A 72,089-nucleotide genomic window follows, 5' to 3' on the forward strand; every position below is an offset into this window, starting at 1 on the left:
TTCCATTCCATGAGCTTGTAGCCTTTCTGTTGTTTCTGTTGTTGTTGAAGTCCAGCTTTAATCCATGGTGGTCTGATAAGATACAAGGGATTATTTCAATCTTCTTGTATCTGTTGAGGTTTGCTTTGTTGCTGACTATATGGTAAATTTTGGAGAAGATTCTGTGAGGTGCTGAGAAATTATATTCTTTTGTATTTGGGTGAAACGTTCTATAGATATCTGTTAGATTCATTTGATTCATGATGTTTCTTAGTTTCATTATTTCTCTGTTTAGTTTCTGTCTGGATGACCTGTCCTTTGGTTAGAGCAGGGTGTTGAAGTCTCCCACTATTAATGTGTAGGGATCAATGTGTGGTTTAAACCTCAGTGATGTTTCTTTTACAAATGTGGGTGCCCTCACATCTGGAACATAGATATTGAGAATTGACAGGTTATCTTGGTGGCATTTTCCTTTGATGAATATGAAATGCCTTCCCCCATCTCTTTGGATTAATTTATGTTGAAAGACTATTTTGTTAGATATTAGAATGGCTATGTCAGCTTGTTCTTGGGTCCGTTTGCTTGGAAATTTTTTCCAGACCTTTACACTGAAGTAATGTCTATCTTTGTTGCTGAGGTGTGCTTCTTGTATGCATCAGAATGATGAGTCCTGATTTTGCATTCACTCTGTTAGCCTGTGTCTTTTTATTGAAGAATTGAGTCCATTGATGTTGAGAGATATTAATGATTAATGATTGTTCATTCCTGTTATTTTGATGTTGGTGGCAGTAGTGTGTGTGTGTAGTTTGTATACACATGCTTCCCTCCTTTTTTTCTGGGATGAAATTATTTATTTTCTCTGTTTTCTTTGATGTAGTTAACCCCTGTGGGTTGAAATTTTCCTTCTAGTATCCTCTGTAGGGCTGTATTTGTGGAAAGATATTGCTTAAAATTGCTTTTGTCATGGAACATCTTGTTTTCTCTGTCTATGTTGATTGAAAGTTCTGCTGGGTATGGTAGTCTGGGCTTGTATCTGTGATCTCTTTGAGAATTCAGGACATCTGCCAAGGACCTTTTGGTTTTGGAGTTTCTGTTGAGAAATTGGGTGTGATTCTGATAGATTTGCCTTTATATGTTACTTGGTCTTTTTCCCTTGTGACTTTTAATACTCTTTTTTTGTTGTTCTTCTGTACATTTAGTGTTTTGATTATTATGTGGTGGAAGGATTTTCTTTTTTGGTCTAATTTATTTGGTGTTCTGTAAGATTTTTATATGTTTATAGGCATTTTTTTTTTTTTTAGGTTGGGGGAGTTTTCCTTTATGATTTTGTTGAAATAATTTTCTGGGTCTTTGTGCTGGGAATCTTCTCTTTCTTCTATTTTTATTATTATTAGGTTTGATCTTTTCATAGTGCCCCAAATTTCCTGAATATTTTGTGTCAGAAAATTTTTATATTTGACAGTATCTTTGACCAATACATCAATTAACCCTGACTCCAGCCAGGACACTAAAACTATATGTAAGCTCAGTATTAAAACTGTAATTCTTGGGGCTGGAGAGATTGCTCAGAAGTTAAGAGCACTGTCGGTTCTTCCAAAGGTCCTGAGTTCAATTCCCAGCAACCATATGGTGGCTCACAGCCATCTATAATGAGATCTGGTGCCCTCTTCTGGACTGCAGGCACACATGGGGGCAGAGTGTTGTATAAATAATAAATAAAATAAAAAATCTTAAAAAAAAAACTGTAATTCTCACACTAACATTGTACTGAGTTCTAACCTAAGCTTGTCTATAGCCCTAACCAAAGCTCTACAAACAATCCTAACTATAAACCTAACTCAAGCTCTACCCTAAACCCAAGAACAACCCTAATTCTAATCCTATAACAAACCTAGGCCTAACCCTACCCCTAATCCTATCACCATCTCTTGCATTCATCTTAGAAATAAACCTGAAATTGTCTCTAGCCCCAACACTAACACTAGCCACAACTCTAGCCATAACCCTTCCCTATCCTAAGCCTGAAATAACCTTAAGAAGACCCTCCCTACCCAACATCTCCCTGGAACACTGAAATTTTATCTAAAATGAACCACAAACCAATTTCTAACACTGTTTCCCCTACGATAATGCTAAATAAGCCTCTATCCCTACCCAGAGTCCTAGCAATAGCTCTGACCCTAGTCACACTCTCAGTTCTGAGCTTAACTCTCACATATCTGTATTTAGAACCTAAGCTCGAACCCTAATCCTAACTATGGTGCTAACCTTATCCTAAGCCTACAACTAGCTGTAAGTATAATCATAAGCTGTGACACTAACCCTACCCTCAGCAATAATCTTAACCCGAAACCTCCCAAAGTCCTTACCCGTAATCTCAACCATCTAGCCCTGATTCCGTCCATAACCATAACACTAAGGCTAAGTAGAGAGCTCTTTACCTAATACAAACACAGGCTATAACCTTAGACTTGATTAAGCCTAACACTTATGACCCTGATTCTAAACCTAGTCCTGAACCTACATCTAACCTGATTCCTAACCTTAATTCTAAAACTAGCCCTAAACTGACCTTTGACCCTAGCACTAACCTTTACCTCAACCTGGAACTGAACACTAGCTCTAACCCTTCACCTAACCTGAATACTAACCCAAACCTTTGCTCTCACCCTTAACACTAGCTCAAGCATTAGCCCTAACATATCTCCAGCCTTAAACAAAACTGAAACCCTACCTATAGTCCGATCCCCAGAAGTAAGCCTGAACTTAACCTAATACTAGTTCTAAAACCAACTGTAGTTGTTGCTCTACAGGCTCTAACCAACTGATATCTTTAGTGCCAGCCCTGGAACTGCCACAAATCCTACCCTCAACCTTCTTAACCCAGCTCTATATCTAGCCCGAGACTTAGCAGCAGCAAACCTAAGCCTAAATGAACCCTACACCTGCATGAAACTCTAACACCAACCTTGCAAAAAACACCAATGGTGCCCCTAAACCTAATCTTAGCCTTACTCTAACATTCATTCTAGAAATATACTTAAAACTGTCCCTAGCCCTAACCATCACCCAAGTACAACACTAGCCCTAACCTTACCTCTGATTCTAACATTAAATTAATATATAAATATAATAGCATTTCTATCTCTAACCTTAATCCTAGAAGAACCCCTAGCCATAACCATAGCCGTGCCCCAACATAACCCTAACACTAGCATTAACACCAAAACTAACCTGGTATAGCACCAACCCAAACCCAAGCCAAACACCTAACCCTAATTCTAACCATAAATATCAATGCTACTGACAAACCAAGTCAGAACCGTCAAGCAAAGGCTGGGTCTAGCTCTAACCCTAACAACAGTAGATTCAATGACAGAGTTCTTCCTCCTGAAGCTCACACCGAACTTGAGCAATAGTCTTAGAGCTCACCCTACAACTGTCTCTAACCCTAACCCTAGCCCCAGGCTTACATTAACCCTGATCCTAATCAAAGATCATCACTCCAACACTAACTCGAATGATAATTTTAAGCCCACATTAACCCCAGGCAGACCCTACCCAAAGCCCTAACTCCATCTAGCCACAACACTAAAACTAGGCCCCTCCCAAATATAAAACCATTTTCTTGTTTTAATTTTTTTTCAGATAAAAATACACTTTATTAATTAGGAAATGTGCATTATTTCAAACGCAACATAATCAAAAGAATTTTCTAACTTCACCATGCCATAAAAATATTGTCAGATCTCAGTATTTTAAAGTTCTTGGGTAATTTTTTCTTTCTTTACATATACATTTATATTACTACACACATATATATAATAAACTACCTATAGTATATAAACCATTTTCTAATGCTAACTTTATCCCTTACCTTAGTGCTCCCCAAATTCCTTCCCTAGCCTGAGTCCTAAGCCCGATCCCAGCCATTACTCCAAACCTAAGCATAACTCTCACAGAGCTCTGTTTGTAAGTTTGGATTTAATACTAATCCTAATCCCAGATCCAACTTTACCCTAAGCCAATGCTCAAAAGAATTACAAATGGTGACACAACACAACCCCTAACACTAGTACAAATCAAAACCCTAACGGTCAGCATAGCCATAGCCTAATGCTGACCTCAATTGTGTCCATAACCTTAGCCATGATACTGATCAAGCTATCCATCAACCTAGCCCATGCATTGGCTCTGACCCTAGACTTAACCCTAAACCTCACCCTAACCATAGCCCTAATTATTTTTTAAAATATATTTTATTAATTTATTCATATTACATCTAAATTGTTATCCCATCCCTTGCATCCTCCTATTCCTCCCTCCCTCCCTCCTGCTTTCCCCTTACTCCCCTCCCCTATGACTGTGACTGAGGGGGACCTCCTCCCCCTGTATATGCTCACAGGGTATCAAGTCTCTTCTTGGTACCCTGCTATCCTTCCTCGGAGTGCTGCCAGGCCTCCCCATAGCCCTAATTCTTAACTCAGCCCTAACTTACTTCTAACCGTAGCCCAATCCTAGCCCGAACCATAAACTCTAACCTCTGACCATAGAGCTAGTTTCACTATTAATCTAAGCCTTAGTTCTCATACTAAAATCAACCCCAGCTTACTAGTACCTCTAATTATATCCCTAGAACTAAGCCACACCTCCAGGCAGAACCCTAAAACTAGATTTAAACATAAAGCTAAGCCTAACTTTTACACTAACTTTGTACCAATCTCTAACCTAACCCTCTCCACAACCCTTACCATGGTAATACCATCAATGAAGACCCTAATACTAAACCTAGCTCTAACCATAATTTCAGGACTAAAACCAACTCTACATCTAGCCTGTGCACTGAAACTTGTTCTAAAACACAGCCATAAACGGATCTCTAACCCTAAACGTACTTCCTACACTAATGCTACACCAAGCTAATTCCCTGATAGACATCAGTCCACGAGTTTCAGAAAGCCGTGAACCTCACCTATTGGAATGTCTCACCACAACAAGCTTTTGGTTTGATTCAGGAAAATTCAATAAGGAGCAACGGTGGGCACTTGTTCTTATAAACCAAGACATTAAGTGTCCTTCGCAAGCCCAACTGACTCTTTCAAAACAACACATCTGTAATCAGCTAGAAGCTCACATCCCTACAAGAGTCATTTTCAACATGTAATTACAAGTTTGCTGTCTGAAATCTGTGCCCCAGCATGAGAATTACTTTTGACAGCCTGTTGTGACACACTGTTTAGTATACATGCCTTTCTTAAGTGCTTTTTTCGGGGAACCAATTTACCCTGATTTGCGTCCAGGTGCAGTTATCACATTAGGCCAGCACAGTAATTAAATGGCCGGAGTTGTTCTGTGTACAAATGCAGCGATCTCATTGTTGCCATGCTACTCAAGTCAACATCATCCGTAAACCTGTAAGCGCTGTTTCCTCGTCACCTCAACAACATTCTTACAATAAGAATGTCTTTCCTTATCAGCTGGAATTTATCAGCTGTAGCTCACAATATATAGATTTGTGTGGTAATGAAACGGAACGGATGAGAACAACGGATGAGAACAACGGATGAGACGGTTTATAAGCATTGCTGCTTACCTTCAGAAGGAATCTCACAAACGAGGATTGGGCTATTTTTATTTTTACATACTGAGATGACTATAAAAAGTACTTTCCCCTTCCAGCTCTCCTGCTGCAGGGGGTGCAATCAACAACTCTAACTGATGTCTCTCTGGATCTAGCACGTTATTCTAAGGTCCTTTTTGCACCTGCTCAAGAATGCCAGTGTTGTAAGCCTTTTTTTTTTTTTTTTTTTGGTTGGGCACAAGCATTTTTAAACACAGAAGAGGAGTAAGAAGTGGCCCTGTCTGTCTTGGTGTGGTGGATGGCCCAGAACAGGACACAGAGCAAGGTAATGAACAACACATTTTACAGCCTTCCCCACGGAGGCAGAGGCATAAAGGAAATGAGGGTAAGTATCAATAGAGATGTGCCCCAACTGCTCTTCCCCCAAAACGTGAGGAGCCTCTGTCTGCCAAAGGCCATTGGGAAGTAACCCTCTGGGACTGGTGCCGTCGTCGTGCGTGGCAGGCTGAGAAGGAACACTGTGGGTGCGTTGCTTAACTATCTGCCTGGCTTGTTCTTGGGAAATAGCAAATAGCTTTCATAGAGAGGAGGGGCTTTGATGGTACAGGTTGTGGCTTTCATAGGCTTTTGTCAGGACAGACTGCAGCGCAGCACAGAAGCAGTGTGTTGTGCACTGGTTTTGCATTACCTTCAGCCAGTGGCCTGGGGACACTTGAGTGGGATTGGATATGGACAACACAGTGAGGACTATGGTGGCAACACAGCAGTTCCTGGGTCCTATGGGAAAGATGGTATTACATCCCATTTTGCTTTCTTTCTTTCTTTTTCTCTTCCTTTCTTTGTTTCTTCCTTCTTTCCGTTCTTTCTTTTTTGTGGGTGGGGTTGTTTTGTTTTGTTTTTGGCAGGGCTTCTCTATGTAGCCTTGGCTGTTCTGGAACTTGCTCTGTAGACCAGGCTGACCTCAAACTCACAGAGATCTGCCTGCCTCTGCTCCCCAAGTGCTGGTATTAAAGGCTTGCACTCCCACTGCCTGGTGATGGTATAACTCTTGATCTGGGGTTCAAGCAATATTGGCTATCTCCAAGGCTTGCATTACTCCTATGACATGGGAGCTGTCAGCATAAATATTGATGGAGAAAAGCAAATATCTCTAACTAAAATCAGGCAGACTGCGAAGAGTTCCGCTTGTTGAGCTGAAGTGCAGAATGCATTGTGCTTCAGAACCTGGGGGAAATGCTAGGCAGCCACGTCATTGCTAGAGAAGCCCGTAAGGACAGTTTAGCTAAAACAAGGGGTTGAGCCTGTGTCCATGAGTGGACATCAAACTGTAACATCCTGAATGATGAGAAATGAGAATCAAGCTGGGCAAAGTAGCTAGCCAAAGAGCATGGCCAGGCAGTGGACTGTTGGCAGAGCTGATGTTGCTGGTCTCCTGAATATGGGATGATAAATTCTTTGTCTGTTTACCTAGCATTTCTGTAGCACATTTGCACACCCCGCCCCCTTCGAGATTAATTATGCCCCCAAATCGAAGTGAGGGTTTAGAAGCCTGGAGGTGGAATGTTCCAAAATGTCCCGCAGTTGTCAGAGTAGCCCAGTAGGGGTCACTGCTGCTTCCACTTCAACTAAAGCCATCCTAGCCTCAGACCCGAGAAGGCATGGAGAAGAGCTGGTGGCACTCCTTTCTAAAATTTGGGAAAGTACACTAAGTTCCTGGGTAGTAGGCTTAAGTGAGAGTCTGAGCCAATTATTATCTCCCAGAAGTGTTTAGAATCACTAAGAGTTTTGAGACAAGCCTTGCAGATTTCTACATTTTGAGGGCATAGAGTTTACTCCTCCATAATTATGCTTAGATATTGGACTAGAGATGTTTTTTTGAACCTTTTTTTTTTTTTCTGGAAAAATTTGAAGCTAAAAGCTGTTTTTGAGGTGGACCAAGAGAGATGCCAAGGGGGTTTGTCATACATGGGCTTGAGAGTTTCGACAGATTCCTGACACATAGTAGGCCTGTTTTTTCATACCCCAGAGAAGAACTTTCCATTGGGAGCAATATACAAGTAGATTAGATGGAAAAGGCTAATGGGGCTGAGCCACAAGCACATTCCCTTGTTTAACATTGTAGAACATCAAACCAAGTTTGGGGTAACTGAGTCAGAACTTTAATTTTCCCTGTATAACCCTCATCTATTACCCGTAGGTAAATCTGTAGTCCTCATAGGGTCTGGTTGTTTTTTCCTAAAATAAGTCCCACTGTGCCGATAGGGATGGCTTGGGACGCCATGTTAGAGGTTAGTTTAAGACACGTGGTAGAAATGAGGTCCAGTCTTCCACTGGCTGAGGTTGCCTGATAAAGCTGACTGATGCTGTACTTGGTGGCCGAGCGTCATTGGACTGCCCGGTTGGTTCATAGAGCCCCTCAAGGTGACAGCCCTTGTAGTTTGATAGGGTAGTGCAGGCTCCATTTTCTGCTCCCCAGCCCTCCCAGAGCTTGCCCTGGTTGTCTGTCTGCAAATGGAATTCGTCTCTGACATCGTGGATATAAACGCAGGGGCCACACCGATCATCCAAGTGGTACTGGGGCTTGCTTTTGTTTGTTTGTTTGTTTTGGTTTTGGTTTTAAATCCTTGTGGTGGTAATCACAAGCAAAATGTGCAGTTTCTTTTCCTACAAGTATAACAGGTGCCCCTCCCCCCACGGGGCATGCAACTTCCTTAAGGGCTGCCGTGGGAGCAGTACCTTGATGGTGGGTAGGACCGATACATAATCTAACCATCTCTTGAAATTTTAAGTGCTCATGTACTCCCCCCAAGCTCCTCTTTACATGTCTTGTTAGCATTTTCAAAACCCAGCTGTCTTATGAGCACCTTCCTTGCCTCAGGACCACCCCGTAAGGTGCCTTGCAAGAGCTGGGCCACAAAGTCTGCATGCAATTCTTCAGGACCCTGGTGAATCTCAGTTACTGGCAAATATTTTTTTGCCCTTTGGTGGGCAGCTCTCTCCATGGTCTCAGGCTTGCAAAGGTTAGTGTAATTGGTCGCTGGACCCTTTGTAAGTCTTGTACCTAGAAGCATGTCTTTGGTTATAGTAACTCCGGACTAGCTTACATTGTTCCTGGGACTGACATAATTCTGTGACGCAGATCTAAATGAAAGGTAATGCCTTGGGTTGAGACAAGAGTTTGCGATACTTGGGCTGGTGAGATGGCTCAGAGGTTAAGAGCACTGGCTGCTCTTCCAGAGGTCCTGAGTTCAATTCCCGGCAACCACATGGTGGCTCACAACCATCTATAATGAGATCTGGTGTCCTCTTCTGGTGTAAATGAAGAGTTTCCGATACTTAGCCAACTAGAGGAAGCTAGGAATTGTCCCCAAGGACACTAAATAGGTCCTTAGGCATATAGAGCCTTAGGCCCATAGGCCATACAGGCTTGTTGGGTCTCATTTGAGGACCGAAAGGCACGGTCTCATGATAGTATACCATCTAGTTTGGATCCTGTGGATCAGGTTGCTCAAACACAGAAAAGCAATGAAAACCATTAGCACCTTCCTCTAAGTCTCTCGCCTTAAACAGGGTTTGCTGTAGAGCAGGTTACTTCTCTTTCAGTTTCTCAGTGACACAGCCCTAAGGTACAATTTTGGTCAGGGGATTCTGGAGGGGAAATCCTCTCAGTGTACACACACAGGAGGAGGGATACATGGTTGATGTTTTCCTCACACAATATCAAAATCCACACAGGGGCCCGGAAAAAGTTTTGCCGTTCACATGGGTCTGAGGCATAGGAGTCCTGGACACTGCTGTCCCCATGTCACCAGCACGGACTCACTCAGGTCTGATCACCACACTGTGGTCTTGGATCTTTCCAGTCTTTTCTCAGCCTCTCCTAAACCTGTGCTGTAGTTAGGGAGAGTACGGTTACTCTCCTTCCTTCCCTGTCCTTCCACAGGGGCCATAGCTACACCCCAGGCTGAAGGCCCTCCCCTCCTTCCCTGATATCGTCCAATGCGCTTCCGTCATTTCTTTTGTTTTGATGCTCCCATCTCGAAGGATGCAAACTACTGGAACTTACCGTTAGAAAGTAAACCCTTAACATCAGTTAAAGACCCTCATACTAGTGATCCTGGTTATAGTGGCTCACATCTGCAAGTCAGGAGCCCCAGGAAGAAGGGTCACTGCAAACCCCAGGCCATAATGGGCTATGCATGACTTCCAAGACCGTCTGGGTTGCACACTGAGGCCCTGTTTCACAGACGTATATGCATACTAGTATACACATGAATTTCCAATTTATTGTCTTGTGAAAATGAAGGGAAAAAAACCATAAGAATATTTTTTAAAATCCCTGTATCTGAAGAGTTGGACTTTGGAATCTCAAAGTAGTATTTTCCTCCTTAGTGTAAAACACTTGTAATTAAGTGTTGTCCTAGCCCACACACCACACTTGTGGTCTTATTTCATATTACACATCATAGACTCTTAAGTCTTTTTTTTTTTTTAACATTTCTGAAGTAATGCATTTTATAAGCATGAATAAGTAATAACATTAGTTTGTTTTGTTTTATTTTGTTTTACTTCTTGACAGCCTTTTTATTTCTTAATTGTCAATGCACTGATTAAATTACAACAAAGGGCATCTAAATTTAGATACAAATCTTTATCTTCTCTCTATAAAGCTTTTGTTTGTTCATGTGTGGGCATGCCTCTGTGTGCATGTGTGTGTTTGTGTGTCTCTATGTGCATATTTGTGTTTGTGTATTTGTGTATCTGTGTGTGTGTCATGTGTCTGTGTGTGTACATGTTTGCATATGCATGTGTGTGTTAGTGGATATCTGTGCTGTTATGTGTGTGTATAATGTGTGTGCTAGAGGATGTCTGTGTTATGTATGAGTTTGTGTGTGTGTGTGTGTGTGTGTGTGTGTGTGTGTGTGGTGTCATTGGATGTCTGTGGTAGTGAACTAAATGCTTCATTTATCTTCCTTTTCCATTAGATCAGTGATATGTGTGATGGGAAATGCATCTGGATGCCTCCATTTTTTCAGTTCTGTTTTTCTATCTTCCTGTAATACTTCTTTCCTGGATACTTTACAGGAAAAAGATTAGATTATGATAATAAACTTGAGAAATTTGAATCCTGTAGGTTTTTTTTTCTACCAAGTCTTGAGGCAGTTTTGTGACTATATTGGAAACTTGCAATATGACAGCTCTTTCTTTCAAGATCCATAATCTATCTACTTTCATTCCATCAAACTCTTATTTGCTTTTATTTTTTATTCATTTGCTTCTAAGAAGCAAAAATTATGTTGGAAATTTTTATAAAAGTAGCACTATCGTAGACAAAAATGTGTAACCTAATCTATGGATATGTAAGTTAAAGACCACGATCAAAAGGAGGGAATTTCTTGATACTATGTAGTTATTGATAGCACACAGAGTAACTCAGAACGCAACACAGGGAGCTCAACTTTTAAGTTTATTTACGTCAGTTCATTGTCCATCGTCATCTTCCACGTAGTAATTACTTTAAGTGGTTTTATATACCTAGGTATCTATGCCACTCAATCCCAGTATTTGTCCTGTGATGCTTGGGCTAGAAATCCAGAGCCATGAATCTGCATTGTCAGGTTTTCTGTTGTCTCCACAGTTAGAGAGTGGGGGAGGAGATACTCTGCTTGTGTTGTTTGCTCCAGAGTCACTATAGAAACATAGCTGCCGCCGCAGCAGCTGAATCTGGTTTGTACTTGATCTAATATTTATGGACCAGCTTTATCATAGCCTTTAAGTGTCTCCAGTACCAGGCAGTTGCCATCCATGCCTCTGTTCACAGGTTTACTCATAGTCCCCCACAGTCTCTCCTGGGAAACCAAAGACTTCAGCACTAGATAAAAATTCCACCCTAAGCGGTCAGCACTTCATGTCCTTGGGACTCTCTTCTAATGAAGCCTTTCTGAAACGATTCTAACCTTGGATCTCTGTTTTGCTACCCGGTGATCCCTGAAAATCTGTGGCTTATTTAAACTAACTTGCAGTAGGTGAACTTGCTGTCCTTAACTTTCTATACAAGTTCCAGGTACGCTGAAAAACAAATTAAGTCAAAGTTAACTGGCTCCACTTGATTTTGTTTACTCTTAGTGTTCCTGAAGAATTACAAAGGAAGGAGGGAGGAGAGGGTCGAGGAGAAACTCAAAGCATTTCCTTTAAAATTAGGAACAAATCAAGTATGGATGGCCACTTTCTCCCCGCCTAGTCAACATAGTGCTGGAAGTCTCTCCTAGCTCAATCAGACAAGTGAAGGCAATAAAAAAGATACAAAGAAAGAGTCAAAGTATCCTTATTTGCAGATAATATGGTTCTGTACATAAAAGACCCTAAACAGTGCACAAGAAATATCCCACACCTGATAAACACACTCAGAAAAGCAGGAGGATTCAAATCTAACACAAAACACACACACACACACACACACACACACACACACACACACACGACAAGCATACTAACAAAGAAACAAGGGAAACAATTAAGTTTACAATAGCCTTAAAAAAAAAAAAAACCATGATATAAACCTAAGGAAGTAAAAGACTTGTACAAGGAAATTCTTAAGATACTGACAAAAGGACACTGAAGATTCTACCAGGAGATGGGAAATGTCCCATGCTCATGGATCAACAGGGTTAATACCGTAAAACAGCCATCCTACAAAAAGCACTGTACAGATTTAATGTAACCCCTATTAAAATTCAAGTACAATTCTTTACAGGAAAAAAAAACCTTAAATGCAAAATGAAAATACAAAAGACTCAAGACAGCCAAATCCTAAACTGTGAAAGGATGGATTTCAAGGTATACTCAGGATATGCTCACAGGACTTTATATCCGACCTCTTGATTTGCTTTCTACTGGTGTGATAAAACATCTTGACCAAAAGCAACTTGGGAAGAAAAGGGCTTATTTCTCCCAACAGAATAAAGTCCTTTATGTAGGGAATTAAGTGCGCCAACTCAGAGTAGAAGGCCTGGAGGCTGGAACTAAAGCTGGGGCCATGGATGGATGCCACTTATTGGCTTGGTCTCCACGGCTTGCTCAGCCTGCTTCCTTATACAACCTTGGACCGCTCACGCGTGGGTGGCATCATCTGCAGTGAGCTGGACCCTTTCACATCAGTCATCGATGAAGAAAATGCTCTACAGATTTGCCTACAGTCTGATGAGTGTATTTGCTTGATATATATCTTCCTAAACAACTCTGGCTCCTGTGAAGTTGACAAATCTGCAACCGAGACAGCAGACCCCTTGTCCTACTGAACATTCACACGCTAAGACATCATCATTAATCCAGAAGCTTTCCTCTTTTTTTGATTCTCTCAGGATCTCAGATTAATATCAGGGTCACACTTTAAGACATGGTATAACTTGTGAAGTCCCACAGTGTTTCAAAGTTTAGTCTCTTTAAAGTACCTAAAGTCTCTCTGGGATCCCAAAGTTTGGGCCCCTTTAAAATCACAAACACTTTACAAATTTCTTAGTCCAGGGGTGAAGAATCAGACACAGGCACAATAAAAATCAAAGCAAACCCAATTTTAACAGTGGAAATTAAATCCTGTAGCTCAATGTCCCACATCTGGAATTACCTCAGATCTTGGCCTGGGCAGCTCTACTTCTCTGGCTCTGCCACCCACAGCTCACACAGCTCTATTCATTCACTCCAATAATATATTACTATTAACATAATCAAAGAGTACAAAAGCAACCCAAGTTTTAAAGGGAACTGACAAGAAGAAAATTTTCTCAAAAAGAGGCATACTGATAGCCAAAATATTCATAAAAACTATTAAAACCATTAATTATTAGGAAAATAGACATCAAAAATCACAGTGAGCTTTTCCTTCTCTGAGGAAACAATGATAACATCAAAAGGACAAAGGATGACACATATTGATAAGAATGGGGAGGAAATGGGGAATTTTATATACTGTTGCTGCAGATACAAAGCAGGACAGCCATTGAAGAAAACAGAATGGGTGCTCCTTGTGAAGCAAAGGATGCAACTGCCACCCAACACAGGAACTACATTATTGGCTATATATGAAAGTAAATGAAATAATGGTGTTGAAAACAGGTACAGGAACTCCCATGTTATTACAGTAATATTTGCAATAGCTAAGACACAGACTCAGAGTATCCATGAACAGATGAGCAACAGAAGAAAAAGTAACATTTGAACAGAATGCAATGTTTTTTATTGTAAAAAAAAAATTCTGACATTTGCAGCAATATGGATGAAATTACAAAACTTTATGTTAAGTGAAGTAAGACAGACATTGAACAAACACTGTAATTCACAAACACAAAATATTTCAAAAGTTGCTATCTAAAAAAATAAAAGGTAGCGCATCAGTTATTACAGAGTGAGAAGTGGCGAAGAAAAGAGAAGGGGCTGATAGTTGCAGTTACATAGGAAAATTACACTGTTCTGTTTCATAATAGTGTAGTTATAGTTAATAATAATGTGCTACATATTACTAAATAGCTAGAGGGAGGGATTTTGAATATTCCTGCCAGAAAAAAATAAATATTTGTGATAGATATGCTAATTACACTGATTTGATGATACAATATATACATCTACTGAAGCTCTATGCACAATGGATACTTAAAATGACTACAGATCAATTATACATAAAAATTTAAGGGCAGAACCCTGACATTCCACAAAACAGAATTTATCATCTCATTAGGGAAGATTAAAAACTATTATTACAAACGGAAAATTTCCTGTGTGAGATGAAACGCAAGGAGGGGACAAATGAGAAAGTGAGTCAACGCAGGCTGTGGAGTGGACCGGCTGCTGAACACATGTAGCTGGAAAGGAAACTGGGGAGTCTGGGAAAGCAGAGAGAAGCAGAAAAAGTGCCGTCTCTGCAGCCTTGAGCAGGTGTCCTTGCGCCGCACGCAGAATTAAGAGAACATCACCTTGACTCTCATTTCTCTCAAAGAAGGCAAGGAACTCTTTCTTTTCTTCTATTTCTTCTTTTCCCTCCCTTTTCTCTCCCCCCGCCTCTTTTTTTCATTTCCCCAGAGTACATCAGCCAGGTTTGTCTCCACCTTGCTCTGCAGTCCAGACTATCACCCCCTCCCCCAAATCATAATTGTCATATGCCAGCTTCTCTGGTACCGTGATTACCATGACAACTGACAACAAACAAACTCATTAACTCTGGATGCTTACGCCACATCTATTTGTTGTATACACTCCCTGGTCTCCGGTTGACAAAACCGTGAGTGTGAGTTATCCGGTCCGGTCCTCACAACAGCCCTGTGAGGTAGTCAGGGAGCATCACGGTTAATAGGGGTGACATCCAGGTCCGTGCCTTCTGTATCCTAACCCAGGACACCTTCCGCTTTGAGATGCACTGAGCTCCGGATGGAGAGCAAAACAGTCCCCCAGCTTACAACCGTTGACTGTTGACTGTCCTTTGGGCTTGCAAACACAGTTCATTCAGACTTGAGACGTCATGCCTGTGCTCAGCGAGGAAACATGCCGAAGCCTGCCTTGGAATCGGCATCAGAGGGACGAGGAAGACAGAACATCTTGAACAAAGGTTTGCTGCTCGATTCTCGCTGGACAAGGTTGGGTAGTCTAACTTCGAAACAGCAAAGTCTAGAAGAAAAGCTGTTCAGAGGACCTTGTCGTCCAGCAGTTTATTGATTCCCTCACAAATCCTCTTGAGATTGGGCCTGCAGTTCCCATGAGGACCGTAGAGAGTGGAAAGGAACTCCACATCAGCAAAGTGGTTGAAGACATGGTTTATGCGCCCGTGGGTTCTGGGTGTCAAATGGCGCCGCACGAGTTCGTGTGCGAGGTCCTTGCACTCGTGCAGAAGCTTGGAGAGCACATTCGTGTCGAAGGTATACTCTACCTCGTAGAAGCTGACCATGGTCATGGCGGTCTGGTTCAGCTTCTTGCGGAGTTTCTCCACAACGACAACCTCCTCCGGGCTGAACTGTTTGTTCCGGTAGAGGATACCGATTTTGATCGCCACCTTGATGGAATCTTTCATGATCTTGTGGGCTTCCTTCTTGCTGCGCGTGTGTTCTTCCGTGACTTTGTACAGCTCATCAAAAATCTCGCTGCTGGTGTCGTCGATCAACATGCTCGCCACAGTTTTGCTGGCTATTTTACTCAGGATCTTCTTCTGGGCTTGAAGGGCGAGACTCTTTGAACTAAACACGCTAGGACCTATGGGAAAGAAAGAAATACAGGAATATGTTACATTAAAAAAAAAAAAAAGTATAACACATTAAGGTGAACTTACCTTAGAGTAAAAACTCACATCTGTGTGTACAACTTGCCTAATTAAACAACACCCCCATATCTTCCCAAGTGCTTAGATTACAGGTACGTGTCACTGTGCCCTGCTTACTGACATTTTTTATTAACTCTAAATTACATTTATTTAGCTGGGCATGATGGGGCATGCTTCTAATCCCAGTACTCAGGGAGGCAGAGGCAGGTGGATCTCTGTGAGTTCAAGGCCAGTCTGGTCTACAAAGAGAGTCCAGAACAGCCAAGTCTACACAGAGAAACCCTATCTTGAAAAAAAAAAAACCATTTATTTATTTATTTATCCTGTTGTGCACTTGTGTGGGCATGTGTGTTGTGGTCACAGGACAGTTTGTGGGAATCATCTCTCTCCTTCTACCATGTGTGTCCCAAAGATTATATTCAGTTCATCAGAGTTGGTGGCAAACACCTCCATAATAGCTGGATGAATCTCAACAGCCCTCATGACTGCTTTTTTGTTGTTATCACTGTTGTTTTGTGGGTTTGTTTGTTTGTTTGCTTTTTGAGACAGGGCTTCTCCGTGTAGCCCTGGCTGTCCTGGACTCATTTTTGTAGACCAGGCTGGCCTTGAACTCACAAATATCTGCCTGCCTCTGCCTCCCGAGCGCTGGGATTAAAGGCGTGTGCCACCATGTCGGTTTCACCACTGTTCCTGACAGCATAAAGACAAACACTTTATGAGGAAACAGACATCCACAGTGCCAGACCACCCTCTGCCCTGCCCTCTTCACATACGCCTGCTCGTCCTGAGAGCTTTCTATGTCACTCCTGCTCCTCCTCCTGTGGAGGTGTCTTCCTCTCACCTAGACCAGATCTTACCATTTTAGACCTGCTCCGTGTGTGAGGCCTCTCTGACCGGACTGCTTACCAAAGAGTTCCCCATAACTGCTGGCACCATGGAAACTATTCAGTTTTGCAACTTACACAAGAGAGAATTACTACATACCAGAAGCAGTCACTCTCATTCCCAGGGACGTATGGACAGTTGATCACCACAGTATTTTTTTTTTAACTGAATCTCAGGATCCACGTTTTACCAAGTCTAAGGTATATTGTTTTCACTTTCAAGATCTTGGAAAGTATGGCACATTACAGATGCCAGCAGCTGCTGTGTGGTGTTTGCAGTTGCCTGTATGTACAACTCACACACTAGATGTCAGAAGTTTGGGAGAAAGTCCAAAGAACACTGTTGGGAAATGTTACCTAACCAATGATTCCTTGCTTGCTCTTCATGTGCTTATTTAGTTGCTTATTTTTATTTTTGAGATGGGGGGGCATGTCTCACAGTGGGTAGGGATTTAGCTCAGTGGAGGAGCATTCCTTAACAAGCACAAGGCTCTGGGCATGGTCCTACAATACAAGACAATATATATATATATATATATATATATATATATATATATATATATATATATATATATATATATATATCTCACAAAGACACAGGGTCTCACTATGTAGCTGGTCTGGACCTTCCTATGTAGTATGAGTTAGACCTGAACTTAAGACCCTCCTGCCTCTGCCTCCCAAGAGCTGAGGTTCTGTGTATCACCATGCCCAGGTCACTAATGCTCTTGAGGGCCCAGAATGGTACTGCATGGGAAATGGAAATAGCAACAAATGATGAGCTGAACATGCCTTGGATGGTTAGTACACTGAATGCAACTCAGGAAAGCCACAGCCAACGTCTTTTGTCCTTATCCACTTTGTGAATGAAGGAGAGCATGTGTGGTTTTTTTTCTTAACTCCTACAACGCTATGTCTACATAAGCCTATCCTGAATTTGTTGAAATACTCTACAAAGTACAACTGGCCTATGTAGCCCAGGCTGACTTTGATCTTGCGATATTTCCACTTCTGCCTTTTTGGTGCTGGGGTTATAATGGCTCATCACACTTAACTCACCCACGGAGCTTTAATCTCACATAGGTTCTTAAAGCTAAACACTTCACTAACCCACCATGATTACCCTACAACCAAAGTGTTCAAGTAAGTTGAAATCTAAGGAAGATTCTAGAGACAACAAATCTCCAAGAGTTGATCATTTTCTTCTAGCAGATACAGTGCTCATACCAAGACCAGCCTGAGTTCAATATTTATTCATCTTTAAAAACTAAAGTGTCAGTACGAACACATCTCTAAGTGGCTTGTGGAACAGTGGGTTAGGGTACCTTGATTAAAAGACATGTCATCCATGTGAGTTTTAGATTGGCTCTTGGTCTGGGAAGGTCCTCCACTCCAGAGCCACAAATTCCTTTAAAGTTCTCCCTAGGAGGAAACACCATGATTGAACAATGGAAAGAAGGAAGATCACCATGCCTTGGCTTTGTGCTTCTTCCCAGGCAAATGAGTTTGTACAAAGTCTGCACAGAGAGAGGATGCAGAGAAGTCAGGAGGGAAATTTGTGTCTGGAAGTCTGCTCCTTCAAGACTCTCTCTGAAACGAGTAGGTGATGTGTGTTTGTGCTAAGGAGGAGGAGCACAAATGTGAGGCCAGCCTGGGGTCTTGAGAAGCTTCAAAACAAGACAGGAACTCAGGAACAGAGATGGCTCAGCAGTTAACAGGACAGTATGGCTGCTCTTGCAGAGGACCCAAGCTTAGTTTCTAGGACCCATAGCAGGCAGCTTGCAACTGCCTGGAACTCTGTCTCCAAAGGATGGGCTCTTCTGGCCCCTTGGGCACCTGTACTCAGACAGACAGACAGACAGACAGACAGACAGTTTAAAATAAAATAAATTTGGTTTTTAAGACAAAGAAGTGAGCCTTGTAAAGAAAAAAAAAGAGTCCCTTGATTAGAATAATTTGAAGAATACGGGGTATTACACGAAATGAAATGGATTATTTTCTGTGAGGCTTCAAAGATACATTAAGGTGTTCTATCAATTCCAAGAGAAGAAAGAGAAAGTTGACAGAGAAACGCCTGCTCCCACCATGGTGTCCCTGTCCCAGGGCTTGGAACTGATGCTGTCTTGTGTGACAAGACAGACGGGTTAAGTTAAGGGTCTTGAAGTAGAGGGACTGTGTTGTTCTAGTCACAGGCCCATGAGTTGATTTGTTGTAAGTAAAAGATGAGGGAGAAAGGATCAAAGGAGAAAGTGGTTTGAGAGGGAAAGGCTGGGGGGACATGTCTGCTGGCTTTGCAGATGGAGAGTAAGACACGAGCCAAGGAATCAGTGGCCTGTAGAAGCAAGATGAAGCATTCCTCCCTCCACCCTCCAAAATCCCTGTAAACCTACTTCAGATTTCTGAGTTCTGAAAACATGAAGACAGACTACTAGCACTGTAAGCCTCAATGTTTAGGGTGAGTTGCTATGGCAGCAGTAAGTTAATTTGAGCAGGTTTTCGCCATGATACCAAGGCTTTAGGTGGTTTTACTAATGCTTCTGGACATTTCTCTTGAGTAAAAATTATTTATCTACAAACAAATAGGATTTACAAACTTCTACTCTCAGAACTCAAGAGGGTTGGAGTATGAACATCTCCAAAGACTTAAAGATTACAAGCAGAAGAAACTAAATGTTATATACCATCCAAAGCACCAGAAGAACCTTTAAAGAAAACAAAACAGGGGCTGGAGAGATGGCTCAATGGTTAAAAGCACTGACTGCTCTTCCAGAGGTCCTGAGTTCAATTCCTAGCAACCACATGGTGGCTCACAACCATCTATAGTGAAATCTTCTGGCCTGTGGGTGTATATGCAGGCAGAGCACTGTATATATATAGTAATAAATAAATAAACCTTTTTTTTTTTAAAAGGAAAACAAAACAAAAGACCACATCACCAAGTAGATTCCCATGGGACCACAAATGCTTGCATTACGAATGATCACAAATATGCTCCAACGCAGATGCCTCACACACTTCCTCCTGTTAGATGCCTAGGAAAGAAGGCCCTGTGGTCACTTTACTGAGTTATAGATTGCTACGTCGTTTTGCTCTTGATAGGTCACCACGTCAGATATCGGCAAGGGTTTAAGATGTCCTGCAGGAGAGCTGACCCCATGGTTTTGTTTACTCACCCAGCCACAAACTTACTAGGCACACACACGAACATTAAGTTTACATATGAACATGCAGGACACATCCTGTGGCATGCATTATGGGAAGCAGCAGAAAGGATTAATAGTAAAATCAAGACAATCTGATGGACAATACATTTGGACAACTCCCAGAGACCTACTAGGGAAGGGGTGTATAATGCTACTAATGACTTAAGGAAGTATGGGCCCCCCTATAGGCTATAGTCCTATTCAGTGATGGTTTGCACATGAAAATTCTGGGCTTTTTCTAGCCATACTTCTGTATTAGCATTCTACAGAGTAATCATGGTGGTAATATACCAGGAAAAGACTGCAGGTTAGAAGGAAGAACATGAGTTAATTTTGGGGAACCAAGGTCAGGGGATAAGCTGATTAGAAAAGTACGCTTCACTGTGGCTAGTGGCACACACCAAAATATCCAGAATAGGTATTGGTAAAATATAATTTTTTATCTCTCTATGCAACAATCCTTAGGAAAGTGCTTTTGGTTGGGGATAATTCCCTTAGTTTTCTCTGAACAAGGGTAAGGAAGGGCTAATTTATATGCCTCAGGATTTCTGACTACAGTCTGACAGTGGGGATGAGGTAGTTTAGAGAGAGAACAGCAAAGGTGCTCTAAGTGGACACTTCAGTGTAGGAGAAGGCCTGGGCCCTCACTGAGTTGCTGCTTTTAAAAAAATGTTCAGCCAGAGCACAAGTTATGCTTCCGTATTTCTAGAAAACATGAAGCTCTCCCAGATGGTGAAATGTCATGCCAACAGTGACAAACAGCAGGAAAGTCTTACCAAGCGTGGTGAGTGGGCAGGAAAGAAACAGGGGAGCCTAGTGAGGATGAGGTAATAAACTTTGGGAGGGATGAAGTAACTGAAGGTCGGGAGAGACATCAGACCCTGAGCTGTCACCAGAGCCCAGGAATGTGCTCTTGAGCACCACCGGATGTGGGGGCGGAAAGGCCAGAGTACAGCTATTCTGCCCTCCCACCCCCGCTCCTCCCACTTGTCCTCCTCCCAGGACTCTAATTCTCTACCTTTGTCACGTCTCTAAAATGTGAGTGGAAAGCTTGCATATCAAGTGCAGAGAGCCATATTAAAATTATACAACAGAGAATTATTTGTAATAGCAAGCAAACAGCATCACTTCTTTTCCATTGACAGTTCAAGATGACAGCCGGAAAGAGAGTTAACTGCAGAATGTTAAGTAGAAGTTGACAGTGGACATGGTGCCCAGATGGAGGCAATGCATGCTGTTTAGTGAGACCATCTGCCAAGGCGGGGAATCAAGTGTACAAGGAGAGTGGGCGGCGAGACCATGGCCACAGAGAAGGTAAGACTCGCGGCGGAGGAGCTCAGAGGCCATGGCTTTGGCTACCAGTCACTTACATTTCAGTCTAGGGAAAGGCGTCTGGAGCAGGGCAGGCTCACAAACAACTCTGAACTTTAAATAACTTCCACAGTGAGTTCAAAAAGTGTCTCTGTGAGACACAAAAGTGAAGGCTGAGGATGCAAGTACATATGAGTGGGCTAGGAGATGGTACAGCCGATGACTGTCCTCATCAAGAGGTCCTCCACAGACGCATCTCCAAGGTTTCAGATATAACACGATCTGGTAAGAAATTAGCCATAAAGCCAGGCATGGTAGTACCCACCAGTAATTTTAGCGCCAGGGGGCTGAGGCAGGAGGATTGCTCGGAGTTTGAGGTAAGCCTGGGCAACATACTAAAAGCATATCTTAACAGGATAAAAAAATGCCCATAAACATTTCAAGAATTAATAGCATTACAAATGATATGGATTTCCAATGGTGTCTCTTGCCTTGAGCTATTCCCAATCGGCAATGGGAAACCGGGGCGACTTGGGAGACAGTTACACGTATTTTGGGTTTGATCCTGTCGTTTGGGTGACAGAGAAGGAAATGAGCAAGCACGCCAATGGCTTTGGAGGGAGAGGAGGGTTAAAGACAATACTGTTTCATGTAGCCCGAGAGACTGGGTCGGGTAGGAGGACATTAAAATGTCACCAGCTGAGACTAGAAAAGCCAGCATAGGAGGTGAACTCAGTCCTGAGTGCCACGTGCTTGTGTGCATCGCCATGAAGGTGGAAATAAAGGCAAACAGGCCTAAGTACCGGGGCACCTCAAATCTCACTTGTCTGGCCCCGGGCCCCCCATGTTTCTCATATACCCCCGGTTGTTTTCTAATAAGAATGGAAACATGAACTCCCTGTAACAGCCAGTTAGGGACCCTAAAGGATAAGCTAGCAAGCATTTATCCTGCGAAAGAAGATTGTCTATTGGGATTCCCTGTCCCCTTTGTGGCCCACCACCAGACCACCCCTAATCACCCACCTAGATAAAGGATGTTTTTAAGCCTATGCAATGGAGGGAAGGCAGATTTGGGTGACGCTGGGCAGAGTGAAGGGTAGAATAAGAAGAGACTGACTTATGAGACTATATTCACAGGGCGAGGGGTTATCAGCTTTTACCTCCTTTGTCCTACAGTCAGTACCCCAGCTTTGAGCTTGACACTCAGGAACCCTGAAATCTCAGCTGTAGCTCCTCTATCAAGCTTGCGAGCAGACAGAGTTTGACTTTTCTTACGGTGGCTGCTCAGTCCTGGAAGTTAATTAATTAACCCAAAGACAGGAGTGGGGATTCAGGTGTTGGGGAGACGAAGCATGAGGAACTGCCCTGCCTGTATTAAATATTCAGGGTGCAGAGGAAGCACGAACAAAGGCCACAGCAGTCCAAGCATAAACAGACTCAGATTGCTGCAGAACCCGAGTCCGAGTAACTGCATCAGGAAACCAGTGTTTCATGACTGTCCATATGAAGACCAAGGCTTTTCACCCTGTTTCTCAGAGGGGTTGTTTTGTTTTCCTCCCCTGCCCCAAATACCTATCATTTAGGTGAAATGAAGTGATTTTTGGCTCTCAGTTTTTTATCTCATCTTTTCTTACCCACCCTAGCCAACAGCCAACCTACACTGAGGGATCTGTGACTCAAGCCACCGTTCTGTACCTGAGGCGGAGTGGACCACACATTTGATCTTCCCGGTCCTGCAAGAGAAGGCCCATGTGCTCAAGCTCATAAACTAAGAAACCGAGGCTCAGTGGGTGTCAGCAGTTCAGTCAGAACTAGTCAGCAGCACAGCTCCAGGGCCCAAGTTTACAAGACTCCAGACAGAGCCTGCAACCTTCGCCTTCACGCATCTTCTTTCAAAAAAAAATGGCCTTACTTCCTGTGGTTGTTTGAATAAGAACCCCCATAGGCACATATATCTGGATGCTTGAGCCCTGGTTGGTGGAAGTGTTCTGAGAAGGACTAGGAGGCATGTCTTTATTGGAGGGGTAGCTGGGGAATGGCTCTGAGGTTTCAAAACCCCATGCTGTTCCCAGTCTCTGTCTCTGTCTCTCTCTGTCTCTCTGTCTTTGTCTGTCTGTCTGTCTGTCTCTCTCTCTCCCTCTCTCTCTCTCTCCACTCCCCTACCCCTGCCTGCTGCCTGTGGATAAGATATGAGCTCTGAGCTACTGCTCCAGGGCCCTGCCGCTACACGCCTGCCATGGACTCACCTCTGAAACTGTAAGCACATCTCCAATTAAACACTCTCTTTTATAGTTTGCTTTTATAGCCATGGTGTCTCTTCACAGCAACAGAACAGTGACTAAAAAAGCTCCTTAATGATTGGGAATTCTTATGTGGAACATTAAATGGACCTTAATTTAAATCTGCATCTTGCTGCAAAAGCTAATATTTCTCATCTAGCACGAAAGTGTCAGCATCATGACAGAATGATACCACATTTACCAGAAGGTGGAGATAGATAATTTTCATTTTTGAAACAGAGTTGTGTCTGTTTTAACAGAAGCCATCTAGTTTGCTTTTTGTTTTTGTTGATTTTATAGCTAGCTCTGAAAAGTAAATCCATAGCTGGTCATGTTTCTTTACCAGAACTATTTGAAGCAGCTGTCTGTGAGGTTCACTAGAGACTGAATCACGTCAAACTTGAGAGGTTAATCTTGACGATCTGAGAGAGATTTTTATACCTCAGGGGAGAATCCATCAGTAAAGTCGGCGTCTATTTAAATACTTAATTTAAACAAAGCCCAGTTAAGCTCCATCTTTGCATCGAGTAGCTGGTATCCCTTTCAAGGGGAGGCCACCATCAGTCTCCTGAGAGGGTGGCCTTGCTCGGTGAGGTACTTTATGCCTATAACGGGTCATATCCTGCATCAATTCTATGATGTACACAATAGAAGCAGCACTTTACACTCAGGGACACCAGGGAAAGAGAAAGGCAGGCTACTTCTATAAATCCACCATGCAGGAAGTAGCAGAGTTGGGTGCTGCAGTCCTCCCCATTATCCCGGGTTTCACCCCAAGCTAAACACGTACTATTCCAGTACACACTGAACTTCCATGCCTGAATGGGAAAAAAAAAAAAAAAAAAAAAAAAAAAAAAACCAACTAGTTTAGATGCTTTTTTCAATTACTTACCACTTTAAAATGAAGACTGATTGGGTTTTTTTTTTTTAATCTCTCTCAGAAGAATTAATTTTTAAAAAAGAACTGGAGTTGGAGAGGTGGTTCGGTGGTTAAGGATGCTTGCTGCTCTACCACGGGGACCAGCGTTCAGATCCCCACTCCCTCAGCAGGTGCTCACCAACACCTGTAACTCCAGCTCCAACAGGCCAGACACCCTCTCCTGGCCTCCATAGGCACATGTATGTGTATCACACAGACATGCACATATGTGGACACACAGACACACCAGCAAAAACAACAACAACAAATCTTTAAACCAAACTAACAAAGCACTTCAAGCATATAGATAAAATAGAAGAAAATATAACATGTACATGGCCAATATCTAAAAAAAACCAAAAAACAAAAAACACCAATTCTCTTATAATAATTTTTAAAATGTATTGTTGTTGTGTATATGTGATGTGTGTATGGGGGGGTACATGTGCCAAAGCCTACATCTGAAGGTCTGAGGGACAACTTTGTCTAGTCTGTTCTCTGTTCCACCTTTTTATAAGTTCTGGGGATTTACTTGGATCCTCAGGTCATGAGGCAAGCACTTGGCCATATGGCCAGCCCAAGAACAGTTCTTAATATTTTGCCTTCCAACACAGTTGGGGGTGAAGTTCTCTTTGTTTTCACCTTCTGTTTCTCTCTCCTTGAATCTAACCAATGTGAGAGGCTGATGTGTTTGTTTGATCTGATTCTTATAGATGAGTGACTTTAAACTTTTCATAAAAGGTGTCCCATAAACCCTTTAGAAACACTTCATTCAACCCCGTGCTTTCAGGACCCTGAACTCCATTACGCTCCCTGCGCACTCACAGCAGTCTGCCAGATTCGACACCTACAACGTGCTTGCCAAGTCTTGCCGCAAGTGCTGTCAATTGGTCTCCAAGGAGACTGCGCTAATTTTCACTCCTAGCAGTAGTGAGTTCCTGGGGTTACAGTTAATCATCAATGGCCCACCTCTTAAATTTTTGTCCATCTGAATGATACAAAAATGGTATTTTGTTTTAACATGCACTGTTCTCGGCCAGTACCTTTCACTATGGTATACAGCAGATTTAAACTTTAACATACGTTGGCCAACAATTCCCTTGATTTATTTTTTTAAAATCTCATCTTAAAAATTTCTTTCCTGCCATGGTGTAATAAACATCTCATTTATCTTTTAGGATGTTAAGGTTTTGCTTTTTAGATTTAGACCTTCAACCCACCTGGGAAATATATGTGCATATGCTATGGGATTTGGATTACTATTCTCCACACAATTTTTTTTTTTTTTGGTTAAATAGTGCATCCTTCTTGCTACTGGCCTGTCAGGCCACCTTCTTCTTCTTCTTCTTCTTCTTCTTCTTCTTCTTCTTCTTCTTCTTCTTCTTCTTCTTCTTCTTCTTCATGTTGAGTTTCCACCTTTAATGGATATATTTCTGAATTTTTTAGTGTATCTGTTTGGTATACTTTGGTAACAATACCACCTCTTAATTGCTGGCACAGGAGGTAAGTATTCTAGTTTATTCTGCTTAGAAACTATTTCGACAGTTCTTTTACTCTCCTATATGAACTTTCAAATCATTTGCTCAAATGCATAACATCTATAAGAACTAATAACAGAACTCGGCAAGCTAAGTCGCTTGGAGATAACTACAGAAGAACCCAACCATTAGCAGCCATTTAGAAACTGTAAGGAAGGGACGATGAGATAGCTGTGGGAGCTAATGGCCCGAGTGACAATCCCTGCCCCAGAAGCCATGCGTTCTGACTCACACAAACCCCCTCCATCTCTCTCTTTCTCTCTCACACACAGAATAATAAGTGAGCTATAAGTTATGTCAAAGGATATTTGGTGAGTAAAATGTGCGAGCACTTTATAAGCATGATCAGAGGACAGAGAAGATCCGACCAAATGGTGAGAAAATGGTGTTTAATGGGTCCGAAGTTTCCACATCAAAGAGACGCGATGACCTCCACTCCTCCCAGTTACTCAGCTCACTGGGCTCTGCTGACAGGCATAGTAGATCTTAGGCAGCATCTCTTGGGTTTCGTAATGGAGCCAACATTGCCTGCACAAATTCATCATCCCCTGCCTCATGTTTCTTTGTCTGTTGTTTTATAGCTTTATTACAATGGTGGGGACACCCAGTGCAATCATTGGGGGGAAAGATGGATTTGCCATTTCTGTCCCATTCCTAACTTCAAAAAGAATTGTCTCTAAAGCTTTCTCAACAAATATGATGTCTGCTGTGGTTTTCATGATGTCTTTTATAGTTTTTCAGAACAAAGAAAGTCATAAATCAGGGCAAGCTTAACATGCGTTTGTGGGTACATCAGAGAGAGGTTTATAGCAAGATGGGGAGAGCTTTTCAATGGGTCCAAGATGTTGTCTGATGACATTCTTAGCTTTTGGATCTGTGGAAGCTAGTCTGCAAAATTAACAGATTATAAAAGGTTTTAATCTAGTAATCACAGATTTAGTTCTAACCCAGCAAGAAATGGCTGTTGTGGAGGGATAGAACCAACTCCCGCTAAGGGAAGTAGTCTTTGGATCTAGAACATTCCAATCCCTCCACATACTGGCATTCCAATCAGCCACTCTCTGCAGACATGGCACCTTTAGGACACTTTGTTCACAGTTCCTCTTGTTGAACAATGAACTTTGTTCACACAGGGACATCTTATTTATTAACATTATGAGGTCCCTCCTATCAAGGAAGCTCATTCCTAGGATCTGATGTAGGTGGGGCTGGGTAGTGGGCATGGCAGCCATTTTCAGGAGAGAGAATAGTTAGTAAATGCCATTAAGAAAGAAACTCTTGAATCATGTCAAGATTATTAGGCATTATGACTTAGATTTGTATTATTTTTACACCCTCTGTATCTGACATAACACTTAGATATGACAGATTACTATACCTAAAATTAAGTAACCAAGAACACAGTTTGGCCCAATGGAGTAAAGTTTACAGACAAACCAAACATCTAAAATAACCAAAATTTATATATTTGCAATGAGATTGCCCATATAGCTTCCCTATATTTATAGTTACTTGTAATCTATGAACTTTCTTACTTATATTTAAATGGTTAGAAACTAGACTTTTAAAGAAATCACTGTGGTATTGTCTTTTTATTACTTAAATACAAATATTGTTTAATTAATTGCAAAGCCAGGCTAATTATATTACAGAACACTTTAGGGCTAATTAAAATAAAGAACATCAGTACTTAAAATATAAAACACAATGAATGTTGTTATTAGCCATTTATATCTTCTGTAGAATTTGAACAAGAATTAACCAAACTTTTTGGTATATCTAGCTAGAGTAAATGGAGTCCAACTTTAACTTAATAACTAGATTGTTTTTGTTTGTTTTACCCGAATTATACTGAATTATAAAGACAATGAAAACATGAGTCTTCCAAACGTTAGTTTCATATAAGGCAAGGGGGGAGCACTTAGGGTAAGCAAATAATCATAACAGGAAAGTATGATCAAATGAAGGACACGATATTTTCACTTGTAACATCACTAAAACCAAGACTGGATTTTATCATTTAAAATATACCAGGTGGAATAGTAGGTGTCATGAGCAATTTTTAAAGTCTAATTACAAAAAAAAAAAAAAAAAAAAAAAATTAAGAACAGAAGTAGTGAGGAAATTGTTTGGTTTCTCAGGGCACTCAGCTCTCAGTGCTGTTGAAGATGTGTGCAGCCCACATTGCCACAGTCCACGTAAAGCCTGCTTGCAGTGGCCGTGGGAGAACTGCAGCTCCTAGGAGCGAGTTAGAAGTATCTGGCACAGTCCTCGTCTTTAAATCAGACAGGAGCCTTGGATGTGATGTCCTTTTTTCTTTTTAGTTGATAAAATCATCTGGGTTTTATGCTTAGGACATGTTCCTGTAACTAATGTAAGCATTAGTTATCCTAGTTAAGTCTTTTATAACACTAGTTATCATAGATAAAAGTCTTTTATAATACTGTTATTGGCTTATCCAATAGACCAAAGTTCATAAACAAATTTAAATATTTGTCCAGTAGTAAAGTTTTACAATCACTCTGTGATTTAATAGGGATATTTAAGTAGGCACTACTCTCCAAACGGTATATACACAGGCAATGGCTGACGAGTTAAAAAGTAAAGGCTTTGTCCAATAAGAAAACATATTTAATAACAGCTCACAAATGTTCATTTAGTAAAAGGAGACTAAGAACAATTCATTACTTTAAAAAAATTATTGTAGAGACTAGCCTGGTCTACAAAGTGAGTCCCAGACAGCTAAGGCTCTGTTACAGAGAGAAACCCTATCTCAAAAAACCAAAACATAAAAAATTATTATGGAAAACCACAAGCATTAATTTACCTCAGGGTATTAAATTAACCTTCAAAATTTTTATAGCCTTTATATCATTAATAATAATTTATTAATTTCTTCTGGTCGTTTGAGATAGAGTTTCTCTGTGTAACAGAGCCCTGGTTGTCCTGGACTCTCTTTGAAGACCAGGCTGGCCTTGAACTCACAGAGATCTGCCTGCCTCTGCCTCCTGAGTGCTGGGATTAAAGGCATGCCTCACTATGCCTGGTCTTTCATATTATTTTAAACTTAGTTATAACCATTTTTATTTTTATACAGATGATTACAACAAACTTTAATCAACAATATTATTACAAAATTTAGAAAACAATTCTAATGAGGTAATTTTAATTAAAAACTCAGGAAGCTGTATCTAAAACACAAAAACGTATGATAGCTTAGCGATATAAGGATTATAAACATGGGTAGAATACATTAATGGTTCTTGTTTTCTTAACCCAGTTAAAACTAGTTACTTGTTAAAGATCTGAGTTACACCAGATAGCTTGAAATGGCTTTTTGTTAGAAAAAGTATTTGCTTTTTAATATTTCTGAAGCATCAAAAGTACGGTAAGGCATCCAGAACAGGATGATATTTGGCATTTATCACCACCACCATCATCATCATCATCATTGTTTTGTACTAAAACAGAAGATGACCACTTTTAAATACATATCACTATAGGATAAAACATTATGATGATCTGTGAATCCTAAGATGTCTGCATAAGCCTCAAAGTAGGCTTTAAAATGAAAATTTAAAAATACTTGGAGTTTTCTCTTAGATAGGTCTGGCTAAAGTAAGGGCTTTTGAAAACCTGGTTTTTATTTGTTTCTTTTTAAAGAAAGAGTAGTGGTCAAAAATATCATTAAAATCCTTAAAATGTGTGTGCATTTATACATTTATTTACATATTAATACAGCATATCTAAAATCCCAGACATAAGCTACATTTCTTGAGAATAAAGAGTTTAGTATCCCTGTTGCCTGCTTTACAGTCACTTCTCCCTGACAGGGCTGCCTTACCTGGCCACAGAGGAAGAGAACACGCTCAGTCCTGATGTGAGTTGATGTGCTGTGGTGGGTTGGGGGGGGGTTCCCTTTTCTGAGGAGTAGGGGGGGGGGAAGAGGGAAGAGGGAGGGAGGGAGGGTGGAACCAGGAGGAGAGGAGGAGGGGGGCTATGATTGTGATGTAAAGTGCATTAAAAAAATGAAAAAGAAGGGGCTGAAGAGATGGCTCAGTGGTTAAGAGCACTGCCTGCTCTTCCAAAGGACCCGGGTTCAATTCCCCGCACCCACATGGCAGCTCACAACTGTCTGTAACTCCAAGATCTGACACCCTCATACCAATGCACATACATTAAAATTAAATAAAAATATTAAAAAATGAAAAAGAAAATGTAAAAAAAGAAAGAAAGAAAGAAAGAAAAGCTTAGTATCTCGAGGGAGGCCAACTGTCTGATAGTGAAAGCAGTCATCGCTTAAAGTTAGCTTATACCCTCAACCAATGGGGACCGTTGCTATAGAACCAGAATTGGGATAAAGATTAAGGAGATAACATCTTGACCAGAACTGTATGATTATGTATATCTTGTCATTTAAAAAGTTTCAAATTTTAAATTGAAACACTCTTGTTAATTGTCTCAATGAAAGATTTAGGACCATCAGCCATCCCTATTGGTTTTACCTATGTGTAGCATTGATTAAATATACTTTTTGTGTTTTCTCATTATTTTGTTTCTTTTAATTTTAGTTTACTCTGAGCCAAAATGAAGCTGAACCAAGCTCATTTACATGAGCAGTTACTTATAAGCCAATTTGGCAGTAAGTACATCATGTAAAATTAAAATAAATGGAGACAATTTATATATATATATATTACATATATATTAATAAACCAATATTTTCACCGTAATTGTGTTAGAATTTTATTTTCTATAATCTTCATTATAAAAAGGAAAAACCATGGAGGTCTTGAGTAAACATATTTCTCTATTAATTTAAATATAGTCCAACTGTAATAAAAAAAAACCTTACATTTAAAAATGTTGTATGTTAAGAATATTTGGCAGGGGGTTGGCAAGATGGCTCAGTGGTTAAGAGTACCGTCTGCTCTTCTAGAGGTCCTGAGTTCAATTCCCAGCAACCACATGGTGGCTCACAACCATCTATAACGTGATCCTATGTCCTCTTCTGGCATGCAGGTGTACATGCAGATAGAACACTCACATACATACAAATAAAGAAATATTTTTTAAAAAGCAGTTTTAAAAAGAATCTCCTTTTGTACTCGCAATGGGCAAAGAGACATCTTGCTGGTGACAGTCTTCGTAGATCAGTCAGGGGCAGAGCAGATGGCAGGCCTTTGTTCATCCTAGCTTGATGCCTGGCTTGGTGGCCAAAGCTGCCTTATGCCTAGGACTCATAAAAACCAAATCAAATCCAGGCAGTGCAGCACAGGAGGAGGAGGAGAAGACAGACAGAGACCTGCAGACCACCAGACCACCCACAAACCTGCCCTCCAGCTCATGACACAGGTAAGCTATAGATACCTACTTGCTGCCATGCCATACAACATGGATGGAAGGTATCACATAGGGGCCCACCAGCTGCGTGCCCAGAGTGGGAGCCACCACAATGTACAAGTAGGTGGCAGTCAGATGGGAAAGAAAGAGAAGTGGAGCAGCTTGAGCATCGTGAAGAGAGGTGGAACTGGAGACTCAAGGATGGAGAGGAGTAGCCTGTTGTGAGTGGCCAGCCCTGCCACCTGGGGCCATGGTGAGGTCCCATCCTGAGCTGCCACTGAGAGCCCTCCACTCCTCACAGGATGTGGTGCTCTGGAGAGCCGGCCCCATCTCTTACTTCTGGCAGCACTGGGGAGAGCAGGCCCTGTGTCTTGCCAGGGCAGCGCAGTGGAGCTGCCCGTTGTGTGTGTGTGTTGGGCATGAGTGTGAAAGAGCTAACCTTGCCGTTCATCTGCCATGAGGTGGCATGGGCACAGAAGTGATGCTCCCCCAATCCCTCCCGTTGCCATCTCTGGTCATGATCTCAAGAGAGCTATCCCTGCCATTAACCAACTGCAGCACTCCTGCATCTCACCTGGACAGCATAGTGGAGCTGACTCTGATGTTGGAGGCACAGGTGAGCCAGCCCTGAAGGTGGGAGTGTGGGAGAGCTGACCTTGCCACTCATCTGGAGTGAGGTAACATGTTTAAAAGGGTGTTACCCTCCCCATTTCCCCCTTACCACCTGCAGTAGCTGGGAGAGCTGTTTCTGTGGTCATGAGAGCAGGAGAGCTAGCCCTGCCCCCCTCACTGGCTGTAGCACTCAGGAGAGCAGGTCCTTCACCTTGCCTGGGCAACACAGCAGTGCTACCCTTGATGGTGAAGGCACGGGTGAGCCAGCTATGGTGGCATGAGAGCAGGAGAGTTGATTCTGCCTCCTGAAGATGGTGGCATTGTGCAGCTCAGGCAGAGCAGTGTTGGAGAGCTCACCCTGATGGTGCAGATAAGGGATAGCCAGCCAGCATGCCAGCTAGCTAGGATGCCACCCAGGCCCAGATCCAGGCTCTGTGCTGGCCCCCACAAAACAATATCTATATAATCTGTAAGTGGTTGGGATGTGTGAAAGGGCCATCCCTGCTGATCCAAAGCTGCAGGATCTCCAAGACACAGGGCAACACCAGTATAACCGGAAGGAGTCCCAGTGAGGATCCAGTATTGAAGATGCCTCAGAAGCCAGAGACCTCAAACCAGATCAATGTTTCACTGTAATGAACATTTGCAAGTGAAGATGTGAGGACAGAGGGGTGTACTGTGGGATGTACTGTGACATACATCAGCTTCCATAAGGAGATGCTTTTATGTTTTGTTGTTGTTTGTTTGTTTGTGGTGCTATCTTTTTGCAAGGAGGCTGCAAGAGCAAAGGGCAGATATGAGGGAAAGGGGAGATGAGCAGGACTGGGGTGCATGATGTGAAACTCACAAGGAATCAATAAAATTTTAAAAAGAGAATTTTCTGAAAATCATATAGATTTATGTATCCATTATATAAATAAAGATCTGTTTTGGAAGGAACTTCTTATAAAAATCTATGTATATAAAAGTTTGTGAAACATTTAACATACCCAAAGATGTCATTTTAATCAGTTTTAAGATGTTTAGAGTACTGAAATATATAAATAATATGTATTTATCAGCTCTTAATACATAATCATAGTATTGAAATTTGAGTCTGCATGTGCATTTTAGTTGGGCATGCCAAAAAATAATTTTATCAGATAATAAAAAATTAATTTAAAAGGAGAACTGAAGTAAAGTGGCCACAGTGTGTCATAAAAAAAAATCTTTGACACAACCAATGTATGAAAACAACTTAAAAATATACTAAGGCAGTTATCATAGACACATGACACAACTACATGAAGTTAGATACACCCACTCTAGAAAAAAACAGCTAGAAACATTATCCTGTTTCTTTAAGATGTGAGAAAGACTTAACAGCAGAGGAGATCAAAAGGTAAAGTTTGTTACAGACTCTCTTTTCTCTCTCTAGCTTGGGGGGAGGGGCTGTAATTTGTTTTGTTTGTTTTTAAAATTGTGTTTTACACTGATTTCTAGCAGGTTACTTGGAGATAACAACTTGTGCCAAGCAGGTCTGGCCACCCTCCCACAGCAAACCAATTAAAAGAGCCAAATTAAAAGCAGATAGGAGAAAAATGGAGATTTAGTCAATGTGGTCACATAGGGAAGGAGTGACGAAGATCCGGCAAACCTTTCTCAAGTCCACCCTTAGGGTCCTGAAGTAAGAAAGGCTTTAGACAGAGGGCCAAACACGCATCCACGGTGTCCTTTTCAAGGTACAGTTATGCCCACCACTGACTCATCAATCGCTGGGTTTTTTTTTAGTCTCGCCTGTGAGGTGGTCTGACAGGCTGCTAGAGTGAAATCTCTTTCAGGCTGTAGCCCTTTCCTTTTCCCTGAATGAGATTCTTGGGGGCGGGGGGAGCTCCCGTACCCTTAGGGCCAACAGTCTGATCGACTGGCAGAAGCAGTGTCTCTCTAGAATCTTCATACAAGGAGGGAACTGGTTTTAGGAAGCTGCTCCTCAGAAAAGTCACGCGCTGCTAATATGACCCAGGAGCAAAGTACAGGAGGGCCTAGGCATAACTGTTTGGTGTCAGTGGTCCTCAAATATTCAATGAGTTTCTTGTTAGAAAAGCAGAAGCCAAGGACCCACCAGTCAACTAACACAGGGACGCTCACCAAGAAGCTGGAAAATGGGTCTCAGCATAAATCCCCAGGAGTAATGCTGAGGGGACACAGACACAGCTTCCTTTGATTATCTCTGACAGCCTGGGGAGTTCCCCCTAAGCTGTGGGGACCTCAGTGTAGACCAAACTGAGATTTTTTTTTCTTTTTTTTTTTTTTTTTTTTTTTTTTTTTTTGGTGTCAAGCCTGAAAGGAAATTTAGGGCTGGTGTGTATAATAAAGACACTTCACTACGAGCAAAAAACTAAAAATTAAATTTAAATTAAAAAAAAAGCTGGTCAAGGAAAAATGTAAGATAAGCAAGGTCAGGGAAAGAGGAACGGAAAGAAACTTTAGAATTTATCCTTAGTTTCAGTAGCAACTCTAAAAACTTTTAATTTTTTGCTTTAGCATCTCATTTAACTCACACATATTTTTTAAAGAGTTCCTTTCTTTATATAATGAATTACCGATTTTATCAGTTAACTTAGCAGGATGCCAGCTTCCACCAATCCAAGAGCCAAGAGGGTCAGCATATAGCATCCAGTGCCCGTAACATAGCTCCTCCCCCCCGTCTCCTTGTGCCTACCTCTGTGTGCTCAGCAATGTTTTGAAATTTGCCTTGATTTGTGACTTTCTTTGTACTGTAAAACTGTGAAAGCCCTGCGAAACTGCTTCCACATTGGAACATAGAATTCGGGGCAACCTAAATCTGTGGGGTTTTGCGTGTGTGTGTGTGTGTGTGTGTGTGTGTGTGTGTGTGTGTGTGTGTGTACAATTATGGTGGCACATCCAGGACTTGAGAATGATCCGCTTTTTGCTGGAGGAACTCACTTAATGGAAGTGCATGGACTCACCCAGTCCAGACCATCTGGTGTCATCTCCTCAAGTGACCTGTTGGTGGGTGAGTTCTTTTCGGGGATCAGGTACTCCTTGGTTTACCTGAGGGTCCACCTTGATTATTGTGAGCTGATTGTCCAGGATTCTACCTTGGTAGATCTCTTTTTTTAAATCTGCTTCCAATGCTTTGGGTTTATGAAATCTAGTTAATTTGTTTGCTTTTTAAACATTTTGGTGTAGACATTTGGTTTGGTTTGCTTTGGTTTGGTTGTTGCTTGCTTTTGGATGTCTAAAGGCATTTTCTATCAATAGTTTGTTCGCTTTTGGAACTTTGAAGGCATTTTGATGTTTGTGTTGTTTGTCACAGTGGAAGATGGATGGATCATCCAAAGGGTCTGCAGTTGTGGTCCTGGACTTTGTATAACTGAACAAGGGGCTGATCCATTCACATTTCTGGGTGGTAGATGCCTGTCTTCCTGGAAGTTTCCCGGAAGTACTCCTTTCTTTGATGCTGCCTTTCTAAATGATACTCTTACTCCATTTGTCCCTAGGGCAGTAAATGGTCCAGAATAAAATATATGTACTTGAAGGTTACACAAAATAGTACCAATGAAAGGACTGCAGGTGAATTACCAGGCAGTCTTCCACGGACCCAGAACACTATATTGTGGAGTCACAATGCCAAAAGTGCTCACAGAGTCTCTCCTTAAAGATGGGGAAAACAGGAGAGTTGGTCTGACTGGGGAACAGTGGCAAAGAGTAGAGGAGAGCTGGCTTCCTGTTCCCCTGCTGAGCCCTCCAAATTTCCCTCAGGGGCAACCTCTTCACCTTCCTGGTTTCTTGGTCTGCTAACTAAGGTAACAGACCAGAGTGTTTGGTGTTCTCGCTTTAATAGTGATCCCTCTCAGAATCAGAAGTTGGAATTTTCATCCACAAAACCCACCATGGCCACATACCAAATATGAGTGTTGTTGTGGAGTGGGCACCGCCACCCTTCACTCAAAGACTGAGTCCTGCTGTCCAGCTAACTCTCCCCTTTCCTGCTGCCTTTAAAAACGAGATGCTGTCTACTTCTTTAAAATCCCTGGGACAGTTACCCCCAGAGCCTACAGCGGTCCTCTTCTGTGTCTTCCCCCCAGGAGGCCTTCTTCTGTTTATTTCCAGGGCTCTGATTCCTCCAGCTGACCTCACTGTGTGCCAGCCACAGAAAAAGCCTTGGGCAGGATCTCCCCTAAAGGCCCTTCCTGTGTCAGCTTCAGCACCCATGGACTAAGCCATGACTGCCACCCCAGCCTCCGGCTTGAGCAAGCGGCCCTGTGCTGTCTTCATGTGCTCTGTAGAAACTCTAGGTCCCCCTGTTACCCCATGAGAGGATGCATCCCTGTCTCCCCTAAATGAAAATTCCTATTTCCGCAGCCTCACCACAGCTGCACTGTGCATCTTCTCCACAGGTCTGCACAAGTCCAGGTACCCTCTTGCACACCCCTCTGAACAAACTCCCCTGCATAGGGCCGAGTCGGAGCATCCCCACTAGCCTTCATCTATTTCTTTCTTGGCACCTTCAAGAGGGGTAGCCATGACACATGGAAAAACATTTAATAAACTCAAACCTCAAAAACCAAATAGTAAGTGGTCAGCACAGAAAGACACTATGGAGGAGGAGCCCCGCACTTCTCCGCTTTCTCTCCGAATCCGATGCTAACTGTTGCTGCCAATGCTACAAATGGTCTTTTAAAAATAACATTGTCAAATTCAACTTAATTGCTAGAACCAATTTTCTCTCTCTCTTTTTTTTAATTAATTGCACATTTGATGGTTGTCAGTGCTGTATGTTAGTACATCTGTACGGCGTGTGCTGATCAAATCCAGCCTTATTTATCCATACCCGCTTCCCAGCTTCTAGCAATCAGTATTCTACATTCAGGTGGACTTGAAACCCATGTGTGAGACACAGCAAGAGATCCTTACCTTTCTGTACCTAGCTTATTTCACTTAACATAATGTCTTCTAGCTCCATCTGCTGCGAATGGCTGAAAATTACTACATATACATATATGTCCCATACATACCTACATATTCATAGACATGTATGTGGATGCATTACCCTTTCTTTATCCATTCACCATTTGATGGGCACCTCGGCTGATTCTCACTTTGCAATTGTGGAAAAAGCCATGATAAACGGCCAGCCAGGCATCTTTGATATGCTGACTTCATTTCCCTTGGGTATATATGTAGACATTAGATAGCCGGATCAGTGAGTGGATCTATTTTTAGATTTTATTTTATTTGTATATGTTTGGGTGTTTTGCCAGCATGTATGTGTGGGTACAAAGGGTGTGCAGTGCCTGGATCCCCGGGATTGGAATTATAGGTGGCTTTGAGCCACCGTGTGGGCGCCAGGAATGAATGCTGGTCCTCTGGAAGAGAAGCCAGTGTTCTTAGCCCATGAGCTATCTCTCTAGCTCCTTTTTTTTTTTTTTTTTAAAGGAACTTCCATAAACTTTCCCACGGTATTTATAGTAATTTGCATTCTCACCATTAGTATATGAGAATTCATAATTTCCCACAATCTTGCCAGTGTTAGTTATTTTGGGCTTTTTGGACAACAATCGTTCTAGATGCATTGAGATGACTCTTCATGGTTTTGATTTGCATTTCTCTAACGACTTAATGACATGGAGCAATTTTTTTTTTCATATATTTGTTAGCCAACCAAGTAGCCTTTAAATTGTTCGTGAGGGGTGTCTGAAATCAAGGGAGGGCAGTTTTGTTTGGCACAGTATGTGAATAAGGAGTTCTACAGGCTTTACTGGGCAGACCTGCTAACTACCAGGCAGTCCAGGACCAGGAATGTTGAGGGCACCCCCGACAGGCTTCCCAGTCTTTGACCGACCTGTCCTCCAGCAGCATGGAGCCTTCTCTGCTCTCCCCAACCTGGCTCTCCAGGGTTTTTCACAGAATCATAAAGATTCCCAGGTGCAGTTCACCCAGGATTCTGAGCTGATGGTCTGTCTCCACTCTGTACATCTACAAGATCTTGAGCTGGCGTCATGCTCTGGTCTCAACCATACCATGATCTTTCAAGCCCCTCTATGACTCTGCTCAATCTGCTCAATCTGTCCCCTATGCTAGGACACTGTTACCCTTTCTCCACCCAATTCCTCCTCAACCTCAAGGGCTCTGCTTGAAGGACTTCAGACTCCTGGGAAGTGTTTCCTGCAGTTCTCTGCCTTCAAGCATACTCTTTGTCCCTTTTAGGCAATATTCATTGCCAGCCACCCATCACCTGGATGGAACGGCATTATCTCACACTAATCTAAACTCCTTGAGACCAGAAGTTATGCTTTGTGCGCCCAACAGCTACAGCCTGGACTTGCAATGTAGAGACTCACCACTACATGAATGACCGTCTCTCGGTCCTGCCATGTGTTAGAACTCCTGCTAAGAACGCCAGTGATAACCTGGAGCTGGCGCACACTTGGCAGACTGAAGTCTGCTCCTTCCTCCAGAGGTCTGAAGACCCTGCATTGTGCTCCTTATCTGGCGACGAGGTTGTGGCTGCCATACTACTCTAGGCTGGAAATCTAGGTTTTTTGTTTTTTGTTTTTGTTTTTTTTTTTTTTTAATTTCAAAGTAATGCAACTGTCATTTCAAAATCAGACTAATCTATAAAACTGACAGCGAAACGAAACATCTTCCAACCCATCTGTGATGCTGGCTCCTTCGAGACAGACCACTTCAAGCTATCTCAGCTGTTCCCATGACTAATGGCCTCCACTATTTAAATTACACGCTTATACTTTTAGCTCTTGGTTTTATTTGTTCTTAGCGTCATAGTACAGAAGGTGGGGATGTCACTCTCATCCCTGTTCGCTTTTCCGTCTACCTTCTAATTTGGTTCTCTGTCAACACTTGGTTAGGTCACCCTTTGGCAGTTATATTATTATGATTTTGATAACATTCATTGCTTATTCAGGATGTTCTATGACTGCATTTCCCTTCTTACTCATCTCGTTTTCCCAAGGAGTTAACACAGCCTGGCTATCTTCCGGTTAGTTTCCTGTCTATCTACAGCTACAACCTCTCCAAATTCCTAAAACATTAAAAATCCTTCTCGTTAGGTCCAATATATCAACTGCTTGAGCACTTCTACTGTTTTCTTAACTACCCCTCTGGGCGAGGGGCTTGTGTCCTGTGCTGAGGACACACCCCTCCCTACCTGGCATGCCCCTCCTCTTCCCCCACCTCTTCTCCTTGGCTCTGTGACTTTGTTCTTCATTTCATGGCTTCTCTTTTTAAATTTACTTCCTAATCCAGTAGAGTGCTGTGTTTGTTACTTTTTCTCATCTCTGTGACAAAATGCCTGATAGGATCAACGTAAGGACGTGAGGATGTAAGGGCTTATCTGCTTCGCCCTGTGAACGGGGGAAGACCACCATGGTAGCAGGGGCATGCAAAGGGCTGAAACGCAGGCCGGTCGTCTAAGGGCAGACAAGAGGCACAAAGAAAGGAAAGGGGAAGAACAAGATAAACCTAAGGACCCACCCTTGGTGATTTATTCCATCTACCCAGGCCCTACCTCCTAACATTTCCAGAACCCCCCCCCCCAAACACTGCTACCAGCTCAGGACCAAACATTCAACACACGAGCCTGTGGGAGGCAGAGTATCTTCAAACCACAATAGGCACTTTGTCCAGAATAGATATCAACAAACACCTTAAAGGGCCAGAGAATAAAGCATCAAAAGGTAAAATATAAAATATATGTAGGTTTTCAAAGAAACATTTACACTGTAACCATTTACGTGTAAAGACAGATAATAATGGTAGTCTAGTGGCTGATTCTAAGATCTGGTAGCTCCCCATGAAAGGGGCCATGGAAAGTTCCTTTGTTTCTGAGACCTAGTATGTCTCACAATGACTTCATTTTATCTTAACTTTTGATGAAGGGTTTTACTGGGTCGAGAACTCTATCAAAATTCATTTACAAGTGTGCAAGGTAATTATGATCATTTGCCATGTAGCTTTTAAGACCATGTTTTATAAAAAATTTAAAAAATAAAAAAACAAAACAAAACAAAATTGCTACTGTCCTGCTTTTACTCTCTGATAGGTTAAGATTTTGACTTCAGAACTGATCTCTAATACTGGCCACTGTACTTGGAGTTTCTATTGCTTTGGTTGTACTGGAGGGCTTGTGGGGCTGTGTAGGGACCTAGGGTCAAAAAAATTGGAGGACCAGAGATGCTGTCGGGGAAAAAATAGACAGCACATCTATAATAATCCAAATATTTTGGAGTCTGAGGCTGGAGGATCACAAGTTGAAAGCCAGAACCAGCCTGAAAAATATGAGACTGTTTCTACCATGGAGGGGTTGGGACACCAACCCAGCCACCAACCTTCAACCTACAATTTGTCCTGCCTACAAGATGTGCAGGGGTAAAGATGGAGCAGAGATTGAGGCAGTGGACAACCAATGACTGGTCTGCCTTGAGACCCATGCCATGAGAGCCCACCACCTCTTACACTGTTAATGATATTCTGCTATACTTGCAGACAGGAGCCTAGAGTAACCAGCATCTGAGAGCATCTGAGAGGCTCCACCCAGCAACTGATGGAAACAGAGACCCAACAGCCAAACAATAGGAAGAGCTTGGGGAAGGTTTGTAGGAAGCAGAGGGGCAAGAACACCGTAACCAAACCTACAGAATCAACCAACCTGGCCCCACAGGGACCACACCACCAACCAGGGAGCCTGCACAGGAGCAGCCTAGGCCCTCTGCACATTTGTTACACAGTTGTGTAGCTTGGTCTTCAAGTGGAACTTCTAATAGCAGGAGCAGGAGATTCTCTGACTCGATTGCCTGCCTTTGGGACCCTTTCCTGCTCCTGGCTGCCTCACCTAGCCTTAATTAGAAGGTGGGCCTGGTCTTACTGCAACTTGATATGCCAGGGATGGTTGATATTCATGGGAGGGCTGCCCTTTTCTGAAGAGAAAGGGAGGAGGGGTGGATGGGGTGAAGTGAAGAGCTGGATGGGGAGGAGGGAGGGGAAACTGCATGTGGGATGTAAAGTTAGTTAGTTAATTAATTAATTAATTAATAATAATAAGAAGAAAGACAAGCTGGGGGAGTATTATGTACAGTTACTGACCAGACAGTTTATCTTGTAACAGCATTCACTGTCAAGTCTGATGACCTGAGTTCAATTCCTGGAACTCTCTCATGGTGGAAGAAGAGAACCAGCTTCTGTCCTCTGACCTCCACATGTATGCCTTGGCATGTACAAGCAACCACAACACACACACACACACATACACACACACACACACACACACGCTAATAAAAATTAAATGTGAAAAAAGACAGAAGGGGAGGAAAGAAGGGACGGTAGGGGAGAAGAGAAGAAGAAGAGGAAGGGCAGGGAAGGGGTGAAGCAGAACCCAGGGACCAGGGAGAAAAGTGAGTGGAAGTACCTAAGAGTTACTTCTGTCGTATGGGCGTAGGATATTACTGGGGAATGCAGCTTCTTAGCACATTTTAAACTTGGTGAGGTAGCAATCCATTAATGAAAGGAGCCCAGAAACTCTGTCAGCCACAGGCACACAGGCTGTAGGCCAAGTGACTCTACAGAGAATGAGCCTGCAGAGTCACTGTACTGACACCTATCCCCCAATTCCTCAACCACAAGACCAGATGTTCCTAGTCATGGTCCAGCCTTGACTTTACTTACACTTCAGCCACTTTCACCAGAGTATAACTGTGTGTATGTGTGTGTGTGTGTGTGTGTGTGTGTGTGTGTGTGTGGCTTTTCAAGACAGGGATTCTCTATGTAGCCTTGACTGTCCTGGACTCGCTCTGTAGACCAGGCTGGCCTCGAGCTCACAGCGATCCACCTGCCTCTGCCTCCCAAGTGCTGGGATTAAAGGCGTGTGCCACCATCACCCAGCCAGATTATGCTAATTTGACATGAGCATTTAAGAGACAGAAACAGAGAAGGTTTACCACGGATGTGGTCAAATATGGGGCACCAGAGTTCGTATGAAAGTGAGTCCTCACTCTCCATTCAACTGTGGAGAATGTCCTATCCATTGGCTAGATCTGGGTAGGGGTTCGTAGTTTACTGCACGTATTGTCCTTGGCTGGTGCTATAGTTTGAGCAGAACCCCTGGGCCCAGATCTGCCCATCATAATGTGAATCATTATTATGTCCATATGACTGTATGCCACATGTGTGCAGGCTCCTCCAGAGGCCCTAAGAGGCTATGGGAGAGTTACAGGCAGTTGTAAGTCACCCAATCTAGATGCTAGGCACTCAACTCAGGGCTTCTGAAAGACCAGCAAGTGCTCTTAACTACTCAGCCATATCTCCAGTACCAAGGATTTTAAAAAATATGTATTCTTTGAGAAATTCATATACACATACACTGTATCTCGATCATATCTACAACTCAGTTCATCCCTCTAGGACACACCCCCATCACATGTCCCTCCCAACTTTCTGTCCACATATATATCCAATATTATATATATTATAATTTTTAAAAAATTTTTATTTAATTTTAATTTATGTGCGTTTATGTGAGGGTGTCAGATCTTGAAGTTACAGACAGTTTTGAGTTGCCATGTGGGTACTGGGAACTGAACTTGGGTTCTTTGGAAGAGCAGGCAGTGCTCTCAACCACTGAGCCATCTCTCCAGCCCCAACTTAAAACTGTTTTTAACAATGCTGGTAAATGTCAGTATTGCTTTTTTCCTAACAGCTTCCTGACAGGCTGCCTTTGTTTTGTAGGGTGAGGAGCAGAAGGAGGTAGGAGAGCAGTAGAGAGTACTGGGCCTATCACGTGACCCCTCGTGTTCAAGCTTCAAGAGACACAAGAAACCCCTCAGTGAGCTTTCCACCTCACCGCGTTAGAAACAGGTACTATTTCTATCGATTATACTCACCCTCCTGCAGCTCCTCGGTGCTGAAAATTTGCTGTAGAATCACAGCTTAACGGTGGAGGTGACAAACCTCTAAGCTAACGTAATCTTGTGGTACCAAATTTTAAATGTTCTTTTCCTCCCTCTAATTTTAAAAGTAACAAAATACAAAAGCAAAACATATAAGCCAAAAATAAATAAATAAATAAATAAATAAAGATGAAAGTCAGTCATAATTAGGATAGAAGTTAAGGATGAGGAAGAATCATGGCGGGGGTTGGGGGGCAGAGGGAATGAGAGTCGGGATGCCAGGTGTCCACCTTGCTGACCAGCAAAATACTGCAAGGCTCACCCAGTAGGTCCTATTGAGATCCAGTGCCCGTCCGGGAAAGAGTGGGGCGTAGCTGGCTGAGGGCAGGGCTGGGTTCACTCCAACCAGCAGCCATGGAAAAATGCTGAGAGGGAGAGGAAGCGGAAGAAGCCAAGGTCCAGGGAAGAGCCATGAAAGCGGATGGTGGGTCACATTTGGATTTTTGCTTTTAACTTATGGTCCCCGCGATCAAGCCCAGGACCTTACACGTGCTTAGCGGAAGTCTGTGTCACTATATCATCACCAGCTCCTAGTTGCTGCTTTTCAAGAACATTTCCTGTTCAAAGGTACATGCATTTGTCAAGAGAAAATCTATAGGAACTATATCTATAAGAAAGAGCTATGAATAAACGTAATCACACATTTTGCCTTATTTTGCCTATACACTAAAAAACTATATAAGTGTTTATGTATGTGAATGTGATGTGTTGTATCTCCCACATTTCACAAATGGTTATGTCTATCGATGTGCACATATGCATGTATACATGCATACTCACAAACAACCAATAAAACTAAGATCATAGATTATTAAACTTTCTTTGAAAAGTGCTATCATGTAAATTATTCTCTATATCAATTCTTCAGACTAATTTTTCTTCAGAGCTGAATAATGTACTGTGTGTAACTGTGAAGTATTCAATGTATAATTATCATGTGTGTCACATGTTGTCACCATGCACTCAATCATTCAATATTGTTTGACTGAATATTAAAAATGCTTATTTTGGTTTTTTTGTTTTGTTTTGTTTTTGTGTTGTCTCCCACTTTCTTCCTTTAGGGTCATCAGTTCAAAAACAGTAAAAATATGATGCATAATTTGTGATTGGGATAATGTAACCATCCTGATATTGTTTGTTTATTGTGGTATGCCATAAGAATGAGTGGTATTTCCTCAGGGGAAGGGTTTTGTCAGAAGAGCAAAGCCAATCATTCTACCTTGGGGGACACAGGAGGGAAAAGGGTATTGCAAGGAATACAATAGCAACAATTAAGGAAGTGCACAGGAGTACCAGGATTACAGAGCCTTTAGTCAAAGAGGTAAAGCAGTTGAGGTTTAATTCTCACCACCTGGGCTCTCTCAACGTTGGTCTTGGGTAAAGTTAGCTCTCCCTCTTTTCTTGATGGGACTGAATCAAAACTATGAAGTTAAATCCTAAAAATAGAGAAGCTTAACATAAGGGAAGTCATTTCCCAGTTACCTTACAATAGATTTAATTCTTTAAAAAAAAAATCGCAAGAAAGGTAAGACATAACTGGAGAACTAGGGGCCAATAAACTTTTTCTTCGGAGCTAAAAAGCTTCAAGAAAAGCTCAAAGCAAATTAGCCTTAGTGACAACTGTATCACTGGGTTAGTGACACCTACTATGTACTCCTCAAGAAATAAAAATGTAATAAGCTGAGGGTCACATGTAGGTCACATGTAGGGTTCCTGTAGCTGAGAAAAGGGATTGAGCTTGATTCAGGGGAAGGAGATGTTCAGCCAAGTATCGTGCGGGCTGTAGTGGCCAGTCTTTCCGCAAATACGCCCAGAATAGGAAGCCCAAGAAATGAAAAGGAGTGGCGGGGGGAGGGGGGAGTAGTTTTTCAGGAATTTCTATGGCAGAATTCCCCCATCAGACTGGATTGTGGGTAAATCTGTTAAGAACGTTCTTGATTGTTAATTGATGCAGAAGGGCCCTTCCCACTGTGAGTGGACTATCTCTGGGCATGTGGGTGTGGCCTGTCTAAAAAAGGTACCTGAGCTTGGGAGCAAACTAGAAAGCAGCATTCCTCCATGGTCTGGTCTCTGCTTTGAGCTATTGCCTCTAGCTCCTGCCTTGGCTCCCTCGATGACAGACTATAACCTATAGGCTACAGCAAACCCTCTCTTCCACAAGTTCCTTTAATTATGGTGTTGATCACAGTGACAGAAAGCAAACTGGAATAGGCATTGGTATTGGGAGGGTAGCAGTAGCGTAGGGTGCTGTCATTTGGGGGTGAGAACTGTGCAAGTATTTGGAACTTTGGACTGCAAGTTCTCAGAGTTTGATGAGCTCTCATGGGAACTCGGGGGAGAGTGCAGAGGACAGTGCAGACAATGGGGACCTCGGTCGTGATACCTGAGAGGGAAGCAAAGACTATCAGGGCTGTTCCTATGATACTGTGAATTGAAAATCTGTGGTTTCTAGGCAGCTGAGACTGAAGACTCCGTCGTGGTTAACAAGAGACCAGCACCGCTGAAGTGGAACCCTTGCTTTACTGAGACAATTGATGCTTGTTAACTGCATGGGGAAAAAAACCAATCTGTCATCAATATGACAGCAGCATCATTTGGGGCAAAATCTTCTGGAGATCACTTCCTTGAAACAAACTCACATAAGCTGTGGGCTGGTAGGAGACCTGAGAGTCAATTCAAGCTAGCTGCAGACCTTGGTAAACAATGTGTAAGAGTCTTCCACCAGGTACTGGCTTTGAAAGCATGAAGGAGTCATAAAGGGCAGCTGAAGTTGGCCAGTGGGCAGAGTGAGAGTCTCTAAAGAAAGGTCACTGGTGAAGGCACAGCCTTGATTGTAGTGGAGACCCCAAGATATTGGAGATGCCAGGACTGAGGGAAGTCTGCCAAGGAGGTGTGGAATACAGCTTACTTGAGTCTAGAAGATGAACTGTGTGTGTTGCACACAGGAGGACTGGAGACATGCAGCTACCAAAGCACTTTGGGGCCCAGAAGATCTGGAGTCCCAGATGTCAGACATTGAGCTACAAGATTTTGGAGACACACTGCTGGACCTTGGGTTTGCATAGACGTAATTGTTTCTATGGACTGGTTCCTCCCTCTTGGAGTAAGAAAATATTTAACTATTTTTTTTTTATTTCATGGAATTTACAATTTAAAGACTGAATATAGAAATATTAAACTTTTAAACAAAATAGAGTATATCTAAGAGTTTGTTGGTGGTGGTTCTGTGCAACGTTTATACAAATTCAATAAACTGAATGTCAAACCAGGGAAGGCTTAGGAAATGCTGCCATATAACAATGTCGCTTACAGGACTTAAAAACTAGGGAATAGCCAGGTTACCAATCTAAGTGAGAACCCAGCTAACACTTAAGTGAAGGGATAAGGAGGGAAGAAAAGGCTGTTGGCACGATGCTTCTTTAGTCGTAGTATAAATTAGCTCCACAGAGAATACAAGAGCTTGTGCTTAGAGCAAAGCCCTCCTGTGTATGAAGGCTGAAGGCTGAACTGTAAAATTTTGAGAAAAGGGTGAACTCCTGTAGAGAAAACTTAACAACTTTTCCTTTGGCTATATTCACATTTATGCATGGTATGATCGTCTAAGTTCTTGACATGCAGAGTAGCTCTCGACATCTATTTAAACACGGAAAGTGATACTGTGCTTTCTGTCATGACATTAATATGAGATTTTGGAGACAGAAAAAGAAAGGTTATGGTTTAAAGTGAAGTGTTTATACCAAAATCGACAAGAAGTGAACTGTACTGGCTAGTGCTTGTCAAGTAGACCCAAACCTGAACATATGTGGGAAGAGGGAATCTCAACGGATGAATTGCCTCCATCAGAGCGGCCTCAGGTATGTCTGTGTTTTCTTGATTGCTAATTGACGTAGTAGAACCTACATCTAAAATGATTCTAAAATCCGCTGTGAAAAAAAAAAATTCAGGACCCAACATAAGTTACTCTGAAAAGAGAATTATTTTTTTCATTGGAATCTTACTTAATTCCCCTTAATAGTGTATCTCCCCATAGTATCCCGCATAACTCTAAAGATGTCCTTGGCTGCTGGGTCCTTCCAGGGCCACTTCTCCCTAGTAGAACTTCGTGCGGGCTCTTTCTTTTTACCTGCATGCTTTAGTTTGAATAGATGATGTTCCTTCCAAGATTCAAGTTGAATGTGTGAGCCTTAATAAGCTCCCTTTCTTTATAAATAGCGGTTTGGGGGCATTCTGTTACAGCAACATAAAGCAGAGCATTGAAACTGCCTTCACCAGTCCATTCTATAGCCTACGTGGGCTGGTCCTTGCCTGTGTGTTATTACTAAAGCTATGTTTATAATTTACCACAGGCAGGGCTTGTGGAGAAACAATGCCCTAACTAACAGGGGAAGCCCAGTTGTCGGTTCTGGGAACCAAGGGAATTGAGCAGGATAGGCAAAGCAACCTAGCAACGCCCGTCAATCTGTTGCATGCTCTGCCTGCACAGGAGTTGGACTTAGGCTGGCTTCGTTTGCACTCACGAGCTCCACAATCCTGAGGAGGTTACTTGCGCTCTGTGTCTCTATTCCCTTGCCTAGAAGATGACACCATTCCTGGTTATTTAACGTGAAGAGTGGTTAATATAAGATTAAATGCCACAGGAATAAGTAATGGCATCCTCAAGACATTATAAGGCCTTTAAAAAAAAATTAAGTACCCTTCTAAGGCTGGACTTTGACCCTCCTCCCACTGTCTCCTCGTTTTACCACTTAAGGTCCTTGTTTCTCTTACTCTCAACTCCCCAATTGCAGGCTTCCCTCCCTACCTTTCTTAATTCTACCCAATAGAAACCACTATTCAAAGGTACCAGCAAAGAACTTCTGCAGAAATGGCTCTTCACCTCCTTCCCCTATTCTGTTCCCTGTTTTATTTATTTTTATTTTTTAAATATATTTTATTTATATATATTACATCTCAATTGTTATTACTCCCTATTTTATAATCTTTCAGCTGAAATGCAGGCCCCAAACTGGGGACACAGAACAGACACATGGGATCACCAGTACTAGCACTTCCTGTCTCACATGAAAAGTGGATGACTCTATCACGTGAAAAAAAAAAAAAATAAGCTGGAGGCTTCCCTAAAGGCTGCGTATCATTACTAAAATGCTTCCTTTTGGGGCTAGTACAGTTCACAGAAAGCATGTTTTACTTTTGAAACAGAATCTAGCAGCCAGTGGTGTCTCTGTGGTTTTTCTAGTTTAAGCAATATTGGACACCACCAACGTGTCTCCTTTTCTTCCCAGAGAACTAAATTACAAAATCCTGGTTTCTATTAGGGTGTGTCCCGCACTCTCTGTTCTGCCAAGCCTTCCAGTTTTATAGTCTGTACATGAGTAGATTTTCCATGAACACGCTCAAATTTATTCCCAAGCAATGATGTCTAAGAAACCCAGTGAGCATTTAACCAAAAAGAACATTTCTGATGTAAAACCAAAACAGCATATTTTTATTCCTCAACATATATGGGAGGGGAAGGGATCATCTTATATGTTTTTTTTTTTTTTTTTTTTTTTGTCCAGGGAGGGGTTGTTAAATGAAGTTTATTCTTTAAATTCTCTCTCTTTTCCCCCTTCCCTAGCTCCCTTTCTCCCCTTTCCTCTTTATGCTGTTGGGAATCAAACCCAGTATTTATCCATGTTAGGCAAGCACTCTGCCGCTGAGATACACCCTCAGCCCTATTTCTTTCTCTACATACTTACATAGAATACACCCCAAGCACCCACCTACACAGACATTTTATATAAATCAGAGGCCAAGTAACTGAAAAACTAAACAAAATTAATTATAGAGTATCTTTCTAGAGATTTAAACAGGCAGGGCTACAGAAAGAAAGCAGAGAGAGAGAGAGAGAGAGAGAGAGAGAGAGAGAGAGAGAGAGAGATTTAAATGTGTGGAGGAGAACGAACCATTAGAGAAAGTACTAACAGAAATGACAAGTGGAAAAGCAGTACTGTATTTTCTTAAAAAGAAAAATGTTGTAGAACGTGGTTTTATATGTACATATTCATATACACCATTTCGGAAACTTCTCATGAGAAGAAACAGTGTTGCTCCGCATCCTAAATCCTACAGCGCATACTGCTTGGGTTTCCCAATTTCACAGGTTCAGTTTGGAGCAAGTGTTTCCTTACCTAACTCGACCGCGAACAGCTGCTTCTCTCCCTTTCCCTAGCCTCCTCTGCAGATATTGATCCTAAGAGAAGTTCAAAAACAAAACAAAACTGACCCTCCTCCTGCCAACTTCTCCCTCAGAGTCTGCATCCCGGAGAACCAACCTATCTGCCCACGCATGCGCACATGCCTCTATCTGCCCACGCATGCGCACATGCCTCTATCTGCCTACTCAAGCAGCAACCTGCCCCTGGGGCTAAAGAACAGATGTGGTGCAGGGGTGGATGACACAGGTGAGAAACGAGGCAGTCTTAACCTTTAGGAAGCTCACAAATAAAATAGGCCAGTCTAGGGACAATCGTAAGATGTAGGAAGCTGTGGCCGGTGCTAAGGAAGAACACAAAAGAGGGAGTCAGGGATGCAACCCCAGGAAAGGGAGGCCTTGAATCTTCATGCATTATAGCTATCAATATCTCTAACCTGCTCCCCCGATGCAGTGCCAAACCCTCGAGGACAGGACAGACTCTGTGATCTCCCTTCACAGTTCCTCCTATTTTCTAACGGAGTCCAGTACAGTGCCGAAATCGCCAAACTCCACAAACGAAGCATTAAGACAACATGTCTACCAGTTCTGCGTTATAGGGTAGGCTTCTGCCCATGGCCTGGCCTTCAGTGTGACGTTCCCAGGACGTTCCTCCAGGTGCTCGTGTGTCTATAAAAACTACTTGCACGGAATCCGAGCATATGAACAAACACAAGACAAGCTCCTGTCCGTCAAACCGCTACAGCTCATTGTGTGGGCAGGACAGAAACCGTTCACGCTTCAAAAACAGGAACAAGCAAAGGAACCTGACTAATAGCCAACGTGTGCAGCACACCCAGGCCATTCCTGCCTTCAGCTGCCCAGTTCACTCACCATCGCTCTGTCAACAGCCTCCACTATCAGCAATGGGAAGCAGCGGGTCCTAAAGTTCACAGAACAAACCTGTGGAGTTTACCACGCCACCGTCAAGTGCCTGAAGAAACATGGTTCTGGAGAACATTAGTGGGGTCCCCCCCAGCATTTCTCTGCTTCCCAGGCACCTTCACTCAACTGTTCCGCTCTCATTCCAACTCAGCATGCACTACTGTCTCCCTTCCTTCTCCTGCCATTGCTTTGGTGCATCCCGCAGCTAGATTCTGCTACTGTCTCTGCAATACTGCCTGCACCCTGCCTCTGTCCTGCATCCATGCACCAGCCTCTCCAGTGTTGCGCTCACACCCTGAAAGCTGGGGCTCTGCGGCTCGATAATCCCTGCATTGTTTCGTCTCTGCAAGACGTGATTTCTGGTGACAGTTTTCCGTTAGTCATGTCCGTCCCAAGTAGTCAAGACCTTCTTGTAGTTAGCGTGCCCTACACTGACTTTATTTCCTGAGAGCTCCCAGCATTCTGGCTGCCTCCCTGTTTACCTGCCCCTTCGCTCAAACCATCCAGCTTCTAGAGTGTCTCCTCTTGACAAATCACTGCGTCTGCCCATTGCTTATTAGCTGGACCAAGGAAACAGGAAAGGAAGCCAGGGCCTACCATTTCCCCAGTTCTCTTCTTTTCTCTAGAAGCAGCCATCTTACACACACATACACACACACACACACACACACACACACACACACACACACACACACACACTCCATCATATGGAAATGCTCCTCAGGTACAGTCAGTCTGACTTTCCCGAACTGGGGAGTTGATGGCTCAAGAGGATCTTTTGCCTTGAGTTGAGTAAAAAGACTTTTCTGATCTTCCAAGCCAGAGAGGAAAAAAAATTGATTTTGCTAATGCGAATCCCCTGTTGCTCCTTAGGAATGATTCTCCTTCACTTTAGAATTAATATATCAAACCCTAGGATTTCCAAGCGACGGATGATAGATTTGCTAAATGGAAGGCTGCCAAGTTGGGTGTCTGGAGTGAATCCAGTGTTCCATAAACTCTGCTGCTTTCCTAATCACAGAAGGAGCCACAAAATGACAGAAAGGCAGGAGAGATGCAGTTAGCAGAATGACACAGACACATCATCTTGTGCCTCCCAGAATAGGGCGAAAAAAAGAGAAAAGAATATTTCTACAGATGTCACTCCACACCTCTCTTCCTCAACACCCCAAGCTCAGGGTATTTGTTACTCAATGAGAGATCTACCCCACTTAAAAATGGAAGACCATTGGAAGGGTCTCTTAAAGCAGTAAAAAGCAAGTTGTCTCTGGGCACTGCCTCAGTCCTTGCCAACAGGTGACCATCATGGCCAGTTCAAGAAGGACATGAGTTGCCTCCTGTACCCTCCTGCCACCTGGACAATGGTAAGAGGCTTACGGAGTGAGAGCAGCACTGGGAGGAGACTGCCACCTCTTTTCCACTTGGAGTAGCACAATACACGGAAGCTCCTATCCCTACATTAGCCGGTGGACTGGCTATGGTGGCCAGTGCCTTCCACAACTCTGCTAGAGGCGAGAAGAAGAGGGTGAAAGCGGGGACGTTGCATTGTCCTTGTCTTCATGAGCTCAAAGGGGACTGATGATGAGGAGAGACATAAGTTAAACAACACTCCTAGTGTTCACATGTAAGATGGAATCTCACCAGCTAACCAGTGTAATCACGGCAAATACGTTGGCTTTTTATGCATGCCTTACAATTGTTACTCTATAAAGGCCTAGGATCCGCTATTTAGTGGGATTCTTAGAGCTACCCCAGTCCGGTGATAAATAACAGATTCTGTTGGCTGAAGTGGCCAGGAACACTTCCCAGGTGTTATTTACTGGATCCTGGTAGAACTAAGGTTCTATGTACAGATGAGGTGGCAGCCCTTACAGCTCAGCTCCTTACGAAGTAGCCATGCGTGTCTGCACAGGGGAGCCTACTTGGTTATCTTTCTCACTTCCAGACTCAGCCACCTGGAGGAGGTGCATGCAGGTCCCCAGGAGAACGCCTGTTTCTTGTAAGGGCAAAGGTCAGCGTCTGTGGACAAGTGCCTGTCACTTAGATTGCATCTGAATCTGCAACAACAGTTGCCATTTGACTGGATGCGAGCAAAGCAAGGTGGAGAAACGGCACTAATTCTGAAGCTTTGTCTCAAAGAGGAACACTTTCAGACTGAAAATAATAATGAGTGAGACTAAATGCCATTTAGCATAATGGCTCGTGACATTAAAATAAATGTTCAAGTCGTGAGACTCAAGCACACAAGAAGAAATGACTGTAGAAAACATTAAGGTGCAAACGAATGGTGACAGCTTGCGAGAGCTGCCTGCCCTGCTCTTCCAGGCGCATCTGACCTGAGTGATAATGTGCACTGTTAGCTGTGGAGAAGCCTTCTCACATGAACTGTCAGTCACTTGGACAGGCAGTGACATCCAGAACTGAAGCAGTCTGGGAGGTGGGCACACCAGGGTGTATATGTATTCTTTCACTCCTTTTTCCTCTAATTGCTAAGAGCCCTGGAGTTTCTCTTGCTCCCTTCCCCCCCTCTTTATTTTTTGTTTTATTTTTTTGTTTGTTTTTTGTTTGTTTGTTTGGTTGGTTGGTTGGTTGGTTTTTGGTTTTTTTTGAGACAGGGTTTCTCTGTGTAGCCCCGGCTGTCCTGGACTTGCTTAGTAGACCAGGCTGGCCTCAAACTCACAGAGATCTGCCTGCCTCTGCCTCCCGAGTGCTGGGATTAAAGGCATGCGCCACCACTGCTCAGCTCCCTTCCCCTTTTTAAGGAATCTCCTGACCTTCTCACCCCCCCCCCCCGCCTTTTCCCCAGCTTCCACCCACAGAATAGCTTGGTGGATTAGGACAACAAGGTTACTGAGATTTCTAAAGTGTCAGTGACAGTATGTCTGGTGTCTGTCTACCCCAGGCTCTGGAAATACACTTAGCTACACAGAGATACCTATTAAATTCACCTATTGGCTTACATGATTAAAGGAGATCCAAAAGCCACCTGTGACTCGAAACCTTGGTGCCTTACATTCACAGAAACACACAGGCATGCGGAAAGACAGTGTTTATGAACAGCAAGTAGGAGTCGCTTTCACCCCTATTGGAAACCTCTCATACAGGCACCTCCTTTGCTGCCTACCTTACCCCAGGAAACCCACCCACCCTAAGTTGAGAACCCACTCTAAGTTGAGAACCATAGCCACCCTCTGAGAGTTATGTGCAGCTGGGAGAACTAAGTCCCAGGGCCCGTGGCTGGGAGCCCGGGCAAGCCCTTTAATAAATGTCAACCTCTGCAAAATGGAGATTTAAAAAGTAAACAACAAAACCCACCTCGCTAGATGCTGTCCTACCCTGATTCTTGAACATGTTGTTTTCTATACCCACACCTGGTCTAATAGGCCCTCCACAAATTGGTCCCCGCTGTTGGCACACACTCGGCACACTCCGGAGTGCCCTTGGGAAGTGTGAGAACCTCACAGTGCCCAGGTTTGTGCTCAGAGACTGCCAGAAGGCAGTGGTCTGTTCCAGGGCTGTGCTGAGTGACACAACCATGACTGCAGGTAGAAAGCTAAAAAGCCAGTGGTCCTGGCAGCTGGACCCCAGGCTTGGGCCTGAAGGGGCAAAATCGGCTGATGGAGGTGGGCTGAGCCTGGAGAGAAACAGACCCATAGTTGTGGGCTGCTTCCTCCTGTTGCTCAGTACTGGGGAGAGGCGGAGGACATCCGCTGCTGCTGCTGCTGCTGCTGCTGCTGCGGCTGCTGCTGCTGCTGCTGCTGCTGCTGCTGCTCTCCTGAGGAAGCATCCACCTATCCTATTGCTTCCATAACTACTGATTGAGAAAAGCTGATGACTCCTCTTAAAGGGGAAGGCAGGCTCTGTGTGTCACTTTGGGACCCCTATTCTGGGGCCCTCCCCCTCCGCTAGCACTTTTGCAGGAGCTCGCCTGCCCGCTCATCAGTCTTGAACCTCAGACACAGCCAAGCCAAGAGCCCTCCCTGCTCTACCCACCGCTCTTTTCGTTCCCCTGACTCTGACGTATGGCCTCACTGCCCCAGGATGGGGCACCGGCAACACAGGGAAAGTTACTTAAAAGGGGTTGAGCCAGTTCGCACCAAAAAAAAAAAAAAAAAAAATCTACAAGAGGCAGATTTCTCAAACTCTCCCCCACCCCCACCCTCACTCTGCAATGCACCCCAAGAGAGCCGCTGAAGACCCCCGCCACAGTGCGGTCCATAGGCAAATGCCCTTCCTCTCCCTTCGACGCACCTAAGTGCAGTGAGGTGGGAGGACGCCCCCAAAGCCAGCCCCCAGTCTCGGTGTAGAAGGGCTCAGGCTGCTGGAGACCAGCCTTCTGCCCCGCAGTTTCGAGAGAAATACTCTCGATTTCCTGCCCTGGCCTCCCCTCTTTTCCATTCCCCAGCCCTCCCTGCAGGGTTGCCCCTTGCTACCTGCAGCAGTCACCGGCTCCCCCTCGCTCTGCTCTCCAGAATCTGAATCCATACTGTGGGCTTTCGCCCGCGCATCCACCACTGCCCGCCTGCGGGGCGCTGGAGCCGGCGTCCCGCCTCGGGTGAACGCGGCACACACGGTATGGGCTGCAAAGAGTCTGGAGCCCGGGCGGTGCGGAGTGGGCACTGTGTGGCCAGACACTAGGGCCAGGGGGCGGCTCCGAAGAGGCCAAGCCTGCTTCTATGGCCCGCCCGCCGCCCGCCAATGCCTGCACGGGAGGGTAGAGCCCGGGTGTGTGTGGGGGGGAGCAGGGTGGTGGTGGCTGGGGCTGGTGTGTGTGTGGGGGGGGGGTAGAGCGTGAGGGAGGGAGAGGAGGAGTGTCCAGTGCCCCACAGCTCCTGGCTGGGACTAAGTACCCCAAGTTCCTCTACACCCAGAGCCCTAGGAGCCAGGAGAGATGGTGCGGGTTTTGGAAGCTAGAACTCCTCTTCTTTGGTTGTGGCAAAGTTTGCAAGATTGATCAGAGAACAAGCACCTCTGCCCACTTATTGTTAGGGGTCAGGGTTGTGAGGCTGCACGCGTTTTAGCGTTTAATTTCACCACTTAAGACACCTTGAGTGAAGTCTCTGTGTCTGTTTTCTCGCGTAGAAAAGGAAGCGAATAGTCTTGCTGGGATGTTGTGGGAGGTATAATGCCCGATTCACGTGTCAGGGAGCAAGCAGCGGTCCTGACGCCTAGTGAGGGAATAAGCAACTAGTCGGGTAGTGGTAACTAACCCAGTTCTCACTCTTCTCAGCGTGGGCGTGGCTTGTGGAGCTGGTTCGGAGAGCTGGGTGAGCGCCCAGCAGGAATTGGCCTGGAAGGCTGGACCTGCCCTGCCAATCAAGCTTCTGAGCCAAGTTTTGCCTCCAGCTCAAGAGGCATGAATTGATTTTTAAAACTGTTGTCTTCTCTGGGGAGATGGCGTAGTGGGTAAGAACGCTTGGTGTTCGAGCATGGGGCACTAAATTAAAAAGACCTACATGGCCCCAACAGGTGCCTGTAACCCCATGGAAGGAAGGCACAGGAAGATTTCCAGGACTTACTGGCTGAGGGAGTAAGATAGAGGATGATGGACACCTGAGGTCTTCCTCTGGCCTGGGAGCTGGGGAGGAACCTTTTTGGTTTTGGTCTTGGTTTGGTTTTTAGTTTTTTCGAGACAGGGTTTCTCTGTGTATTATCGCCCTGGCTATCCTGGACTCGCTTTGTAGATCAGGCTGGCCTCGAACTCACAGAGATCCGCCGACCTTAAAGTAATTTATTAACTAATCAAGGGATGAAGCCAGGAAAGAGGCGCACCAAGCAGAAATGCTGTTGCTGTTAATTCCTGGGTACGCACGGGATTTCATTGTTACAGGCTTTAAAATTCACATAACCTCAAGCCGGCTTCTCCTGAGTAAAAACTTCTGATCGCAGCTACAAACCATTGGCCTGAGAGAAAAGAAGTCAGGAAGAGAACAGCCACTTAAAGGTGCCAGATTCCAAGAGAGCCCTATGAGCGCTCATTTTGTCTGATCTATATAACCCAGGGATGAGTTCAGGTCGAACCATTGGAAATTGCATTTTGAAGATTGGAAACTTAGTTGAAATTTGGCCGTTGTATAGATCCGAGTTCTTGTTACTCTCATTCTGCCCGGCAGTATCTGGGTCTCAGGTCCAGTAAATTCGTGACAGGGACTGAAAACACTGCTATGTCCTGCTGTGGTCCAGGGTTACAGGCAAGCTTTGGCTTCTCTAGAGGGTAGCTACCTTGTTCGGTGAGTTGTAGACCCATCCCCTACCCCCCACCAGAACATTATTAAAGCCCTACTTTATGTTCTAGGGAAAGTTTTCCGGAAGGCCAAACTCCGTGATTTTGGGGACAAAATTCAGATTTGAGGAAATGCTTAAAACAAACAAACAAATAAACAAAAGCCCCTATATAAAATGTGTCCTCTTGGGCAAATTGCCCAACCTCTCTGTCTCCTCCCATTTGAACACTCTCCTTCTCTGTCCCCAGTGAAAGAGTAAAGTATTGAGTATGGAAGCAACTGCCCAAAAGTTGGTATGCTGTTAATTTCTGATTAGGGGGTGTGGGGGGCATAACTCCTTTGGTCTGATGGGTCTCATTTAGAAAGGAATAGATTAAAAACGAAACTGTATTGTTCTTGATTTTGGTTTTTCAAGACAGGGTTTCTCTGTGTAGCCTTGGCTGTCCTGGATTCACTTTGTAGACCAGGCTGATTTTGAGCTCACAGAGATCTGCCTGCCTCTGCCTCTGCCTCTTCAGTGCTGGGATTACAGGGGTGTGCCACCATGCTTGGCTTTGTTGTTGCTGTTGTTGTTGTTGTTGTTGTTGTTGTTGTTGTTAATAGAAAGCAGAAGGGAATGCAAAATTTGGTGCAAGTTAATGCTCAGAAAAGAAATGACTGGGTCATTTAAAATGTTGGCTGAGCTAGAGCTAATAGCTCATGCCTATAATCCCAGCGCTGGAAGGCTGCGCCGGGACTGTCTGCCACAAATTCAAGGTCAGCCTAGGCTGCATAGTGAGTTCCAGGTCAGACTGTCCTGTAGGGGGAGACCCTACCTCAAAAAATAAATGAGTAAAACATTTTTTAAAGATTTATTTATTTATAATTTATACAGTATTCTGCCCAAGTGTGCACCTGCACACCAGAAGAGGGCACCAGATCTCATTGTAGATGGTTGTGAGCTACCATGTGATTGCTTGGAATTGAACTCAGGACCTTTGGATGAACAGCCAGTGCTCTTAACCTCTGAGCTATCTCCCCAGCCCTGAGTAAAACATTTTTATTTCAAGTTTGCTCTAGCCACTTCCCAGAGGAAAATGGCGGTGGTGATTTCACATGACAGAGTTGTGCTTTGGGCTGAGGCATTCAGGATGGGGACTATGTGCCTTAGTGACAGACTGTCTGCCGGCATGTCTCAGATTCTGATTTCAGTCTCCAACACCACAGATTTCTCTCTCTCTCTCTCTCTCTCTCTCTCTCTCTCTCTCTCTCTCTCTCTCTCTCTTCCCCACCCTCTCTCTCTCTCACACACACACACACACTCACACACTCAGCATCTCTAAGTGCCAAGTCTGAATTCAAAAACAGGAATGTGTGTTGTTTTTTTGTGCCTTGGACTTTATTTTTTTTGCACTTGGTAGGTCTGTTTTTGCTTTTATTGATTTGACTGTATGTGTTTCATAAACAGGTGCTTTAGGGATGTTATGTGGCTACAAGCAATGTCTAACAGCAAAAAAAAATTAAACAGAACTTTCTTGTGCTGAGATTAACAGAGAAGTCCTGGGAACACATATTCTCAATACACATCTGCCCATCAGTCACCAGGCCACTTCTGAAAACTGGCTTATTTGAGCGCAGAGGAACTGCTCAAAGTGTCTTGAAAAGTCCATGAGATGAATCTTTACATAGTAATCCCTATACAGTTAGCTGTCTCCAGCCTCATAGTTCTGCATAACGAGGCAGACGCAGAATGGAATAGTGCGTGTGCAATTAAACAACGGAAGAGAGATCCAGCTAAATAGTGTCTCCATCCCAGTTTCCTATGGAATACAATCTGTTGTCATGGGGCAAGACAAAGGGAGCTGATTGCTGGCATATGCGCTCAGAGAGAAATGTTAGTAGAAGGCACATTGTCTGCGCCTCCAGATGGAAAAGGCAGTGTTAGAGAAAGGGACCCTTAAGACGCTGGTCTTGTGGCCCTCACCCCCACGAAGACAGTCAAGTCCAAGGTGGAATCCTCTCTTTACAAATCCACCGTGGCGTTATTTTCCTTTAAAAAAAAAAATGTTCGGGAATTGGATGGGGAGCTAGATTCCAGCAGTGCCTCTGTGTATTTTTAGAGGAATGGCATCACAGCAGCCTTGAGTCTGGAGCAGCACAAACCACCTTCCTAATGTTTCCACTACATCTTCAGAGCCAGGCGGCTCCTAAGACCCAGGAATGTCTAACTCTCACTGGCACCGGTTCTTAACTTCAGCAAACCAAATTGTTCGCTCTTCAATAGAAATTGCCTATCTGCTGGGAAAAGGATATCTATCTGTAAGGTGTCAAGAAACAGAAAATGAAATAAACCCTTTTCTGCTAAGGAAATAAGACTTCTTTAATCTGAGCCAGGGCCATGACTCATTTGCCTGTCTCCTCTTGTGGGATGGCATGGGAGTGTCTGCAAACCTCTTGACAGCAGAAGGGAAGGAGGCTTTGAGGGAGGTGGTTTGTAATGCTCCGACTCCAGACTCAAGTGTGTTTCTCTCTGGGCTGAGGTGGGCTTGACCCAGAAGATGAAGGGTTGTCCAAGACAGCCTGGTTACTAATAACTTATCTTAAGGTATAAAGGCAGCTTCTGCCGGAACCATCGTGGCTCTATAGAAGCTGTTGCTCAAAGGTAGTTTAGTGGTGAACTAACAGGACAAGGGTCTGGCAAATAGCCCTGAGAGGAGGGGGGATGTGGGGGGGGGTGTTGCCCATTTCCTTCTTTCTGGAAAAAAATACAGTGTTATGATTCCCATCTCCTCTTTCAAATGCAGTGTGCTATGGCTATAGAAAGTGGGAAAACACGAATAAGTAAAAAGGAGGAAAATGTTTTAAAATCCATTAATAAGTCTACCAGTTGTAGTCACTGTTGAGGTACTGGGATGGCTGATCTGAGTTGCCAACTTGACACACATGAGAAAAAGGAACCTCAGCTGAAGATTTGCCTCCTCAGATTGGCCTATGGGTGTGTCTGAGAGAATCCTCTCAATTGCTAACTATGGGTTGTACCATCCCTGGGCAAGCGGGCAAGCGGGCAAGGGGGCAAGGGCTGGACTTGAGCCTGGAGGAAAGCCAGGAAGCAGAGTTCCTCCATGGTTTTTGCTTCAGGTCTCTGGCCTGCTGAAGTTCCTGCCATGACCATAAGATGAGGTAAACCCTTCCCTCCCAAGCTCCTTTAGGTCACGGTGTTCCTCACAGTAACCAAAAACAAACTAGAATGTGTGTCTTTTGAAAATTTCCCCTTGTTGTCTATACCATATTCTGCTTTTGTGGGTTTTTGGTTTTGTTTGTTTTGTTTGTTTCATCTGGCAGAAGACTTTGCGGGGGAGGGGCGGGGGGAGGAGGTGGGTGACAGGGCAAGGAATATCAAGGACACTCTTCCCAGTTCTCTATCCCCGAATTTAGGCTGTCTGATGGCAGCTGCATCTTCTCTGTAACCCTCATCTTCCATCAGGTGACCCCAGCATCCAGATGGCCATCCCAGCATCTCCTGTCTTGCATCCTTCCAGCCCAGGGTGGCAGTGGTTGCCTGCTGCAGCTGATGTTTTAAACGGCCTCAGCAGGCCTGTTTGACTCCTCCACTCTTCCATCACCTGTGTAGCCAGTTCCCAGAAATACTTTACCTTCTTTGAAAATAGATAAAAATGACCTTCCTAATTTCACTCCATTAGGACCCAGACATAAGAATAATGGCTCCTGGCTAGTCAGAGGCAGAGATATATCGTGAGAGGCTGCAGCTCCCGGTCCTTAGGATTCCTGTGGAATTACTTTAGGAGTCACACTTCAAACACTACTACTACAGAAGTGGAAAAATCCTCTATAGCCAAGAGTATCGTATTTATTTTCATTAAGACATACTACCTGGGGCTGGAGAGATGGCTCAGTAGTTAAGGGCATGCACCTCTGTTGCAGAGTGGCTGACTTTGGTCCCCAGCATCCATCCCAGTTGAAACACAGGAGAAATTGCATGGTGCTTGGAGTGGCAGGTGAGGTTGGAACACAGAATTCCTGAGGTTTTCTAGCCCAGAACTCTTCTTCAGAAACTGGCTCCCTCCCCTGGATATGCCTTCAACGGCATGGTTTATGTTGATTGTCCCTCTCTGATCTGTGGGAAGGAAAACCGAATGCCCTAAATTTTCCCTTTTTAATTTTATTATAATTATATGACAAATAATGCTTGCTTGCTAATTATTATACGGAACAAATGTTGCTTGCCAAGTGTCGAGTGGAACCTTTTATTCTTCTCTTCAAAAATTTTATCCTTAGGAAAGCTAAATACGTGTTCCAATCTGGAAGGCTTCATTTATGCAAGTTTCCGATTTCATAATGTCTGTGCTGAATGCTGGGTGGAGGAAGGAAAAAGAGAGCTCAAGGTCACTCGGACGACCTGCATCGTTTTATACAAGAAGAAGCATGTCTAAAATCACAGAGTGCCTTGCTGGAGGAAGGGTAGGTAGGTAGGAAGTGCTAGAACCCAGGCCACTGACCTGGCTTAAGATGCATTATTGTACTTTGATTCTCCTACCTCCTTGCATTACTATTTACTTTCTGCTGAGATCACATGTTATTTCTCTAATACTTACAGCTGCTAGCCTGTTTCCAAAAGCAGGGGTTAACCAAAACCTCTTTTCAGTTTTCTTCTCTCTCTCTCTCTCTCTCTCTCTCTCTCTCTCTCTCTCTCTCTCTCTCTCCTCTCCTCTCCTTCTCTTTCCCAGGTTTTCAGACTGTCTTCTCTTCACTCTAGCTCACATTTTCTTTCCCAGATCTTCCCTTGGCATTGTCCTTTCATTGCTCCAAAGCCAAGTTGTCTGGTTGGAAGCCATCACTAAGTCTACTGGAGGGATCTTCTAAGCCCTGGGTCTGATGTCTGGTTGCCATGAACCTCTGATCGTTCTGAAAAAGGGCATAAGTTAACATCATAACCTTTTAGCAGGACCCCTGGGACTATTTCTATTATTGCCTGGCTTCTTGGCTGCTGGTGTGAACATCTTCACACCCCCAAACACTATAGCAAATGTGGGAATCATTCTTTAGCCAAGAGTATCACGTTTATTTTCTTGAAGACATATTTTCTGGGTCCGGAGAGATGGCTTAGTAGTTAAAGGCATGTATTTGACTTGCAGAGCATCTGAATTTGGTTCCCAGCATTTATTATCTGGTGACTCACAACCTCCTGTAATTCCAGCTCCTTCTTCTGGCCTACACAGGCAACTAAGTTCTCTCTCTCTCTCTCTCTCTCTCTCTCTCTCTCTCTCTCTCTCTCTCTCTCTCTCTCTCTCTCTCTCTCTCCCTCTCTCTCTCTCTCTCTGTCTCTGTTTCTGTCTCTCTACCTCTCTCTCTACCTCTCTCTCTCTCTTGCACGCTTGTGCATGCACGCACGCGCGCGCGCACACACACACACACACACACTTTTAAAAATATATATATCATCCATGGAATAGAAGTTTTTGGTGCTTCAGCAATTTTCTCCTTTGGCTGTTATTACCAATCTTTAACAAGGTTTTACATCTTTGCCAAATTTGTGTTGTGGAGACATTTACGAGAGGTTGGATTTATTGCAGCTTTTCCAAGATAGCACTGTTATCATATCTGAGTCACGGTGACCTTGTTCAAGTGTACTATCCCTCCCCCAGCTTATTGACACCGTGGATCCAGTTGGCTTGTGTCCTTCTTGCCTTCCAAATCTTGTCACTTTCCTCAATGTGGATTTTGTCTCAGGCACATAATTGTTGAGAGAAGTCAGGAACTCAGTCCACCTTCCGCATTCCTGTAGTTCATACTTTAATTGCTCTTGGTAAGTTTGATTAAATGTAATGATCAAATATTGAGGTTCCATTCGGAAAACAAGTGTGCAGGACACCTGCTTTCTCCTTTCATACAAGTGATGTTTCAGTGAGAATTATTAAGAAGGGAAATTAGTGACAGAGAAAAGGATGGCTTTGGGAACCCGACAGCACAGTCTGCTGCCTTCTCTCCTCTTGTGTGAAGGGTAGGGTCCAGTGAGGTCCAGCGCTACGCAGTCTTGTAGAAGTCCAGGCAAGGAGCTCCAGATGCCCTCAAGGTAAATGGCCTCCGACTAGTACATCGGAGGTGATGGCCTTCCCCTTTCCTGGCCCACGACAGCCCCACCCTCTCAAGAAAACATCTTATTAGGCTTTTACTTCCAGACCTGTTTCCGACAGAGCCCATCCTGACACAAGTTACAAGAACAAAGCCAAGCAACAGGAAAAAGGAAAGAGAACTCTTAACAAGGAGAGATAGTACCGGAAGTGTATCAACACCCGAGTCCGTCACCAGGGCCCATCGAATCCAAGCATATAAGACATAACCGAGCAGCAACCAATGCAAAATATCTCCCAGAGAATTCTAGAAGAGGCCTGGAAGTAAGTCCCATGTTTTGAAAGAGTGAAAATAAACTGTGACACTTTAGGCTATTTGGAAGCGCGAGTTTCCTGAAAAGACCCTTCCTCCCCTGATAACAAGGATCTACTGGGTTTTCAGTTGAACTGAAATCATTGCCTTGAGGCTTTAAACCTCCCGGCTTCAGAAGTTTGCGTTTTTATGACCATTTTCTCCATATTAGTCTTGGGTTGTATCCCTTCTTTGCTTGCATAACAGAGTTCTCTGTTTTAAAGCCCGCCTTCCCACGGAAGCCCCCCGTGCCCCTTGCCATTTCAATAGCCCTTCGTATGCGCCATTATCTCATTACTGGGCTGCGAAGATCAGCTTTTGCATGCTGAATCCCAGGGGCCAGGACACTGAAATCTGTACTTCTGTTTTGTTTTCAATCCAAATTGATTATTTTTTTCAGTTTTCATCCAGATGTTTAATATCATATAAACACAGCTTGAAAGTGTTCCCGACGTGCTTGCAGATGTACGCCAGCAAAATTACATATAATGATCCTCCCGTCTATTTATATCCACTTTCATAATCTCTGACTAGAATTTTAGCTGTGAGATTAAAGATGGAAAGAAAGTGAAATTTTCACCTGGCTGATTTGTCTAGTTGATTAAAGACTCCAGATGTTTTGGAAACATTTGGGGATTGACACCATTTCCCACCGAATGCTGACAGGTCGATGACCTTAGTACTACAGCTAAATGTGTGTATATGTCCCAACCAACCAATACGTGAGACAAGTTGATGAGCATAGTATTATGGGAAAATGTGTGTATAAGCCCCTACCAACTCATACGTGAAGTTCTGGCCCTGTGTAATACAACAGTTTATTCTGGTATTCTGTTGTTTTTGGTTGGTTGGTTGGTTGGGGAGATGTTTCTGAAGTAATATCTTTCTATGTGGCTCAGGTTGGCCTAAACTCAAGTGATTCTCCTCCTCTGGTTTCCCAAGTACCTGGGCCCGCTGTGGTGCCTGGTGAGAGTGGGCCTCTTGTGACTGGATTAGTGCACTTATCAAAGAGACAGTCAAGATCTGCCCACCCTCCCACACCCACTTTCACAGAAGGAGTGCCTGAATAGCAAACTGGCTTCTTACTCTCTAATTTAAAATCTGACCTGCAGGAAGTAAGTTTCTGGTGTTTATGACACTTAGTGTGGCTACTTTTATATAGACTTTTTGGAGGGACTCCTGGTAGTCTTTAGACCATTAGTTTCCTCACAAAACTTTTTAAGACTGTAGCCAAGAAACAGACTTTTCTCCTGCGTCACCTCCGTTCCTCGCTGCCACCCTCTGTACTTTAGAAAACAGGATCTGTCCTGTTACGTGCAAGAAATATACTTTACCACCAAGGACAAACATCATCTAATGGTGCAAGGAGGAGAAAGATAGTTCAAATAAATGGACCAAGAAACAAGCAGGTGGAGCCATTTTAATATCCCCCAAAATAGGCTTCAAACCAAAACTGAACAGGAGAGATAGGGAAAGACATTACATACTCACCAAAGAAAAAAATCCACCAATAGGATATTGCAGTTCTTAATATATCTGCATCAAACACAGGGACACCCATGTTCATACAAGAAACACCACTAGAGCTAAAATCACATATTGACTCGTACACGGTGATTGTAGTAGGTGGCTTCAGTATCCCACTCTTGCCAATACACAGCTCATCCATAGAAAAACAAATAAAACAAAGCAAAACCAAAAAAACCTAAATGAACAACAACAACAAAAAAAAACTAAACAGAAATGCTGGAATTAAATAATGTCATAAATCAAATAATAAATACCTACCAAATATTTTACCCAAGTACAAAAGAATATACTTTCTCTTCATCAGCTAATGGAACTTTCTCCAAAACTGACCACATGTTTGGATACAGATGAAGTCTCAACAGATAAAAGAAAATTGAAATAACACCCAGTATCCTCTCTGACAACCACAATTAAAGCTGTGTATCGACAACAGAAAGCTTACCAACATATAGAACCTAAACAACTCACTACTGAATGACAAATGTGTCAAGGTAGAAATTAAGAAATTAAAGGGGGCTGGAGAGATGGCTCAGCGGTTAAGAGCACTGTCTGCTCTTCCAGAGGTCATGAGTTCAATTCCCAGCAACCACATGGTGGCTCACAGTCATCTATAATGTGATCTGATGCATATTGTTTACATAATAAATAAATCTTTAAAAAAAGAAATTAAAGGCTTTCTAGAATTGAATGAAAATAAACACACAAGACAAAACACCTGTACAATAAAAATTTTAACATGCCAAAGAAAAATTGAAGAAGCTATCAGGAAACATCTCCCATGCTCATAGATTGGTAGGATTAATTTAGTGAAAATGGCCTTCCTACCAAAAGCATCTACAGACTCAGTGCAAACCTCATCAAAATCCCAACATAATTCTTCCCAGGAAGTGAAATGACAACGTTAAGCTTCATATAGAAACAGAAAAAAAAAAAAAAAAAAAAAAAAACTGGATAGCTAAAAACAATCCTGAACAATAAAATAACTTGCTGAAGCTATCACCATCCCTGAGTTCAAGTTTATTAGGCAGCTAAAACAATAAGAGTAGCATTGGTACCAGCATAGAAACAGACACGCTGATCAATGGAATTGAACTGAAGACCCAGACAGAAGTCTACACATCTATAGACACCCAATTTTTTTTCTTACAAAGAAGCCAGAAATGCATATAAGGAGAAAAAAACAAAACAAAACAACAACAAAAAAAAACAACCATCTTCAACAAGTGGTGTTGGTCAAACTGCACGGCTGCATGTTGAAGAATCCACTCATACTTATCACCCCGCAATAAATTCAACTTCAAATGCATAAAGGGCCTCAGCATACGAGCAGATACCCTGAATCTGATGGGACAGAGACTTGGGAATAACCTTGAACTCACTGACACAGGAAAGGACTTTCCAAACAAGACACTGTTAGCACAGGCACTAAGAACAGCAATTAATAAACGGGACCTCATGAAGCTGAAAAGGCTTCTGCATAACAAAAGACACCCTCCTTTGGGCAAAATCGCAGGCTACAAAATGCGAAGTGACCTTCATCACTTTTATATCTGACAGAGTTTTTGTATCTAAGATATATAAATAACTAAGGGAAACCAGACATCAAGGAAACAAATAACCCACTTTAAAGAATGGAGGACAGAACTGAGCAGGATCCTCGAAAGACATAAGACAAATGGCCGAGAAACACTTCAGGAAATGTTCAAATATCCTTAGCCATCAGGGAAATGCATATTGAAACTATTTTAAAATTTCATTTTACATCAGTCAGAGTGGTTGCAATCAGTAAAACAGTACATGATGGTGAGGATGTGGGGGAAGGGGACACTTATTTGCTGCTGGTGGGAGTGAAAACTTGTATGGTCACTATGGAAATCATTGTGTCATTTCCTTGGGAAGCTGGGAATAGATCTATCTGAAGGCAGAGCTGTACTACTCTATACTTTGGACATGTACCCAAAAGACACTATGCTCTCCTACAGACACACTTATCCATCCATGGTTATTGTGGCTTTGCCTATAATAGCCAGAAATTAGAAACAGCCTACATGTCTCTCAAAAGATAAATGGATAATGAAAATATTGTACATTTACACAGTGGAATATTATTCAGCTTTTAAGAAGAATGAGTTGTGAAATTTGTGGGAAAATGAATGGAGCTAGAAAAAAAAAAAAATCATGCTGAGTGAGGTAATCCAGATCTCAAAAGACAAATATTGCATGTTTTCTTGTATAGATATGTGTTAGCTTTTAAGTCTTTGATATGCATGCTATATCCACATAACAATAAAGGTTTGAAGGGGCCGGGCGTGGTGGCGCATGTGTTTAATCCCAGCACTCAGGAGGCAGAGGCTGGTGGATCGCTGTGAGTTCGAGGCCAGCCTGGTCTACAAAGTGAGCCCAGGACAGCCAAAGCTACACAGAGAGAGACCCTGTCTCGAAAAACCAAAGAAGCAAAAAACAAAAACAAAAAAACACAACAACAACAAAACAATAGAGGTTTGGTACCTATTCAGGGACTAGAGGGGGGTAAGGGAGGATTTCTCAAGGAAGGGAAAATAGAATATATTGTAATGGAGAGGTGAGGGAGAAACCGGAGTGGAGGACTAAATAGGGAGGGAGATAGCGGGAGAGAATGTGAGGATGACTAAGTCACATGAAGGGCCATTTGAGGGACCATACGGAAGCCTGCTGCTGTAGAAGATTCTTTAAAAATACACACATATGAAAAACCTAAGTGGAATCACCAAATTATGGGGGAGGCAATACCTCAACCAGACATCTTACCCCATCGACTAAAACGTCTAGCAACAGGAAAGGATTGCATCTTGTTGAGTTGTTGGCCAAAGGGAAACCCTCAAACATCTCAGGCTACTGCCAAAGCCATTGGTTGCTCTCCACAAGCTGATGGTGAGGTCCTAGTGCTGAAAACCATATTTACCTATCTCACTGAACATGGGGAAGTTGAACCGGTGCCTTTCCCCCTACAGACTGGTATTCATGGCTCGGGAAGGTACTCTGCATGCTGCCGAAAGAGAAAGGTAAACACCAACCCAACTGTAGACCCGGTGATCTACAACTGTGACCTGCCTGCAAGATATGCTGGTGCAACGCTGACATCAATGTGCCCAAGAGTAACAAGCCACTCTCTTATCAGATTTAAGGTCCACTCCATGAGAGGGAACCCATGCCTGACACTGCTAAGGTGGCCAGGAACCTGAGACTGGTTAGGCATGGGCCTCCCAGAAAACTAAATACTAATGTTTTACTAAAGGAACACAGCAATAAAGTGACTCCTAATGCCATTCTGATGTACCCATAGCTCAGTGAGTGCCACGCTCAACCATCATCAGAGAAAACTCCTCTTGCAGTAGATTGGAATTCAAACATAGACCCACAATGTGCAGAGAGTGAGAGACTTTGGAGGACTCTGTCCTAAACGGGATGTATTTATCCTGCCCCTCCCCCCATGGCTCAGGGCTCTATGGGGAAGAGGAAGTGGAAAGATTTTTAGAGCCTGAGATGACGGATGGCACCAAGGAAGCTGTCTTTCAGACACAGCAGGACCGATGCACATATGAGCTCAGAGAGACTGTGGTAGCATGCACGAGGCCTTCAGTGTCTTAGCACTAGAGGATGTCCCACCCTTAACCAAGAAGATCTCTGCCACTGAAGCTGCTGACAAATCTAAACTAGTTTCCTCCGATGGAGTCTCACCAGGTGCATTAACAACATTTTGGAGCAGGCTCCATGCCCAGGTGCAGTAGGCCAACACAAAAGGAACTCAGCTGTGTCTTGGGAAATATTCTGGGACTCTTGTGATGGTGCCTCACTTCTCTGCATTGTATGATGTTGGAAGATGGCACCCTACAACAGAAGGGGTGGACAGATGTCAGGCCAGATGTACTCTAGGTTTCTTTCCCGCCCCCCCCCAAAACTCTGCTAATGTCTTCTCCTAAAATTTCTTCTGTTGCTTTGCTGTAAAATAGGTGTCAAGATGCTGAAAATTCAAATATGGGAGGAATCTCAGGGAAATTATGTTACTAGGAAACCAGAAGGCCTTGGCATTCATTCAAAGGGAATTTATTCTGCTACCATATACTCTTCCTGAAGTCCTGCCAAACCAAACTCTTTATCTGTGGCCAGTCTTTGTGAGCTGGTTTCCCTCCCCAAATGGCCAAGGCTCAATGCTTCTAAACACCAAAGCCATTTGGTTACTGTTTCTTTCCTTCCTTCCTTCTTTCTTTCTTTCTTTCTTTCTTTCTTTCTTTCTTTCTTTCTTTCTTTCTTTCTTTCTGTCCTTTTGCCAGATTGGGGGTGGTACTAAAGTATAAAGCAGAGTGTAAAGCATGCTTATTATTCTAAACAAGAGCATGGTTTTATTCTGAATATTTGGAGCTCTGTTGTCTAAATATATAAAATGTTTAGACATTTATCATGAGAGCATTATGAACTGGTAGCTCCTTCTTATGGGGCTACCCTGTGTACTGTAGGCTATTTTGGAATCATCTTTGGTCTTTGGGTACTACTAGGCTCCAGGGGTACCTCCTACTTTTGACAACCAAAAAACCAAACCAAACCAAACCAAAACAAAAACCACATATAAATAAAACACTGGGAATAAAAAAAAAAATCTAGATGTTGTTAACATAATATCCTGCCAAGTTGTATCAGAAACCCATCCTTTCTGATCTTATTACCAGGATGCAGGAGATAGAAACTTCATGTGATTAAATATCAAGGACCCAGAAGCCAAATGACCTACATTCAAAGTTTAAGTCTCTTTTCTCCAACTTATTTGCTTCTTTAAGATTTAGTCTCTCCATATATAAAATGGGGCAGTGATACCACTTATTTTACTGGTCCAGAGAATGAAATCAGAGGACATTTACTTAGCACAGAGCTAATTAATAAGTGCACCATCCACAGGATGGAAATGGTAGTTTAATTCTTGGCATACAACTGTCCTGGAGAGCTCTCTTCTGCAAGCAGAGGTGGGGACCTGGGATCTTGTCTGGTAGCTCCTCCACTCTGCCACCTTTCCTAATGTGCAACTGCTGAAAGCTTAAATGAAATCGAGAAGTAATCTACTTTCCCACATGCTTGGAGATTCAAGTGATGGTAACCTGTGTTGTGTGTCTGCAGTAAAGAAACCCACTGAACTTTAGCACTGTGCGTTTTGATAAATCAATTTTCAATTTTGACTTTTTTTTTTTTTTTTGCCCTATCAGCTATTAAAATCCAGTGGAAGAAGCATCATGTAGAAATATGAGTGTTGGTTTGGGACAGAAAAGTGACATCCTCAAACTGCATTTCAGGAAGGGAGATCTCTGGTGACAGTCTGAGGGCTAGCTCGTTTGTAAAGCTGAACAGTTAGACCAAGAAGGAAGTGCTTGCTGTAGCCTTCTAAGTAAGTGAAGACCCGAACTAGGGAAAGGGCAGGTCAGGAAATATATGCAATTGTCATTTGTTAATTATATCTCCATGTAGTAGGACCAAACAGTGGGGAAGCTAAGGGGGTGGGACCAGTAGTAAAACACCTTCCCGATGGGTTTGAGCCCTAGGGCTGCAGAACACTGAACAGAGAATAGAGGAATTGGAGGCAGGGTTATGAACGGCCAGGGAAGTGAAAGTGTCAGTATTGTGGGCTGGTGTGACAGAGAAATGGGCTGAGGTGCTGAAAGAGGAAGCCTAGAGGTTCAGAGGAAGCTGCGGGGGGGTGAGGGGGGGCTCTGATAGGTGAGGTCATCCAGGGATGGACTTGAAAAAGGAGAACAGGAAAAGAATCACAGAGTGGGTTCCAGAGATCATCCTCCTGGGAGGGCTGGAAGAGGGGGAGAAAGAGGGAGAAAGGATCTATACCTGACCCAGAAGCTGGGGGACCGGTACAACAAGAGAGACAAGGCAGATGGCAGGATACTGAACTCGTCTTCAAGGGATCCAAACAATAAGCTACTGCTGGATGTACTGTAACAGTAATTCTCAGCCTGTGGGTCCCGAGCCCTTTTTTTTTTGGCCAGGGGAGTGGAGTCGAACGACCCTTCCACAGGGATCGCCTAACATCATTGGAAAACACAGATACTTACATTACGGTTCATATCCGTAGCAAACTTACAGTTATGAGGCAGCCATGAAAATGGTTGTAGGGTTGGGGGTCACGTGAGGAACTGTAGTAAAGGGTCACAGCATTAGGAAGGCTGAGAACCACTCTACCATAATCTGGGGAGCCAGCTCTAGGTTTGCTGGGCTCCTGGAGGCAGCAAGGCAGACGTTGCTCAGGCAGTTGTAGCTGGATGAGCTGGGAAGGACTTACAGAGGAGGTTAGGGGCCTGGGAACACAGGGAGGAGGCTCCACGCCCACCCCAGCTCTCCACCCCATGCCAGGTCCACGGAGAGGAGCCCAGACGGTGCAGGGAGCAGTGTGGAGCCGTGGGACATGCCCGGCAGGGCAAAAGCAAGAGTTTGTTTCCTTCTTTCCAGAGTGAAAATAGTGAAGAAAATGTAGAAGGCAAAGGAAGGAATTGTATGAATGGAAACGCTGAGGGGATGCCACGAAGCTGCTAAAACTCATCTCATGCATGGTAGTGTGTGTGTGTGTGCGTATGTATATGTGTGTGTCTATGTCTCTCTGTGTGTATATATGTGTGTCTGTGTGTGTCCATGTGTATATGTGTGTGCATGTGTGTATGTGTGTGTGTCTATGTCTCAGTGTGTGTATATATGTGTGTGTGTCTGTGTGTATATGTGTGTCTGTGTATGCATGTGTATATGTGTCTGTTTGTGTATGCATGTGTGTATGTGTGTGTATGTATATATGTGTCTGTGGATATGTGTGTGTATGTGGATGTGTGTGTCTGTGTGTGCATATGTGTATGTGTCTGTATGTATATGTCTCTGTGTGTATGTATGTGTATGTATATATGTGTGTGTATGTATGTGTGTGTGTATGTGTGTGTGTGTGTGTGTGTGTGTGTGTGTGTGTGTGTTTACATAGTGCTAACATGATGAAAGTTATCTGGCACCACTTTGTAACAGAGACTCCCAAAATTTCAAGGCTTAAAAAGACCATGAAGTCCAATCAACGTGGAACAAGACATTTGTAGTGGTTATGTCACCCACCTCAGGCCACAGTTAGCCCAGCCAGGCAAGCATAAGTTGCCTTAATGCTCCAACTGCTGTTTTTCCCTCTGAGAAGTTGGAGAGTTTTTCCTTCCTATTATCATGGTATAAAAAAAGAAAGTAGCGGTTTGACACAGAGATTTGGAAAAGTATTGTCATAAGAGATTTAAACCATGCTTAGGACCCTTTTTTTTCACAGTGTCAGAGGAATTATCAAAAGAAAATTGTTGGAATGAACAAGCAATGTATTATAGCTTCCAAACCCATAAGCACAGATGTCCATGGGCAAAACTGAAATAAAATTGAAATGAATTAAAACTTGTTTTGTTTTCTAGTTCCTGGGAATTAAAAATTCTTGCTACACATGAGTGCTGTGGTTTGGTCTCCTCCCTCTTATTACTAAACACAAGCACAACGAAAATAGAAACGAATGCGGGAGTCTGTTCCCACTTCTTCTTCTTCTTCTGTATGACAATGCCTTTATTTATTTATTTATTTTTATTTTTTATTTTTTGGTCAAATCACATCATGTAGTAGTCATCCTAACAGCGTCTTCTTAGAAGCCTCAAAGAAACCAAAGCATGTGAAGAGATGGTCTAGTTAAGAGAAGGATCATATGAGAACGCAAACTCCTTGGGTCCTCTCAGCCCCAGGTTGGTAGTAGAGAGAGTTGATGAGCCCATTAAAGAACCGACGAGATGAGACGCGTGTTCTGGTGGTTATGGCTGCGGGTGGGAAGTGCGAAGCCCACCCCTTCCACCCA

The 72,089-nt window shown here is 43.3% G+C and overlaps 1 protein-coding gene and 1 non-coding gene across 2 annotated transcripts; one reads left to right on the top strand and one right to left on the bottom strand.

The window, feature by feature from the left end:
• Nucleotides 1-15,226: 15,226 nt before the first annotated feature.
• Tnfaip8l3 (TNF alpha induced protein 8 like 3) lies at nt 15,227-54,613 on the bottom strand. The gene is made up of 2 exons (XM_051156461.1): nt 54,467-54,613; nt 15,227-15,793 (listed from the first exon to the last, which is right to left on the bottom strand). Exons 1-2 carry the CDS (start codon nt 54,516-54,518, stop codon nt 15,231-15,233), a joined length of 615 nt encoding a protein of 204 aa, XP_051012418.1. The 5' UTR covers nt 54,519-54,613; the 3' UTR covers nt 15,227-15,230.
• Nucleotides 31,098-31,240, top strand: LOC127198807 (small nucleolar RNA SNORA48). The gene has a single exon (XR_007831854.1). It is a non-coding gene; the product is annotated as a small nucleolar RNA SNORA48 (small nucleolar RNA).
• Nucleotides 54,614-72,089: the final 17,476 nt, after the last annotated feature.

This window comes from Acomys russatus, chromosome 14 (genome assembly GCF_903995435.1).
Source record: "Acomys russatus chromosome 14, mAcoRus1.1, whole genome shotgun sequence".
NCBI classification, from domain to species: Eukaryota; Metazoa; Chordata; class Mammalia; order Rodentia; family Muridae; genus Acomys; species Acomys russatus.

Excerpts from the sequence above, each read along its gene's own strand:
- Tnfaip8l3 (XM_051156461.1), bottom strand. The coding sequence starts at position 54,518 with ATGGATTCAGATTCTGGAGAGCAGAGCGAGGGGGAGCCGGTGACTGCT. Across the intron at positions 15,794-54,466 it reads GGAGCCGGTGACTGCTGCAG|GTCCTAGCGTGTTTAGTTCA; the intron begins GTAGCAAGGGGC and ends TCTTTCCCATAG.